We start from the raw sequence: 69219 nt of genomic DNA on the forward strand, positions 1-69219 counted from the left end.
GACCATAGAAGAGTGCCCCTGGGCCACAGGGCCACAGGCATCTCCATTTCAGAAAAGAAGCTCTGCTTTATATTTGCATAACTAAAAGTCCCCTTAAGTGGTTTTCCTGGAATGAAAATAGATTATAACGTCAGCTTTGAAATGACAGTTTTTCAAGTCCTCCCCTTTCCTATCAAGGCTTCAAAGATTTTAGGGTCAAGTTTCAGTGGGAGCTAGAGGTCCAAGGGCCTGTGTGCGGCCCACACCTTATCCATAGAAAGGAGAGCTCAGCCCAGGAAGTTCACATCCTTCTGTCCAGCAGGCCTGTCCCTGACATAGCTAGGCCCGGGCCAAGAGTGCAGACGGAGGTGCACAGACCGTATATCTAATATTTAAAAGTTATAATTCAAGTTAGAAGGCTATTGGATAAAATATAGTCTATCCTCCTACCTCGACAAATACACCTTCAGAACAGCTAGGAAGGCCTAGCTCTAATGTAGAATTCTTGGACTCCTCAGAGTTTCTCCCCAGAAAGTGGAGGTTTGGGGAGGGCTGGCCTGTCCCCCTTCTAATCCCATTCCTCCACCTCATCCCGCACGAGACCTCTTGGCCATGTGCGTGGACCCCTCAACCAGCACATCCAAGTTCCACCACACACTCAGCCTTCTCACCTTGGCCGCCTTTGAGGCCTACGGATGCACACATAAGTGACTTAGTCTGTCTTTGGGTTGATGGTGTCATCAACTAATGGCCTCAAGGAACTCAAAGGTTGGTGAGGAAGCATTTAACGGTTTAAGAGATGCAATCACCAACCACTCTGAACCAGACCAAACCCCACCACAAGAGCAAGGCCTATGACCTTTGCCTCATTTTTAATGATAAGATCTCCTCTCTGAGGAGGAGCTTAGGCCTTATTACCATAATCTGCAGGGTATGTGGAAGCATGTTTTCCACCTGAGCCTGCATAAGCGAATACCCTTCTCTCCCTTTTGCATATTCATTCCTCAGCTGAAATAAAAGGTCCCTGCTTCCCTTTTTCTGGGGACACTGCGACTTTGGAAATGATTCCGTGTGGCCTCCTATTTGCTGCAAATAAGTATTACTTTGTGTGACAACTACTTCTGGTAGAGAATCCAATTGTAACTCAGCAGGAGGGGAACCCACTTGGTTCAGTAACAGTGGTTCAGGGAAGAGGCCCATGCAGGCCTGAAAGAGATCAGAGGGCAGTTGGGAAAGGAACTCCAAGATCCCAGGTGGTTGGGGAGGAGGCTCCTGGAGAGGACATTGTCTCTCCTCCCCAGAGGGAGGGGCAGAACTATGGGAGTCCAGAGCAGGGCACTCGAAAGCACAGGCCTAAGGTAGGAGCTGGTTTTGCTCTGGTCTGAGGATGTACTATGGTCAACAAGTATGTACTGAGCGCATGTGCGGGACACTGGGCTGGGTATTGAGGATGCTGCTGTCAAGGAACTGACAGTCTACTCAGGGGAGATGGACAATAAAGAAGTGAGCAAACAAATAACAAATATTTACACATTATGAAAAAACCTTATGAAAGGGGGACCCACTTTGGTTTGGGTGGAGGTAACTCTGAAACTGAGTCATGGAGGATGAGAAAAAGCCAGCAGAGTGCGTAGTTGAGGGAAGTGTGTTCCACATAGATGGAACTGAGAAAAGGCCAGTGGAAGGGGGTGATGGGGAGTGAGTGAGGATGAGATGGGAGGTGGGCTTTGAGGCCACATCCAAGAGATTGGATTGTACATAAAGAGCGTTAAGAAGGCAATGATTTAACTTATACTCTAAAAAGATCAGTCTCGTTGCTATGACGAGAAAGGATCGTAGGGTGCAGAGTGGAAGTAGGGAGGCCAGCTGGGAGGTGGTGACAGCAGCACAGGTGAGAAATAACGATGGTCTGGACTAAAACTGGGTTGTGGAAGAGGAGAAGAGCACACAAATGGAGGGGGTGTCCACAGGGCTTCCTGATGGCTTAGATGTGGGCGGGTGTGAGGAAGAAGGAAATGTCAGGAATAAGTGGCCTCTTCCCCTCCTGGCACGGCCACATCCTATTTCGGTCACTGTTGTCTCTTCCATGTGCAATCCCTGTAACAGACATTTCAAATGTTTATGTAGTCAAAGCTGTTGACGTTTGCCAGGATGACTTTTTTCCATTGTTTCTTTTTTGCCTCAAGACTTTATATTGTTGATCTATAATTTCTTTCTTTAATTGGAAATTAATTTGGGTATAAGGTAGTATTCTAAGTGCTGATAGTTATTCATTGGGCTCTTTTGTTTTAAAGATTGGCACCTGACCTAACATCTGTTGCCAATCTTCTTTTTTTTTTTTTCCCTTCTTCTTCTCTCCAAAGCCCCCCCAGTATGCAGTTGTATATTTTACTTGTAGGTCCTTCTGGTTGTGCTATGTGGGACGCCACCTCAGCATGGCTGGATGAGCGGTGCTATGTCCGCGCCCAGGATCCGAACTGGTGAAACTCTGGGCTGCTGAAGCTGAGCGTACGAACTTAACCACTGGGCCACGGGGCCAGCCCGTATTCATTAGTGTTTTAAGATAAATTTAGTGGATAGGGACAAGAATTTTCTTTTTAATTGGCTAGGATAGGAGTGGAGTGGAGTGGAGTGGGATAGAATAGAATAGAATAGAGTAGATCAGAGTTCATCTGACATAATAAGAACAAATATTGTTTTAGGAACTTTTGCTTTAATTATGAATTTATACTTATGAGCACATTTACTCAGCTGAGTTGTCTCACATATTTCTTACTGTGGGTCATGGTCAAAAAAGTTTAAAAGGCCCTTTATAGGATGAAATGATAAAATCTAATTATTTTATTCCAAATCAGCAATTTTCCCAACACCATTCAAAGAATAGTCTTTTGTTTCACCAATTGATTTATGAGTCCTTCCTTCGCATGTATTACATTCTAATTTAGGCAGTCAACAAATATTTTTAATCAGCTACTGTGTGCCATACATATGCTACATGGGGGAAATGACACAACGTGAATAAAAAAGTAGTCTCTCTTCTCACTCCTGGAGCTTATACAAAGGCTGAGGTGTGTTACTGGCTTGTCTGTCCTGCTCCGTTGATATTTCTCTAAATTTTTACCCCAGTGCCACAGTTGTTGTCAGTGAACTTGTCATTTATTGAGCAGCAGTTAAGGGCTAGGCATTGTGCAAAGTGCTTTCACGCAACACTTCATTTCATACTTATAATGACGCTATAAATGGTGTTCTTATTCCCACTCTACTGAGTGGGGAAACTGAGGCTATGAGATGCTAGGAATGCTTCCCAAGGTGACTGTATTAGTCCACTCAGGCTGCTATAACAAAGTACCACAGATTGTGTGGCTTATACAATAGGAGTTTATTTTCTCACAGTTCTAGAGGCTGGGAAATCTAAGATCAAGTTTCCAGCAGGGTTTGGATTGTGGTGAGAGCTCTCTCTCCGGCTTGTAGATGGCCGCTTTCTCTTTGTGTCCTCACATGGCCTTTCCTCTGTGCTCACCCTGGGGGAGAGAGAGAGAGAGAGAGCAATTTCCAAATACAGTCACATAGGGGGTTAAGGCTTCAGCATGCGAATTTTGGAAGGACACAATTCAGTCTATAACAGTGACATGTCCAGGAAGTGGTGGAGCCAGATTCAAACCCAAGCCTAATTCCTCCAGTACCTGAATTCTTATTTAACACCATTTCTGTCCAATAAGGCAAATCCCATCTCATTATTTTTATTTTCTTAAAAAAAACAAAAAAGCTGTTCTTGTCCATTTATTCTTTCAGATGAACTTCACTAATCACTTTGACATGTTCCACACCAGTAAGAATTGACGTCTTCACACCGCTGAGTTGCCCCATCCAGGAATATGCTATATGCTGTCCCTTGGGGAAGTCACGTGCTTTCCCGCTTATAGTGTCACACATTTCTCGTCAAGGGTTTTCTGAGGCCGTATTTTCTTAGTTTAGTGCTTCTCAAACTTTAATGTGCATTAATCACCTGGGGATTTTCTTAAAAAGCAGACCAGGTCAGCAGGCCTGGGGGCGAGCCTAGGAGTCTACATATCTAGCAAGCTCTCAGGTGACGCGGCTGCAGTGCCAGGAACCACACTTGGAACAGTAAGGTCATAATTGTGCTATTTCAAATGGGATAGTTTAATCTAATATTTTAGAACTTGTGATTCTCTAGAAAAGCCATTGATTTTTATTTGACCAGTTTTGCATATGATTCCTTTCCTGAACCCAGAGAGTTTGCTTGTTGCTGTGGAGACAAGCTGGAGCTTCCAGGGCCAGGGAGAGGGGACCATCATGCTCGTACTAAAAAGGGATCTGTGGCATCCATGCCTGGAAGTCTAGGCAACCAGGACTGGTTGCCTGGCAGCAGCCCCCCTCCCATCCTTACCCCTTACGATGTCACCCTTCTGCCTGATTTAGACTCAGACCCAGTGAATCGTAGAGCCTGGCGTACAGTAGAGTAGGCGCTCAATAAATACTTGCTGGGTCAATGAATCTAGGGCAATTCCCCCCAACAAACTAGTCTTGCAGATGAGGAAACTGAGGTCCAGAGAGAGGAAGCAATCTGTTGGAGCTGACCTACAGGCCTCACTGGAATAAGACCTCAGGTTTCCTGCCTTCTTCTCAGAGTTCCACCTTGCTCTGAGCCCTGAGAAAGACATCAGAGATGCAGAGTCCCACGTGAGGGAGGTCCCAGAACCACAGAACACATACCTGAGAAGAGACCTTCAAGGTCATCTTATCCAGGGCTTCTTAACCCAGGGTGTGTCGGAACCACCGTATATAAGCCTGGACCTCACCCAGGAAGAGTCTGATTCAACAGGTCTGTTGTGGGCACCATAGGCTCTGAACAATAGCCAGGTGGGTGATTCAGGTATGCAGCCAGCTTTGGGAACCACTGTCCTGACCCAATCTGCTTGTTTTACTAAAGAGGAAACTGAGTCTGGGAAGGGTAGCAACTTGTGGATGGCCTCACAGACCTATTCCATAGGACCACCTTAAGACCTGATCTACAGGAAGTCAGGAACCACATCCAACCATCGCCTTCCTGACCAGGAGAGGGGAAGAGGAAAGGTACTAGGGCCTGAGGCTGCCTTGGCAGCTACACCTGGCGTCCCATTTCTCCAAGCTCAGTAATAAGCCAGAAAAGTCTTACGTGTGAGTAGGAGAGCAGTCATTTAAGAGCTATAAGCTGCAAGACGCAGAAAGCTTTCACCTCATCTTTAAAAATGTTGTGCAAGTCATTTGGCAGAGTAATTTAAAAAGTGGAGATCTCTCAAAGCAGAGAGTCAGTGAGACAGTTCACAGCCGGCCTCTGCCACCAGTGTTCGCAAATTACTTAACCTAACCCTCAGGGTCCCCACCTGTAAAATGTGGTCATTAACAGAACCCACCCATATAACCTAGAGGTTAAGTGGATGCTGCTTGGAGCCAGACTGGCTGGTTCAAACCCCAGTTCTGCTGCTTATTAGCTATGTGACTTTTGACAAGCTATTTAGCCTCTTTATGCCTCAATTTCATCACTTGTAAAATGATGCAATAATAGTAATTTCCTCAGAGGGTTGTTGTTGTGAGGATTAAATGAATGAATACATTTCCCTCACCTCTGAGCTTTGGTCCACCTTAGGCCACAGTCCCTCATCTCTTCTCTGCCTACACGCACTTCCTTGGCTTTAAATACCATCTGGTTAGTTCCAAATTTACAAGTTGAGCTCCTTCTTCTCCTCTGAACTCTACTCTGAATATCCAACTACCTGATGGACAACTCCTCTCGGACATCTAATAGATATCTTAAGCCTAAAGTGCCCCAAACTGAACTCTTCATCTCCACCCCTAAACCTGCTCTTTCCAAGGTCTTCCCTATCTCAGTTAACGGCACCTCCATCCTTCCAGCTGCTCAGGCCGAAGTCCTTGGAGTTAGCGCTTAGCAAATTGTGTTGGCTCCACTTTCAAAATATACCTGGAATCTGATCACTTCTCACCACCTCCATTGTAACCACACTCGTCCTTGCCACCGTCATCATTACGCTGCATAGCTTCTTGGTTTCCATGCTTTTGTTTTTATTCACCTCTAGTCTATTCTCAATGCTGCATCCAGAGGGAGCCTGTTTAAACAAAGGTCACATCATGACAAGCCTCTCTCCCAAAACCCCCAGTACTTTCTGTTTTAGAGTAAAAGCCAAAGTCCCCACCAGGGTCTATGACGCCTTAGATGGTCTGGTCCCAGCATGTCTGCCGTCATCTTCTTTACACAACACTTTGCCCACCTTGGTCCAGCCAGATGGGCCTCCTTGTGTGTTCCCACACCTCAGAATCTATGCACTTGCTAGCTGCTCTGCCTGAAGCATTTTTACCCCTTTATCCTCAGGGATCACTCTCTTAACACTTTCAAATCTTCATCCAAAAGTCTCTTTCTAAATGTTACATCTTTCCTGACAGCTCCAGCCCTCCCTATCCTCCTTTCCTTCTTTACTTTCTTTAATAGCACATATGTCCCTCTCATGTTCTATTTATCTAATACACTATTTAATTTACTTACCTACTATGCTGATTATCTGTCTTTTCCCTTTAGAGAATAAGCTCTGTGAAGACTTGAGGACAAGGATCTTTGTCTCTTTTGCTCACTTCTGCATCCTCAGAGCCTGGGACAAAACCTGGCACATAGTGGGTTCCTTCGACGTAGTGGGTTAAGTAAATTTAATGAATACCTGTTAGCTCTAATTATTCTTTTAACATTTTAGAAACAGAGTCAGAAAAAGAACAATTTTAAACATTGACATTTTGTGCTAAAAACTTCCAAACAATGTCTGCGAGCTCACACTAAATGAAAAGGCAGCCTACAGAATCACACATCTACCATGATTGCAAATTTGCAAGATGTATATAAGAGCATAGGCGGAGCACAAAAGTTATATTAATTCTCATCATAGCGTCAGGACTGATTTTTTCTGCTGTTTTCCAACTACATGTACTGTGGGTTTTAAAATAAAATAAGATTTTAACTTACTGAAATATGAACAACATGACATCCTTTATAGAAAAACGAAGCAAAACGATACCTTATCTTTTCTATGCGCCTGGAACAGGTCTGGAAAGATACATTGACCTCGTCGCTGCAGTTATTCCTGGGGAGAAGGGGAGTACATTGTCGGTATTGATTAAACATTTTTCTAAAATGTTTAAGTCATTTACAAAAATAATGTGTTCTTATATTGTGCAATTAGATTTTTTTTAAAACAAGGCTAGAAGGAAACACTTAAAAATCCTTAAAGAAAACAAAGTGTGGTCTATAACTAAAGGCTCCCCACAGCAACAAAATTCCCCTTTCTTTTCGCACCTAAAGGCTCCAGTTCCTTCTCTTAAACAGAGATATTGGGGCTGGAGAGAGACCAGGAGGGCTCCCCCTGCCCGCTGAGGACATGGCTCCAGGTGACACATCCCAAAGTCCCCAGCCAGTTTTGGGGCAAATGGGGTGAGGGGAACACCACCTTCCCTTCTCCCTGCTTCCAGCAGGACTGTAAAAACTCCTATCAGAGACCCCCAGCACAGGGAGGAAAGTGTGGGTGGATACTGAGTGCCAGTTCCACACAGATTTAGTCTGCCTAGAGAAAAAAAGACTGGAGAGAGACTGTGGCTTCCCAAGGGCCCTCCAGTTCCGTAGATTCCCCCAGCTCCGCCATCTCTGGGCAGCAGCAAAGCTGGTTTCTCTCAAGGGCACACCCACACATGCTGTGTCACTGCACACTAGCCTCAGATTACAGAAAGCCCTTCGTAAGCCTTCCGTGCCGCTGTTGTGAGAATCTCTCTATGATGTGTTCCAACTCTGCTCACCTCAGGGAACAACTGGGTACAGGGGAAGTTGTCGAGGCCAGTTTGGGGCTCCTTCTTCCCTGTCCTCAGGCACCTCCCCAGCCACTCTCTTTGCCCACTGCCCAGCCCAAGGAGTCCTCTCCTTGCAGCTGACTGGGGATCAGCCTTCCACACCAATCTCCAGGACAGTGAGTTCCATAGCCATAAAGCCCATGCCAATGTCCATTTTCCACACACCGGGCTAGTTTGTAGGGCACAGTGTATAGTGGCCTTTTCCTCCTCACTCCAGGCCTGGCAAGGGCAAAAAAGTGCCAGTTTGTTTCTGGGTCAACCATCAAGCAAAGGATGATTGCCCAGCCTCTCTCCTAGCACTGCCTCAATGGCACCCCCGCCCCCCCCGCCACCTCAGCACCCAGCGGGGGGCCTGGAGGATCACTGGACTGGATTACGTGCCCAGAGGACTAGAATTCCTCTGCCTGAGTCAGAACATCAGTGACAGCAACAGCCCATGTTCATTTAGTTTCCAGGGCACCTTGATTAACTGGAAGTAGGATTTTAGACTCCAGAGGCTATTGATTCAGTTATCATGTGTGTCTCTCCATCCATTCATGAAACTTCTTTTTTTTTTTTTTTTTGAGGAAGATTAGCCCTGAGCTAGCATCTGCTGCCAATCCTCCTCTTTTTGCTGAGGAAGCCTGGCCCTGAGCTAACATCCGTGCCCATCTTCCTCTACTTTATATGTGGGACGCCTGCCACAGCATGGCTTGCCAAGTGGTGCCATGTCCACACCCAGGATCCGAACCGGCAAACCCCGTGGCGCCGAAGCAGAACATGCGAACTTAACCACTGCGCCACCAGGCCGGCCCCCATTCATCAAACTTCCATGGCCTGCTGACTCTACTTTCTGTGCCTGGCACTGTGCTAGGTTGTAATCTACTAGGAAAGAATCGATAAGTACACAAATGTCTCTACCACAAAGAAGAGCAAGGCAAATGACCACTCCCCCCACCCCTCCACCTAAGGAACGAGGCTAAAAGTTACTCTTACTTGGATAACTAGTTAATAATCTTTATTGAGCACTTACTAGGTATTGGGTGTTTTCATGTATTGATCACATATGGATCCTCACAATAATCTTTGGAGATAGGTGCTATATCATTTACACATAAAGAAGAAGACAGAGACTTGCCCAAGGTCACACAGCTACTGAGTACCAAGCTGAGATTCAAAGGCCATGTCCTTCTCCTGACCTTGCTGGCAGCCCCAGGATAAGTACTGCAGGCTCAGGCCACAGAAAGCCACCAGGGAGAGCCAGACTCCCCCAGGCCCCAGCCCAGACTTCCCACCACCCCTTCACAGGTCTCACCCCAATTCCCTCTTCACTCATTCATTCATTCATTTAGTCAAAGACAGTTATTGAGTACCTACTAGGTGCAAAACTCCTGGGGAATGGATGAATTATACATGACTTTGTCATCAAAGGCTCTCGTAGGAGAGTCTAGTAGATAAATAACTACAATTCATGGTAAAAAGTAAGAAATATAGGTAAAGTGCTAGACCAAGTTTAAGGGAGGGAACAATTACTTTGATTTAGGAGAATCTTTGTGGAGGAAGGGGCACTGAGGTGGACCTTGAGGATGTGTAGGTTTTGATCCCGCAGAGATGTGGGGAAGCGCTGCTGAGAGTCAGGAAACGCCTTAGGCACAGATGTGGAGGCAGGAAGGGATGGAGGGAGAGGGAAGAGGGAAGACTGAGGAGTTCGTGTTGTTGGCGGACTGTGCACCTGAAGGGGAGTAGCAGGATACGTTTGGAAACACAGTGGACATTCTGTAAATATTTATTACCTGAAAAATAAAAACAGGACATTTGGGCTGGATTACAGGGACTAAAATGCCAAGCTGCCGAGTCTGGTGCCTGTCTCCTTACTAACAGGGAGCCGTTGACAGGATTTTCTAATGTCCCCTTTGGTGGGTAAGGCCAGGTGGCTGTTCCATCTCGTTCTCTCCCGGCCTCCTCCCCAGAGCTGGTCCCACAGTGTCAGCAGCTCTGTCCTCCACTGCTGTGTCATCATTTGCTCTCTTTCAAGTGCCTGGCCCACACCCAGCAGCCCCCACACTGCAAAAAGCTTCCTTCCTGGGGCAGCAGGACGAGTCATTTGGAAACCTCTCTCTGATGAGCTCCGTGATCAAGGTGCTGATACGGCAGGTGGGCCGGCCTCACCGTGTCTCCAGTCTCGGAGGTGAAGGCAGTGGTGAGTTTCGTTGGCCCATCACCTCCGCCTTGAGCCTTGTTCACTTTCACTGCCGGAGACAGTGCGGATGCCTTTGACAATACATTTCATGATCCTGCTTCAGCCGTTTCCTGCCTTTGCCTTTCAAGGTTGCTCGGTCCTGCCGGGGCCCATGCTGGGCCACCCAAGACAAGGCCTCTAACCTACCCCCTCACTGACCACAGTTCCTCGCTGTAGCCTCATGTAGAGGCAATGAGGATGTGGACGTGGGGAAGATGGACTTTCTGCCACTTTACGCCTCCTCTCGGGCAAGCAAGCTAACTGTCCCACTGGGGACCAGTTCATCTCTTGCTCCCCGGAGAGCAGAGCACTGGGTCTGAAGTCAGAAGAACCGACTGGGTTTCCTCTCCAACTGGACAGACTTATGCAACTCATGAGAACTGCTGAGCCTGGGTGTTCTCACAAATAAAAGAGGCTAAGAATTCTTGGCTGGCTTTCTCCACTGGCTTGAGATGCGGCCCTCCTGAGACAAAGAATGTGAAAGGGCTTCATAAACTGTAAATTAATCTGGGAGTGTTATGATTGTGGTTATTAGTTTGCAAAGATTGAGTTCATGTTATTATTCTCTCTCGGCATCCTGTTCCTTTTCTTTGTAGCCCTTACAGATTTTTGTACTCATAAGTTATCATTATTACTAAGTGAGTTGTGTATTTGTCTCATGCCCACCTCCTCTCCGTAGTGTAAGCTACGACAGGGAGGGAGTCATGTTTAGTTTTGATTCTCATACTTTCCCAGCTTCTAGTTCAGTGCCTGGAATGTAATGGAGGCTTAAGGAATAATTAACTGATAAGTTATTTGAGGACCCACCACCCATCCTCACTAAAGACATCGACTAGGCTAGTCTGCTAAACCCTGGCACAAGCTGGGTGATTAATAAATGTTTTTTGGAAGTTGAAATGTACAAACCTCCTTAAATACCAGCTTCATTGTGAAATTCTGTTGCTGAAGAATCTGCTGCATTTCTCAGTTTCCCCATCTGCCATCCAAATGCCCAGACAGCTCCCTGTGCCTCTCAGAACCCACCTTCCTTGCCTCTTGTCCTTCTCCCACATCTTCCTCTGCTCCAGTCCAGACAAACTACCCACCATCCTCTCCCCAAGACATGCTTGTACCACCTGCAGGCCTCTGTTGGGACTCAGGCATTCCCTTTACCCTTCCCTCCGAGTTCTGTCTAAACTTCCTTCCTTTCCCTTTAAAAAAGCACATGTAGGGGCCAGCCTGGTGGCACAGTGGTTGGGTATGCACGCTTCGGTTCACGGGCCCAGGGTTCACGGGTTCAGATCCCGGGTACGGACCTATATGACGCATCGTTCTTTGGGCCGTGCTGTGGTGATGTCCCACATACAAGGTAGAAGAAGACTGGCACAGATGTTAGCTCAGGGACAATGCTGTGAAAATAGAGGATATTTAAAGTATACACAGGGCCAGCCCCATGGCCAAATGGTTAAGTTCGCACGCTCCACTTTGACATCCCAGGGTTTCGCCGGTTCGGATCCTGGCCACGACATGGCACCACTCATCAAGCCATGCTGAGGCAGCGTCCCACATAGCACAGCTAGAGGCTCTCACAACTAGAATATACAACTAGGTACTAGGGGGCTTTGGTGAGAAGAAGAAAAAAGAAAAAAGAAAGATTGGCAACAGTTGTTAGCTCAGGTGCCAACGTTTAAATAAAATAAAATATACACAAATAAATTTTTTTTTAAAAAACTGTGTGTGTGTGTTTCATAGCACTTTATACCTATGGAGGATTTCTGTTTGGAAAAAAGTCTTTTATCTTTTTTTTTTAAGTACATGATATGTATATGATATTATTCAAAACAAATGAGCAAGATTGGCAGTGCAGGCATTTTACAGGTGTACAGATTAGGACACTAAAACTCAGAGAAGCTTTATTTGTAATTTATATACCTGGAGATTGTGGCTTATTTGTGGATCCATGAAAGCAATTTGTTTGAGTGATCTCCATTAGAGAAAGAAACAGGGAGAGAGACAGAGACAGAGACATGGAAGGAGGGAAGGAGGGAGGAAGAAAGGAAGGGTAGGAAATATGAGTATATCAAACATACTAAGAATAAGTATTATTTGTTATGTGTGTGTGTGTGTGTGTGTGTGTGTGTACACGCCAACTAGGTTGTGATGTAAAACCTGTTTCTTACGATGGGCCATGTTCAAAGTGACTGGGTTACGTGGTATGCTGAAGGTTAACTAGCAGAGCTTAAGCTCCACCAATAAGAGTGGAGGCTGAGATGGACCAGAGAGGTGCCAGAGGTGGGAGCTAGCCAGGGTCGGGGGAGGTGTGATCTAAATCTCAGCAGTGCCAGCCTGGGCCCCAGGGAAGCCGGGTATTCTGGGGGAAACCAGCTGTGGGTTGCGGTGCCAATTGTGTGAGGTGCCATCAGCTGTTCTAGAGAGGCCTCAGCTACAGCAGCATTTGTGTGGAGAGGTTGGCAGCAGTGCTGGGGTGGGATGGGAGCTCCAGTTTGAGATACCAGCCGTGTCAGGGCAAGCCATCTCCGTGTACCATCCTGTGTAGCCTAAGGCGGTGATTCTCAAAGTGTGGCTCCCAGCCCGACAACATCGGCATCACCTGGCCACTTGCTAGGAATGCGAATTCTCAGGTTCCCACCCCAGACCTCTGGAATCACAAACTGTGAGGGAAGGCCCAGCAGTCTGTGTTTAACAAGTCCTCCAGGTGATGCTGAGGCATAACGTTTGAGATCCGCCTCCCTAGGAATGCCCTGTTTGGCATTCTATCTTTGAAGTGTCTCAGAATATTTAGGCAGAGTCTGGTCTAAAAGCAGCCTTGCTGGAAAACAGAAGTGCTGGGTCTCCAATCCAGGCCTTTTGATACAAAATACAGTGTTTTCTCCACAGTTTACGCAGCACGCTCACGCACTGCCTGGTAGATCCTCCTTACTCTGCATGCCTTCCACACTGCTGGACTCAGCCCGCGCTAGGTTCAGTGACACGGTAGATTCATATATATTGCTTTGAAAATGTTCTCAAGTTGCACGTAGATATGAGTGTGCAAACTTGAGGACACGCGTCTGTTCTGCCTTCTCTGTGAGACAAAATGCTGCCAGGGCAGAGCCTAAAGCCCATCTCCCTTGATCTTTACATCTCCTCTCTGGCTGGGGCTCAGCTCCTACACAGAATGCAAACACCTGATCAAGCACTTGACTCATTTTCTAACCCTGGCCGCACAGCTCACCCCCAGGCCGAGGTTCCCAGACACACTCATGGCCCTTATAACCTTGAGGTAACCTTGATGCGCCTACCCAGCACCTGCAGCCCATTTCCTCCCCGCAGGACTCCTACCTGTTACCTAATGAGAGAGGAGCTATGCGTGGGTGCTGGGTCCCGGCACTGAGAACATTTACCACCCCGCTTCCTGTGTTGATATGTATTGTGCTTTTTGGTCACTGGTGCCTGAGCGAGGTGTTAAGACTCACAACTACTTCCTAGTACTGCCTGAAACTCAGTTTCCACATGTGTGATAAGGTGATAAAAATACCCACCACTTAAAGACTGTTCAGAGGATGAAAGGAAATGATGTGTGTGAAGAGCTTAGCACAGTTCATGGCACATAGCGAGTACCTGATAAACAGCCCATAAAGGATTTAGGCAGAGTTTTTCCTTTAGATAGCAAGGTAAGTGCCTGTCCTTTGCAAAACTGAATCTCTGAGAGAAGGTTGTACGGTCTGGTGGAGAGAGCCCCGGGTTGGGGGCCCACAGGGCTGGCTTCAGACCCTGACTGTGCCGATTACTATCCTTGGAATCAGGAGCAAGGATCTGAGCCTCTGTTTTCTCATCCACCCCCCACAAAAAAATATGGCCAGGGATGATGCCAATACCTCCCACACGAGGTGTTTTGAGGATTAAATATAACTAAATGTCAGATTAACTTAAACGAAGATCAGGTAAAATTAACTTTAAAAATTGTATGGGTTTGTAGATTGGCAAATGCTATGCAAATATTGCTGTCCTTCTCTTTGGGTGCCTAGAAGGATGCCCAGCACTTCCACAGGCTGACTCACTAGGTGGGGACCGGGGGAGCTCTGTTCTGAACAGTTGGGAGACACCCGGATAAAGAGGAGAATAAGATCGCCGCCCAGGTCAGAAGGAGAGTGTCTCAGCTTAGCGAAAGAAATAGGGGAAAGCCCAACCCATTCCCTGCGTCCCAACACTCTGGGGGACACCTGAATTTTTCTGTGGAACGTGGGAAGTGAACTCCAAGACAAGTGATTATATCTAGTATTTGGAATAGATACAAACTTAATATATCCCATGAACTGTGAAGAAAAATTATTGAGAAAAATCCACCTGAGCTGATGCTAAGCAGCCATCTACCTCAGGCAGACACAAGCCTGCTCTTGGCAGAACCACCAGCAGTCATTCTGATAAGAAGCCTGGAAAACAATCCAGCCTCCAGCAGGCTGCCCATGAGGTGGGGATTGGGATCCCACATAGAAATACAAACAAGTTGCATATTGAAATAAAATTTGGGCTGCCTCACTTAGAAGCATCCCCTCCATCTAATCGTCACACACAGGTGGGACTTCTTCCATCTCATCTTTAAAGTCAAGGGGTTTCAGCCTAGGCATTTTCCCCTCTATCCTGGGGGGCTAGTCTGGTTTTGGGGTTTGAAGATCATAAGATCATCTTTTCTACCAGCGGCGGGTACTTTCTGAAACTTCTAAGGCAACATTGGACCTCTAGTCAGTAGATATTTACCCATTTAGGGCAAACTGAGTTGACCATCAAAGGTCAGTGGCTGGGTCAAGTGGGCCCTGGGAACCTGTAGTATGTCCCAGCACCTGGAGAGACAGGAAGGAATATCTGAATGGGTTCGTGGTACAAGAAGCACAAAGAAGTCAAGGGACTGGAGAGGAGTTCAGGTGAGAGTCACAGGTTCCTCTGCTCTGTAAAACTCACATCAGCCAATTAGAAGCTAGTAGATGCCTCACTGCCCCACACCATCACAGCTGAAACTACTGCCACAGCCCACTGCTGCACCTGAGAAGTAGCCCTGAGCCTCCTCCCAAACCCCTCTTCTGCGCCTGCAACACACCAGTGGGAAAGGACAACCATGGGAAGAATAGGAGAGGAGTAGGCCACAAGAGCAATTCCCACCTTGTCCAGTGCACACTCCAACCTCCTCCCGCCTCCTCTTGCGGCCCCGACCAACATCATCATCATCATTATCACTACCATAACCACACCCACCACAACTTGAGTAATTCTTTCCACGTATTTTTTCATGCAGTCTTCATCATCCCCCATACCCCCTACCATGCACCCTCCCCTCCAGGCACATCAGGCCTTCACTCTATTCAAACCTTCAATGTCCAGCTCATGTCCCACTTCTTCCACGAAGTTTTCTATGATCTCTGAGAATAGTAGGTTTCTAATGGCATGAAGGAAGTTTCTGCTTTTGGCATTGTCCTGTCAATATTTTCCATCAGGACTTGGATAGACCCAAGGACGGCATGCTTAGCTAAGTTGTCATCACATCAACAGATGACTGAAGCAGCATTTCCAAAGTGTCCCCTTATAGGCTGAGATGAGGGACTAGAACCATCAAAATGAAATGTCTTAGGCATGTTGTCAAGGGGAGTGGGAGCCCACAGGAAAAACCATTTTAATTGCAATTATATAAGTATGGAGTCTTGAACAAGGAAACTCTTTTATCTTCCTATATTTTCTCCTAGTCAGACAATATCTGAACCATCAGCCAGAAATCACCCAGAGGTCAAAGAAGAGGCTGGCGAGGAACCCAGAAACCACATCCTTTGAAGAATGGCTGAGGACACTGGGGATGTGTACTTTGGAGAAGAGAAGACTAATGGGGATGTGATCTCTGTCTTCAGAGGGTACTTATTGGAAGAGGAGCTAGGCAGTCTAGACGGAAGGCAGAGCCAAGACCTCTGGGGATGAATTACAGGGAGACAAATTTTGACTCAGCATGAGGAATAAGTTTCTAATGATTAAATCATCCTACATTGAAACGTGATCTCCGCATGGAACAAGTTTTTCACCCTTGGCGATGTTTGACTAATGCTGGGTGCCCACCTAAAGAAGAGGTAGTGACAAGAGTCTTGCATTTGCTGGGGGCAGGGGATGGGGGATGAGGATGGATTGGTTTATCTCCCCAATTCCCTTCCAATTCCTATATGATTCTCTATACTATATTCCTTCCTTATCAATGTCCTTAGAGCAGTAAAAGCTAAGTTGAATATTTCAATGGATTGGAGGGGGAGGGATATCGCGGGGTTGGGCTGGAAGAATGGAAAGTACACAGCAAACTTGGGACACAGGAAACATTGTGCACATCAGCTTCTTCCTGAACGTTTCGGGACCGGAAGTGCAGGAGAGGAACTCAGACCACTTGTCCTGGGACTCTTCCTCCTTAAAAGCAGTTGCTGAAGGCAGTGAATAGAGGAAAGAAAAGACCTCAACAGCAAAAACAGAGGCTGAAAACTCCTCAAGTTGTTGAAGCCCAAGAAAGATGTATCTTTTGGGAGTGAAGTGAGGGTTATAAGCAAGGTGTTTGGAGAGAAAGGGGAAGATGAATATGGAGGAAAAGGTGAAGGAGGGCACTAGAAAGGGTAGAATCCCAGCAAATGGTAATTTGGCTGGAAAGGGAGGATGACAACAAGGATTGAGGTGGGGCAGAGAAACAGCATTTCATGTGTAGACGCCACGGTGTGTGCGGTCATTATTTTCACATCGCTGTGGACCAAGAGAGGAAATGCCCTCTCCTGGAAGAAGAAACACAAAGATGACACTTGGGGGCCCTTAAGGCAGAGTTGAGGGAAAGGAAAGGGGTTCTACGAGTCTATAAGAGTGGCAGCCTGGTGTAGCAGAGAAAACACTGAATATGGAGTCAGGAAATCTGAGTTCAAGTCCCGGCTCTGCCAGTGGTGAGCTGTAGATCCCGGGGACATTACTCTCCCTCTAGGGACCTCAGGATCCTCCAGTGTAAAAATCTGCTCTAGCTGGGTAGTCTATGATGTTAGTAATGTATGTGCCAATCAAGTTAATTTGTAGCTAGAACATCACTATTTTTGAGTCAGAAAACGACTCTGTGACTTTATTTTTTTGTGCTTGGTAATTTGGGTAATTTCATTTTTGTCTTCCAGTAACGTTTTAGAGTTTTCCTTTTGAAAATTTCTAAATTATCTCTTCTAAACTTGAGCTGGAAAGGGAAGGTGTTCTGCCCCTGCCTTGGCAGAAGGAGGGTAGCAAGTAGAGTGGCCAGGTGTCCCAATTTGCCTGGGACTGAGGGGTTTCCCAGGACAAGGGACTTTCAGTCACGGGCCAACTGGATGATTGGTTGCCCCATTGGTGAAAAGATGAGGGTTTGGAGGTGGCTTGGAGCAGAGGTCCTAGAAGGGCTCTCCTCCTGTTCCCTTTCTATGTGGAGATTCCCTCATGGCCCCACTGAGTGCTGTGGTGGTTTTAATTACAAGGTGAGGCTCCCTTATTGGGAAGCTGGTGGAGGTCAGGGAGGAGAAGCAAGGGGCAGCTTCATACCAGTCATAAGCCCCAAGTCAGACAACTATTGCCGGGAAAGAAGCTGAAATGCTTGACTAGCACTGATGCTGTGGGGATTTTCCCTTTTTCTTCAAAAAAACAGAAAAGACCCAGTGGAAAAAAAAAAAGTGATGAGTTGTGAGGCAGACAGTGGGTCCTACGCAGCCCCAGGAGACGGTGCGCAGCTCATTTGTTTAAATTTGCAGCTGACGGCTGCCTCCTCTCTATAGGCACCAGGCAAAGAGCTGCTGAACATCAGACAGTGACCAGTCTGGTGACGTACAGCTGCAGCCATGAACTACCCCTTAACCTTGGACATGGACCTCACGAACTACAACTTGGAGGACCTGGTGAGTAGGGATAGAGGGCTCATGGTCGCCCAGGCCTTACTTGGAATTCTAAACATCCTGTGCCCGGGGCCCAAGGAAAAGGGGAGTCCCCTCCCACTGTGGATTGGCAGAATCTAGAAAGGCCCATTGACATCTACCTTTTAAGATTTTATTTCCCATTCCACGGAGGAAGCAGATAAATAGAGCTGTTGCCTTAAAGAGACGTTCTTTAGAGGAGGTTGGAAGTATGGGTTCAGGTCCTGCATCCTCCCTGACTGCTGTGTGACCTAGAACAAGTCACTTTGCCTCTCCATTCATCAACGGGGGATGCTCTGCTTACCTCTTAAAGCTGCAATAAGGGGCTAGACGGGAAAGTACTTTGGACGTTTTCTGAATGCCAGGAGGCTGGCATTGCCAGCCAATCAGTCAGTGTATACTTATTCATCTCTTGCTGTGTGATTATATTATCGAGATACTACATTTGGTATTGGACGGAGACGTTGAGGGCCTGGTCTTGGCCCTCAAATAAGTTACAGTCTAGCCGAGAAGAAGAAAATCACTCAATGGAAGCTCTTAGACAATCATTACGTGCTAAACCGAAGAAGTGTGAGACCAAGTGGTCAGCAAGGGAGAGGACCCCAGTGGGCTGGAGTCAGGGAGCAAGGGGTGCCAGGTCAGTGAGAGAACTCTGTGTGAATCCTAGAAGTGTTTTAGAGCATGTTGTGGCCTCCCTCAAAGGACTGGAATCTCTAGAGATAGGGTATTCTTGGATGGGCTGAGAACTTGGTCCCCAGCATCGCTCTCTGCTACCCACCGAAGTCTCTCCCATGAAGCAGAGTGGTTCAGTTGGCTTAGCTGTCACTGGGCTCCCAAAGGATATGTGTGGGGAACAGCTCAGCCAGAGACCTTAGGGCTCCTTTGTGCAGGCAGCAGAGCGCTGTTTGTAAGGATCTTTTGGAAACTTCTTTGTGGTCTGTCATCCCTTTCCTCCACTGCCAATGGCACTTGTAAGAAAGGACTTCTCTCTGAGCTGCACTCTGGGCTTTCTTTTATACCCACCAGCTCTCCTGACCCTAAGCTCACCCTGAGATGTTCCCCACTCCCTCCAGCTCCCCGAGCTAGAGTCTGTACTGTAACTCCACCAACCGTTCCCAGACTTGCTTGGAAAAGTCTGCCTCTCACTTGCTCAGATCTCAAGGCTTGGAAGTATGAGAAGAACATGCAGGAAGGTGAGGGGAAGGGCTAATTACCCAAAGTCAGATCTTTCAGATTCAATCCCCATGTAAAAGCAGAGCCAGGACCATCAGCCTAATCAGACGTGCTGCGTAAGTTGTGGGACCCAGTGAAAAATGAAAATGCAGGGCCCCTTGTTCAAAAATTGTTAAGAATTTCAAGATAGCAATGGCAGAGCACTAAGACAAGGCCCGGGCTCTTCTAAGTGCAGGGTTGTGTGTGACTGCATGGGTCGCACGCCCATGAAGCTGACCCTGAGTCCAATCCCAGAGTCTGGGCGATACCCTACATCAGACTAAAGCTCCACTGCCCTGGCAAGGCAATGTGCTCCCACCCGGGCCCCCAGTCTGGGCTCCTGGCCCCACCTGATTAGGTTACTGGGTGTCTTCCTCTGCCTGTAGCTTCAAGCTGACCACGAGCCCTGACCCAGTTGAATATCATAGTAACTCGAGACCTGGCTGGTCCTGGCTTCTGAGAAACCTCAAGAGTTTCCCCTAATTGCATGCCTCACTCCACTGGGTGACCTACTAGAGCCAGGTGGTGGCGAGGGACAGCAGGGCATGTCCTATATATCAAAGAAAACCTACCGGTCAGGGAGAGAGACCTGGTGACTTGCTTCATGTCATCCCTCAAATGAGTGGTCTTGGGCTAGGCATCCCAGCATGCTGGAACCCTTTCAGTCAGGGTCTAGCCAGGAGCCCAGGAGTCCTTGGACCATCCGGGCTCTGGAGCTCTTCTTCAATCAGCTCCCAGCGCCTTGTCCCGCCTTCACTTACCTCCTATACACTCTCTCTCAGGCTGTTGCTCCCTCAGGAGCACAGACCCTCTCCGTCTATCCTCGCCCACTCACAGCAGGGCCTTGAGCAGTTTTATTTGTCTCCCCGACAGTGTCTCACAGCACACGGGCCCTGGGATGGCAGAGTAGCAGAAGAGTCTTGCAGGCAGTAGCTTCTCAATAAGCATTGATTGATTTGTGCCGTATTGAAGGTCTCAGCTCGTTATTTCTCTCTGGATTTAGTCCCACTTCTATTCCTTTTGCTTCCTATTGCCAGTCTTGTCCTTGTCCAAAGCACGCATTGGTTCACTTTCCTAGAACACTGGCTTCTACACTCCAACGTTGGATTAATAACAGGACGCTCTGGGCCATAAGCCACCTGTTGGTCATCCTGTCTTCCCCTCCTCCTCTTGAATTCTAAGATCAACTCTAGCCACTTAAAATGGCCATTTTCTTAAGATGGGCTGCTAACTCCCATGAACGGAGGATCCATAGGGAAAAAATCTAGATGGCTAGGTACCAGGAACAAGGATCCAGATCCCTGGGGTGGGCATACCAGGGACCACCCTGCTGGGAAGGCAGATCTAGGCAGACCTAGAAAAGTCTCTGTTCACAGGAATCCATCTGAGAGTGTGGAGAACCAGGGCCGGGCGGGGCACCTACAGGGGCCAGTCATAAACTGCACCTCCAGCCGTACCCTACACACCAACCAGAAAAGGAAGCTGCTACAGAGCAGGGTTAAGCTGGTCGAGACTCAGGGCCTGGTTTCCCCTGACCTCTTCTCCAGTGACAGCCCCCACAAACTCTGACTTCAGCGTGATCAGAGCATCACAGGTTGAAAAACCCATCCACATGTACTGTCTCATTTCATCAAGGAGATGTAAAGAAGAGGAACCAAAACCAGCTCAGGCCGTTTCTGGGCTTTACCTTGGGGGAGGGGAGGATCCACTCCCCTAACCAGGTCAAAAGTCCCAGAGGAACCCCAGTGGAGAAGGCCCCAACTGGGGGTTATTAGGGGCGCCCAGGATAAGGGAGCGACCCAGGGCCACCCTAGGGAGGGGGCGGTGTGCGGTGAATCTGGGCTCAGGCACACAGATCACAGTCTGCGTTAGGAACTCTTGTCTTCCTCGAGAATACAGACTGGCTGATTCCACTCCTCTGGCAAAACAATGTGAAAAATGGCCATGGATTCAGCACTGAGAATCAGGACACAAGAATGAGCCTTCTTTCAGGAACGATGGGACAAAATATTTCAAATCAGTACAGACTGAGGAGATGGTTTCAAGATGTTGCTGTACACACCTAGGAGACATGTCTACCTGTCCCTCGGACTGTGTGACTCTGTTCCCAAAGCGCAAATTGATTTGGGGTGCCAAGTGGGGGTGCTCTTAAACCTAGACTCAGTTCAGAGGAAAGGATAGCTTAAAGTCTCCCCCAGAAGATCATCCAGAGTAGTACCATGTTTCTAACGGACAAAACCCTTAGGTGGAGATAGAAGAGGAGACTGGCAGGTTTGTTTCTGAAGTGTTGGCTAGGGGACAGGAGGAAGATGTGACAAATGGCAAGCCAGAATCTCATATGATCTTTAGGGAGTGTGGGCCCTCTAAAGGAAGAATGAGGTAAGGGATATAGACCTCTACCCTAGCCCCTTGGCCCAATCTCATTCCTCCAGACCCCTGCACCCCTCAAGCCACTGAAGGCTGGAATGAGAGATGCCCTGGCTGGCGCCACTCACAGCTCCTGACTCTTGGCTGGGAATATCCAGACAGGGACATAAAGGAGATGGAGCCTGTGTGCTCTCTACGGCCAGAGCAATGATCCGCATCTGTGCGCAGATGCCTCTTGCAGCCAGAATGACTCAGGGCCCTGGAGGCCTGGAGTTTGGCCTGAATGAGCCATGTACTCAGCAGCCCTGGCCCCTCCAGGGGGCTGAGAAGCAAGGTCAGGCTGGGGCATTCAGTGGCTTCAGGACAGACAGACTAGAAGCAAACAGCTCCCACCAGGTGCTGAGCTAGATGAAGCTCAGCCTTGGGCAGGGCACGACAGCCAGAGAATCTGAGCATCTGGGAGCTAGGAGCAACAGGCATTTGAGGGCAGGGCCCAGCCTCCTTTCCAGGGCAGGAATCCCTTCCCACACACTTGGGCTCAAACATTCCTCTTCCTCTCAAGGGCCTCAACCCGTGGTTGGACAGTTCTGGCTGTTAGAAGGTTCTTTCTCCTTTGACTGAAACACCCCTGATCCCAACCTCTGCCCATTCCTCCTGGTCTGCCTTCAAGAACCTCACACAATCAGCCCATCCTGCCCTCTTGCCCAGGGGGCCTCTTTCCAATCCTTGAAGAAGACGGCTCTCCTGAACTCAATCTTCTCTTCCCTAGACTCTACGGCCCCGTACCTGAAGACTTCCTCCCACGGTGGGGATTTCCAGGCCCCTCAGCAAACTGGTCACCCTTGTCCAGACCAAACAAACTGGGTTGATGCCAGCTGCCCACCTACAGGTTTCTGTTCACCTAGAATAAGGCAGCCCTTCTGGCAGCCACGTCACCCTGTTGACTCATTTTAATCTTGCAGACAACAAACTCTCGGGTCTTTTTCTCATAAACTTTTGTTAAGCCAGGTCTTCCCTAACTTGTCCCTGGACAGTTGAAGTTTGAAGCCTGAGTCTAGGTCTCTATATTTTTCCCTATCAATTCCATACAGTCAGTTTGGGCATGTAGTTCCAGGGTGTGGAGAACTCTGCATTGTCTGAAAGCGTCCACCAGCCATGTCATCCAAGACAGGGCTGAGAGTGTAAAAGAGGAGAGGATCCAGGACAGACCCCCGAGGAATGCCCTAGACACGCCCTGCCCAACCTGCTGACACAGAATCCCAGGCAGCAAATGTTTGCTGAGCTTCTCACTGGCCAGTGCAGGGCAGCGAGGCAGCCTCATTATTTGGAGAAGTCAGAGGGGGCTTGGAGACCTTAATTATCCAGGGGGGGGCCTGGGTCCTACAGTGGCTCTTGAGGAAGGAGAGAAGAAAGACGCAGAAGGAGGAGGGGAGTGGAGGAGAAGAACAACATTTGTAATCCCACCAGGGGCCGAGCACCTTGATCTCTTCCTCCATCTTCCCTTCTCCTGGGACCTCAATACCAGGACACAAAACGTTCAAGCCCCTTCTCCTGCCTCGTCCCCAGCGCTCAAGCAATTTTCTACTGGATTCCTGGCTCGGTGCCCAGTTTCATCTGGTCATCATGTTTTCTTGCTTCTTTGGGGCATGAGTCCCTGGCCTCTGTGTAGGCTATTGTCTGCTGGGTCCTTACCTATGCCACACACTGTCATGGCCCCACCTGGGCACATGTCTGTGTCTATACAAGGTGCATGCTGCTGTCAGAGTGGGTGCATGCTGAGGACCTTGGGTTCCTGCAGCTTTTCCTGTCAGAGAAGGAGTGAGTGCTTGGCCAGACCACCTGCACTGTGCTCCCTCTGGGCGTGAGTCCCGGGGGGCTCCCTTCTGTGCCCCACTCCCCATGCTATTCAGGATTTCTGAGTCTCAACTTCCCACCAGACCGCAGCCAACCTTGCTTTGATACCTCTCTCCATGGTTTGGGGAAGGGTGGGGGTGTCTGATCTCCTAGGTATGGGAAGTGGCTTTAACAGGTGCCACATCTGAGCCCCCAAAATGTCTGTTTGACACCTCCTGCGGAGATGTACTGCCAATTCCCGGCACCCCTCAAACCAGCTTCCTCCCATGCTCCCCTCTCTGCCTGACCACCTTGCCAAACAAATACCTCTTGGCAAGAAGGAAGAGACGGTCCCCCCACCCAACCCTCCTCTAAACCTGGGTTCTCAGGAGACAGGGACTCTGGGGTCCTGGGGACATGCTCCACTGCGTTGACTTTAAATGAGCAGTAAACCAGTCAACCTGGATGTTTTAGAGGGGAAGGACTTGAGTGGTTCTCATAAAGGGCCTTTGGGACCAGACAGGCTGTCTGCACCTAAACCCTCCACCGCACGTGGAACAGCCGGGCTCTCACCACTGCGAAGTTAGGTGGAGTCCTGCCCCACAGACTGCCCCAAGTCTGGCATCTCTCCTCTCTGTGTCTGAATTGCTTTGCTCTGTGTGAAGACTGCTCGTCTCACTGTTTGCCTCTTTAACTCCTGCTGAATTCCAGGTCAGGGCAAATGGTTATATATTCATTGACGATACTGGAAATAGCTCCCAATACAGAGAGAGAACCCAAGATAAGCTCTAGGCTCTCAAGGGCATTGGGAGGAGGAAGGAACTGAAGAAGGATGAAAAGCAGTGTCTGGGTCTCCTCTGAGCACAGAGAAGGACTTGCCTAAAGTCCCAGAATACAAGGGCCCCTGGCCTTTCCTGGGAAACTGCTCTCAGAGCAGTTCAGCACACATCTGTTGCATGTCCATCACGTGTAAAGCACATGATCCTGTAAGGGAGACAGAAGGCCTGCCTCCAGGAGCTCACCGTCTAGGGTGGAAATGGACATCCCAACCCTGAGTGCCTAACAAAGGCACATGTAATGCAAGAAATGGGAATGTAATTCCGAGCGGAAGAGCTAGGAAGGATTTAGGAAGGTGGGCTTGAACTGGGCCTTGAAGGAAGCATAGGCATTAGATGGTAAACTTGGAAAGAAAGGACTGCTCAGCAACAGGAAGAGTTTGAGGAAAGTTTTGGAGACAGGAATGTGTCAGGGTGTTGGGGGCAGGCAGCCAGTAGAATGATGAACCTGGAGGGTAGGCTGCCTAAAGCGGTAAAGTAGAAGATGAGGTTTGATGGTCAGAGGAATATATACTTTCTGGAAATTTAAAGGCCCTGTTGGGGAGTTTAGACCTCACCCTGCAAGTCCATGGTTTTCAAATGAAAATAGAACCTTTTGTTTTTCCTAAAGATTGGCACCTGAGCTAAAACTTGCGAATCTCTTTTTTTTTTTTTTTTTTGCTTTTTCTCCCCAAACTCTCCCCAGTACATAGTTGTATACTTTTAGTTGTGGGTCCCTCTAGTTGTAGTATGTGGGACGCCGCCTCAACATGGCCTGATGAGTGGCGCCATGTCCGCGCCCAGGATCTGAACCAGAGAAACCCTGGGCCGCCTAAGCAGAGCACACGAACTTAACCACTCAGCCACAGGGCCAGCCCCAGAACCATTTTCTTAAACAAAAGCTTATGTGTGAAATACCACATGAGACAAAAGTGGAAAGCTCTGGTTTAAAGGCAGGGAGGGGGGATTGGTCCCTGCCCGGCCCTGGCCCCAGGAGAATCCTGCGACGAAAGTCCATGGAATCTTGCTGTATGGGATGCCCTGCAAATGGCTCTGAAATCTAGCAATATGGTGAAACACCCCCTCAGAGGACATGCAGACGGGCCTCATTTCTTTCTGAGCACGGCATTGCCTTCTGTCGTGTGAATGCACTGGCGTGGCTTACTCCAATCTTCTACTGATGAACTTGATCATGAACATGAATTTTTCTTATAATTGGCTTTGCTATTCAATGTTCAATGACATTGAAGAAAAAAAAAAGATAAAGACAAACAGAAAAGAAAACCACTGCTTATAGGTAACAGAGAACCAGTAAAGGACTTTATGCAGGAAAGTAATGTGATGGGATTTGTGGGGCCTCTGCGTAGCAGATGGACGAGAGTGGAGAAGTTGGCAGGAATGGCACCTGGGGGAGACAGTAGTCCTGAGAATTAGGGTGAAGAAGGGCTGGACTGAGGTGATGGCAGAAGGTTGCTGGGGGTGGGGGGTGGGCAGATGGACCTGCCATTGCACTAATGTATACCCCCATCTCCTTCTCCCAGCACCTCTTACCCCAGGGACCAGAAGGAAAGACCCAGATTGGGGAAGGGGTCTGCCCATCACTGAGAGTGAGCATATGACCAACAACTGGGGCCTCTGGGTGCTGGTGCATCCACCCCCTGCTTGTGAGAGACCCTCAATCTCCTGGAAAGAGGGCAGCATGAGACCACCCAGAGCCTGGGGGCAGAGTACCATCTCCCATCCTCTCCCTCCCTGAGGCTCATCGTTTATGGAAGCATCTTTCCGAACCCACACAAGCTGGTTATAAATGGTTTTGAAACGCCGTGGGGAGGGATCTGGTTTGGGGAGGGGTGGGAAGAATAGAGCTGGGAAGTGAGGAGGAGCAGGTGCAGGGGGACAGCTGTGAGTGAAAGGTATGAAAACAGGCACTGTGTCTTCCTTTGCGGTTAGCTGAGTAAACAACCTGAGTGCTAGGGGGTGGGGAGGGGACAAGGGTGGGGAGGAGGAGGCTGGGGAGGAGGGAGCTTCCGGAGACAGAGTGGGCACATCCCCTTCACTTGGAACAGGCTCCCCCCACCCCACCCCCCGCCCCCACTTCCTTCTGCTTCTGGGCTTTCTGCTTCTGAAGCTTTCCTTGCTGTCAGCAGAGAAGGGAGTTTGCTAGTGATGGGAAGTAGCAGGGAGGGAAGCCCAGGCAGTGCTGCGTGTGCTGGAAGCATTGGCTCTGCAGTTAGATCAATATGGGTTCAAGCAGACCTGATCTTTAGCCGGACTCACCAGTAAAATAGACATATTGCATATCTTGAGCCTGTCATGCAAATTAAACAAAACAGAGGCTATTACTACAATTTCAGTTATAGTGAAGACAGTCAGGAATAAGGAACAAATCAAGAGGAAGCCAGTGGGCCACTGCAGCATCCGCCCCCTCAGCAAGATCCTGGGTTTTAGTGCCTACTGTTCTGTTCAGAATTGGAACAGATGGCTCCTTGTCCCAACCACCTCCATTCCCAAAAACGAAGTCCTGATTCCAGCCCCTGAGTCTGCAGCCTTCCGTACCTGAGGACACACAAACACAAAATAACTTACGGATGCACAGCCCTTCAGAGTTTACGAAGCATATCCTCAGTATGTATCTCCTTTCATCTTCGTCACGACCCGGTGAGGAATTGGTCCCTTTTATAGAGGAAAACTGAAGTTGGGAAAGGCAAAGTGACTTGCTCAAGGACACACAAATGGAAAGTGGGGTTGGGTCAGTGGGATGTATTGGGAGTGCTGGGACAAAAGCAGTTAGCCTCTGGGTGGGGGTAGGAAAAATCTACAGGAGACTCAGCATCCTTCTCCAAGAGGAAAGCCAGGTCCTCACTTCCTTCCCCTTCTGTCTCCTTGCCCCTGCAGTACAAGGAATTGGGCAGCTACAATGACAGCTCGGAGCCCCCCGTGGTGGAAAATCACCTCTGCTCTACAGTTGAGGGGCCCCTCCTGACCTCCTTCAAGGCCGTGTTCATGCCTATGGCCTATGGCCTCATCTTCCTTCTGGGTATGATGGGCAACATCCTGGTGCTGGTGATCCTGGAGCGGCACCGGCAAACACGCAACTCCACCGAGACCTTCCTGTTCCACCTGGCGTTGGCTGACCTCCTTCTGGTCCTCATCCTGCCCTTTGCTGTGGCCGAGGGCTTTGTGGGCTGGGTCCTGGGCACCGGCCTCTGCAAAACTGTGATCGCTCTGCACAAGATCAACTTCTACTGCAGCAGCCTGCTCCTGGCCTGCATTGCTGTGGACCGCTACCTGGCCATTGTCCACTCCGTCCATACCTACCGCCACCGCCGCCTCCACTCCATCCACATCACCTGTATAACCATTTGGCTGGCGGGCCTCCTCTTCGCCTTGCCAGAGCTTCTCTTCGCCAAGGTCAGCCAACCTCATCACAATGGCTCTCTGCCCCGCTGTACCTTCTCCCAAGAGAACCAAGCTGAAACCAATGCCTGGTTCACCTCCCGCTTCCTCTACCATATCGGAGGATTCCTGCTGCCAATGCTGGTGATGGGGTGGTGTTATGTAGGGGTGGTACACAGGCTGTGCCAGGCCCAGCGGCGCCCTCAGCGGCAGAAGGCAGTCAGGGTGGCCATCCTGGTGACGAGTGTCTTCTTTCTCTGCTGGTCACCCTACCACATCATCATCTTCCTGGACACCCTGGCGAGGCTGAAGGCCATGGTCAATAGCTGTGATCAGAATGGCTATCTCTCTGTGGCCATCACCTTGAGTGAGTTCCTGGGCCTGGCCCACTGCTGCCTCAATCCCATGCTCTACACTTTCGTTGGCGTGAAGTTCCGTAGTGACCTGTCACGGCTTCTGACCAAGCTGGGCTGTGCCGGCCCCGCCTCCCTCTGCCAGTTCTTGCCTAGTTGGCACAAGAGCAGTCTCTCTGAGTCAGAGAATGCCACCTCCCTCACCACCTTCTAGCTCCCAGCTCCCCTCTGTTTCTGCTTTCCTTGGCGGATGCAGTGATGCTGGAACCCCTTCCAACAGGATCTGGGAGTCTAAGAGCTCACCTTGGCCAGTGTCCTCATATGGGGCAGCTAGATGAACCAACTCCTCTTTCCAGGAGATCCCTGCCAGCTCTTCTCCCAGCCCTGGGACTTGGCTGGAGTCCAGGTAGGCGAAAGCAGCCCAAAGGCAAAGCAAAGGACACCTGTGCCTGCCTACATCACCTTGGGCTGAGAGGACCCCACACAGCTTCTCTCATCTTAACCATCTAAAGCTCAAGAAAGAACTTTTACTTCTGCCCTTGCCAATAGGGAAAGTCAATCCCCTTCCAGAACACACTCTATCATCTTTTGGGCCACTGACCTCCACGACTACCCACCTCTCCTCCTACCCTACCTGCTGAAAGAAGCTAGAAGCTGAGGACCAGGGGATGGATGGAGGTTAAGGCTGAGGAAAGACCAGCTGGCAACAGAGTGTGGCCTTAACATGTCTCAGTCCCTAAAAAACACAGACATTCTGCCAGGCCTCCAGCCTGCAGCATCTTGACCAAGCAGGAAGCTCAGATTGACCCAGTCCAGGTAGCTGCCTCTGGTTCTGACCAAAATGGTGCTGGGCCAGCCCCATGTCACTGGGTCCTTGGAGGTCTGCAGATTGAGGACAGACTTCAGGTGCCCTCAGAGACCAGGCAGTGTCCCAGGGAAGAACTAGAGCCAAGCCGGCAGAGAGGAGCCCAAGTGGGGCAAGACAAGATTCCCCTTCCCCAGCCCTACGGAGGGACAAGTACAAACCGAAGCCAGCTGTTGTCTCTGCGCAGGGTACAGAGCTCCCAGGGTGGGCCAGGGGCAGCTAGATCTAGGGCCCTGGTGGGCCTGGGCACTGATGGGGAAGGAGCAGACTCTCTCCTCCCTGCCCCCATCCCTGCAAACTACACAGCAGGGGAAACTCCTCAAGGAGCAGAGGCGTCTTGACTGCAGCACACGGAGCACTTAGCCAAGAGTCAGAAGGGAGATGGAGATCCCCTGAGGAGCAAGACAGACTGACAGGGGCCAAGGGGGTCATCTCATCCAGCTCCCTGCCTGCAGGCCAAGCCCAGAGCACGCAGTCTGTCTGGGCCTCAGCAAGCGCTGCAGCATCCCCTTAGGAAGGACGGTGCGGAAAAGCAGGTCTGGGCAGGGAAGTCCCCAGGCCCCAGGAAGCAGGGCCCTGCCCCCAGAGGATACCACTCAGATGGAACCAGAGGAAGCGGCTCTGCGCTCGCCCGCCTGCCCGGGAGGGCTGACCCTCCCTCCTTCCCAGCCTCTGTCTGTCTAGGGAGGGACGACAGGGACCCCAGCACTTGCTGAGGAAACTTCTGGGTTGCTCAGTCCCACTCAAGCCAGTCAGCCAAGCTCCCTAGGAGGCCCCCATTGGGGAATCAGAGCTGTGACCAGGGGACAGTGTCTTCACGTGGAACAATGGGGAAACCCTGGAGCCCCCCTTTTTTCTCCTAGCATCCAGTGGTAAGCTGGGCAGTGGAGAAGCCAGACACGGAAGTAACAAGGCAAAAGGCTTGATTTTTAATTTTCTCTTTTTAATAAAAAGGCACCTATAAAACAGGTCAATACAGTACAGGCAGCACAGAGACCCCCGGAACAAGCCTAAAAATTGTTTCAAAATAAAAACCGAAAAGATGTCTTCACATATTGTATTTATATATTTATATTTATATATATATATTTATATAATGGTACAAAATGGCTGGGGTTATGGCCATGGATGGAGGGAAGAAGTAGGCTGGCCTGTGGAGTTCACCTTGGAAAGCTAGTCTGATGGCGGAGGTGGGAGGAGAATGGGGAGGCCACTGGGTCCTTGGCATTCTGACCCCTCTCCTCTGGGCAGGAAACAGTCAGTTTGGGGAGTCTTGGGTCAGGGGTGGGGGGCTCATGGGCACAGGGCCCAGGTTGAGGCAGGGCAGGCAAAGTGCCTGGCAGGATGGAGGGCAGGTGGCCTGTGAACAGAGGCCGGGCCCTGGCCCCTGGGAGGTGCTGGGGGGGCAGGAGCCTGCGGCCAGCCCTGGAGGAAGCGCTTGACCTGGCTGACGGTGGACTGAGGACAGCACCAGACTGGGAGAAGTGGGGGCAAATTCCCTTTGTTTCACAGCTGCCAACGCGAGACCAGGCCCTGCAGATCAGGAAGGCTGGGGACGGGGCCATAGCAGAAGACACTTTGTCTAGAAATGGCCCTGGGCCCTGGAGGCGGGGCGTAAAAGGCCTCAGCCAGGGAACTGCCTTGCCACCTCACAAGGCAGGAAAGGAAGTGAGAAAAGGAGAAGTGTTTACTCCTGGGGCCGAGGGGGGGCAAAACACTCAGTCGTGTATGGCTTCAGCTCTCACCAGAGGCATTGGGGAGCTCTTCTGGGGAAGAGCAGGGGACTGAGGGAGAGGCAGTGGCTGCGCCTGGGTGGGCAAAGAGCCCTGAGCCCTGGGCAGAGGGTCCTTGCCAGTAAGTAGGCAGGCAGAAAGGAGGTGGTAGGACACTCTCCTGCTCCCTGTCCAACACCTTCTCTATTCCATCCTCAGGGGTGGAGGCTGGAGGGAGACAGACTGACTCAACCAAACCCTTTTCCTTCCTCCTTTGGGCAGAAGCAGCTGGTGGCAGCCTCTGGAAGAGTCAGGGCCCTGGGGGTTACCTGGCCCAGGGCCATCTGGGCCACCCTGTCACTCCTCCATGGCTCCACTCAAGGGGGCCACACAGCCTCCACCTCTTCCTCCTTTCCTTCATCCCAGACTGGGGACCAAGGACTTCAAGTTCTGGCTAAGATGTAGCAGCAGGGGACCCTAGACATCCACAGCTGGGAAGCCAAGGCCCCATGTTACCTGTGTGGGGCAAACACGCATGCATGTGCACGTGTTCTCCTGGATCACTCAGCAGCAGACAGGCTGCCAGCCTGGGGGTCTCAGCATGCTGGGGCTCTCCAGGTGGAAGCCCAGGTAGTCTGACCTCAGTTTAGTGGTGGGGCATCTGTCATTTCACCATTTGGCGAGGGGGCTGGAATGGTATCCTTTATGGACCCAGGGACACCGTGAACAGTGGGTAGGTGTGCTGTACTGCATGTCCCTGGGTCCAGGGGAATGGAAGGGGCAATAATTTGAAGAAGGGGGGAAAGGTTTCTTTTATCCTTTTTTTTTGTGTGACTTCTATCAAAACACAGAAATACAGCACACGCACAAACCGGCACAAAAGCGCAGCGCTCTATTTACAGCTACGGCTGGCACCTGCCCACCTGGCCAGCCGCCTGCAGGGAAGGGTGGGAGAGGGGTCAGCCACATCAGCAGGGAGAGGAAATGAGGCAGGAAAAGACAGAAGGAAGAACGCAGGAGCAGAAAAATCAAGAGGAGGAAAGTGACGCGGGAGCAATGAAGAGATAGGAGACAGCAGCAGAAAGGAAAGGGACGGGAGGGGGACATCTTTCCTTCCTCTCTCCCCCAAGGATTCCACACAGGACTCCTGAAGCATAGCTGAATGACGGTGGGTGCAAAGAAGGAAGGAAAATAGAGGCTCCATAGGATTGGGAGGAGCCAGGGAGGGGGCAGTTGTGGTGGCCGAAATGGAACAAACAGCAATCCAAAATCCCCACCCCCCAACTCTGCCACTTCCCCCAAAGCTGCCAGCACATCTGGTTTCCACAAATGCCACTCCCCACACAAGCCCCTCCCACCCCGTCCACCCCACCCCTTGACCCAGGCCATCCCAACACTGGAGGGGAAGAAACTTTTTTAAGGTTATCATATTTGCAATGTTGCCCCAGCTCCAGCCCCAAACGGGGACTGCTAGAAGGGCAGGTTGGCCATGCTGCCCGGCGTTGGGAGGTAGCCCATCTGGCTGTCCAGAGACACACTGCGCTGCCGCAGGGGGTGGGACACCATGAGGTTCTGCTGGGGCGGGGGGCCCATGAGGGAGCCCTGTGGGGAGAGCATGTGGGGGGGCTGGCTGTAGACCTCACCCCCCACACCCCGTTGCTTCATCAGCATGAAATTCTGCTGGGTCATGAGGCCTTGTGGAGGGGACATGACCCCCTGGTGCAGGCCGTGGGGCACCATGCCCTGCTGTGGGGGCACACCTGTCCTGCCCAGCAAGGACATCTGTCCCGGGTGGCACATGGACATGTTGAGCCCCCGCTGGACACCCTGCTGGCCCGGGAGGTTGGGGGGCCGGGAGGGAGTCTGCTCCGCCATCATATTCTGCAGGTTCATGAGATGCAGATTGGGGGGCTGGGCCTTGGGGGGCTGGTTCTCGCTCTTGGGGAAGTACTGGAGGGTGCTGCTTGGCTTCTCAGAGGGGATGATCCTCGACAAGTCGAACTCAGGGATCCCCGTCGGGGTGGGCCGGATCACCTCGCTCAGCTCGGGGTCGTTCAGCACTGATGCCACCCCAGGAAGCACGCCTGGTGGGTATGCATCGCCCATGCGCCCTGCCATGGTTTTGCCCATCAGGTGCTGCTGGGGGGGCATGGGGCCTGGCGGCTGGCTGGGCAGGTCCTCTGGGGGCAGGGGCATACCTGAAGGATAGTGCTGCTGCAGGCCAGGCCCAGCGCCCGCACCCCCACTGGGAGCCATGGCACCATGGGGCTGCTGCAGCCGAGGGGGGAAGGGCATCATCTGGGAGGAGCTGGGCACAGGGCCACAGGGGGCATTCAGGGAGTCTGGGCCCCCTGGAGCCATGATCATCGAGTTTTGAGGGGGTCCTCCTGTCCCCTGCGCATTGGGGTGCAGTGGAATGTTGGAGCCCAAAGGGGTGGGGGAGGGCAACATGGCAGGCGGGGGCTCATGGGACAGGGGCTGCTGGCCTGGCAGGTTCATGCCCATGGGACTCTGGGCAGCAGCTGAGTTCAGGTGCATCTGGTTGGGCTGGTTATTGCTGATCCCTGTGGGGAAAGATGGAAAGGGGGTCAGGAATTGTGTGCCCCCAGCTGGGGGAGAGTGCAGAACTGAGTCCGTCCCCGGTCCCCAGCCAGGCTGGTGCCAGGGGTGAGGGCTTTCACCATCGGCCTCTGCTGGCTGCGAGGGAAGGGACTTGAGGCATTTAGGTTAGAAGCCAAGAGATCCGAGTTCTGGCCCAGTTTGCCATGGACACATCATTGGATGTTCGAAAAACCACTCAAGTGCTCTGGGCTTGGTTTCACTAAGTGACTACAAGCGAGAACTGTGTCCCAGGACATCACACCCCACTCCCAGGGCCCTCTGGAAGCACATACAAGCCAGCATGACCACAGGGGCAATTGCTGGCCATGGCAACTCTTCCCATTCCCAATGCCCACATCAGCTCTTCTCCCTGTGGCCCCCTTCCTGTCCTCGCACCTGGCCCAGAGCCCTGCGGTGGTGGTGGCGGGGGTAGCAGGGGCCGGTCGGGCAGCAGCTCGTCATCTGAGGTGGCGATGGTCTTGATGGCATTGTGGTAGAGTGGGGTGGAGCTGGGCATGGCATACTTGGACATCTGGGACATCATCAGTGACAGGGGGTTCTGGGAAGGCGTGGGGTCTGGGGAGGAAGTGAATGGCAGGCTGGGGTTCATGAGGCCACTGGGAGGGTTGGCGGGAGGCGCTGAGTTGCTGCTCCGGGGGCCGCTAGGCGGGAGGGCACCTACAGAAGGGGGGAGACAGAAAAAGCAGAGGGTGACTGGGAGGGGAAGATGAATTGGCTGCTCACATTGGGGGTTTAGAAAAAGTCACCTCCCAGATCTCCACCTGACTCTTCCAGGCAGACCTCTACTGAGATGTCCTACTCAACACAGGTCCCTCATTAACACTACAGCCCACCCATTTGCAAGCAACTCCTGCAACCTCAGTGCCCCAGGCAGTGCGGAGATCCCAAGTATGACCCCCTTAAAATGCGTCTGAGATTAACATGGTGTCCCGTGAGAGCCCACTCACAGCTGCCAACATCTGCCCCTCAAGCAGAGCCAGCCACCTCTGGGTCCTGGTACTGTGATGCCTTAACTCATGCCCCTGCCCCAGCATGAAGACACCAACCTGGGAGGCTCCCAATGCCCCAGTCCAATGCCCCCTTGCCCGGCCCAGCTGACTCACTCTGTTCCATACTGCCCAGGGTGGTGGAAGAGTTCATGTTGAGAGGCGGCTGCTTGTTCTGGGGGACCCCAGGGCTGGGCATGGCTGTCTTGGGTGAGGCAACCCAACCTGGAGAAGGCACCGCCATGGAGGGAGACTTGAGCCTGCTGGGTGAGCCAGTGGGTGAACGGACACTGAGGGAGGAGCTGAGGACCTGGGGCGACTTGAGAGGTCCTGGCGGGTTGGCCGAAGGCAAGGGCACCATCTGTGAGGGAGTCTGGGGTGACTTGAGGTTGGCGGAGGGCGAGGTGACCAGGGGTGAGTGCACCTGGCTAAGGGTGGGCGATTTCAGATGCCCCATGCCTGGCGAGCCCATCTGATTAATACTGATGGTGAGGTCTGAAGGCCGTCTGCCCAGCCCCCGGTTTGGGGCTGAATGCACAGACCCGGGAGGAGGATTGGATGCAGGAGGCAGAGGCATGTGGCTGAGCCGAGTGGTGCCCACATTGCCCATGGGCATTGAGCTCTGGTCAGGGCTGAACATGTCTTGGGTATTGCCCATGTCCTGGGGCATGGCTTGGTAGGGTCCCTGGCCCCCAGAGAATCCCTGCTGGCCCTGGTTAGGAAACTGTGAAGGCATAAGCATCTTCTGCGGGCCACCCATCATGCCACTGCTGTTCTGGGCCCGCACCCGGGCCATCTCCTCAGGACTGAGGCCCTGTGGCCCCATCATGTCCCCAGGGCCTCGCATCTTCTGTGACATCAGCATCTGCTGCTGCGGGGTCATCTGCACATTCAGGTTCATGTTCATGTTCATGTTCACATTCATGTTCATGTTGAGGTTGCCTGGCCCCATGGGTGGGTCCACCTCCCTCAGCCCAGACTGCCCCATGGGGGGACTTAGAAGGCCCCGACCTCCACCGAACTCCATGCCCATGGGAGTGCCCGCCAGGCCCTCGCCACCAGCCATCTGCCCGGGGAACATGGCCGGATCCATCTGCCGGTGCGCCTGCATCATCCGCTCCATCTCCATGCCCTGCCCCAGGCCACTGCCTGCCATGCCCAGGGGGCGCTGCATGCCCATCGACCGCTTTTCCAGCAGCTGGTGCCGCAGCAGCTCCTCTCGAACCCGAGGAGTCATGAATCGCTCTGCTTCACCCTGCCCACCTGGGTAGGGCACAGCATTCTGGGCAAAATTGCTAGGCCCCCCCATGGGGGGCAAATCTTCAGTCCAGCCCATGCCCGGCCTCACAGGCCTTTGCATGGTATTCATGGGCACCTCCATGGGCATACCCTGCATGCCTCCAAACCCAGGTACCCGTTGCATCTGGTTGCCTGGGAAACGAGGGCCAGGGAAGGGAGGTCCGCCCCGGAGCTGCATGGGATCTTGGACATCCATGGGCCCCCGCAGCTGTGCACCCATTCCAGGTGGCCACTGATCCCCAGGCTTGCTGTGGTAGGGAGGGGGCGGCCCCCTCACCATCATGCCCCCCATGCCCATCATGTCCTGCAGAGGGCGGCCCCCGTGCAGCCCAATCTGCTCCTCCTTCCGCCGTTTCTCCTCGTAGTACTCTTCCTGCAGCTTGCGCCAGGCCACTTGCTCAGGCGTCAGGCTGTCCTGGCCCAGCCTCTGCATCATCAGGTTCATCTGCTGTCCCATGTCCCCACCTGGGGGGTGCCCAGGCACTTCATGCTCCAGCGGGGGACCCCCTAGGCTCTGTGTCTGCGAAATCATGGACTGCAAGGGCTCTTCGTACTTCTTCAGCCCACCGGGAGGGGCCACAGGTGGCTGCTGGGGGGCAGGAGGGGCTTGTGCTGGTGGTCCCCCCTCACCTGCTCCTCCCGGGGGCCCCTTGAGGAAGGGCTCGGTCTCCCCGCTGCGGAGCAACAGCCGCTCGATGTCTCGCAGGGTCTGGAGGGAACGCTCCCGATGCTCCAGCTGCTCCTTAGACAGGCCCTCAGAGCCCACGAGGCTCCGCTGCCCATTTCCTGAGGGAGCTGTCTCCCCTAGCAGGGCAGGGCCAGGGGCACTGCTGGGGTCTCCTCCAGGAGGCAGTGGGTTGTTGGTGGTGGCAGCCGTAGGGGTGTTAGGGTGGGTGCCCGCTGTCCCACCACCCGTGCTGGCAGCTCCCACTGAGTTAGGCGTCAGGTCCTGATTGGTGTCCTCAGGAGGCCCCTCTGAAGGCAGAGCAGGTGGGGCACTGCCAGGGGCTGGGGGTGGTGGTGGCGGCAGAGTAGGCGGCTGGGACTGCGGGGTGCCTGCTGACGGTGTGCTCAGGGGTAGCGGTTCTGGGGTGGGTGGCACTTTCGGGGCCTGCAAGAGAACAAAGGCAGAGTGAGACAGGTAAGGGGATGCATCAGCCAATTCGGCTATTCACAGAGGCGCCAGACCTGGGCCAGGCTCCACACTCACCTGGTCAAGCTTGGCCCGGGGCACGTTCTGCTGATGGTAGGCAAGGATGGAATCGGCCCGGCCCTGCAGCACTGCCTCTGCGGCCCTGCACCGGAGGATTGGGCACAAACAGCTCAGAGAGGTGGGCAGGAGGGAGCCCTTGCCCTCATCCAATGCAACCCAACCCTGGCCCCCCTACACACGCTCACTCAGGCCCCCAGGCTGAGGGATGCTGGGTAGACGAGCAGGATTGACCTCCCCTGAGGCACTTACGTGTTGGCCAGGTGGGTGGTGAAGACGTACACAAACTGTGAGGGAGGCTTTCCAGGGACACCCCCGCCCCCACCTCCGGGGGCATCAGACCGAAGGCCTGGAGGGGGCCCATGCGGGGGGCCTGGTGCACTGCTCTCACTGAGGGGCAGTTGGGCGGCTTGGCTGGGACCCAGCTGTGGGGCCGCCATGGCTGGGTCTGCTACATTACAATCTGCGTGAGAGAGGGGAGAGAAAGTGGGTAAGCAGCTGCCCCGCCCCCCCACTGCCCCCTCCAGAGATGCCCAGGGACACAGAGACTCACTGTTTTATAGCTCATGCCCACAGGGTCACCCATTGCCACAATCTGGTGTTTTCACTAGTGTGGTTTCCACACTTACTTGCCCTAGACCAGTCTCTAACCAGGATGGAAATCATGGTAACTACGTGGAGAGGAGGGAGAGGGAAAATGTGACCCAGACAAACCAGGCTCCCATGCGCCCAGCATTCTGATGGACACTTATAGATGCGATTGCATCTGATCACCACATCCCTGGGAGGAAGGTGTCACACACTCCACCTTACAGAGGAGGAAACCGATCCTTGGAGGGATGAAGTTACTCACCCAAGGTGTCACAGCCTGTCAGCGCAGAGCCAGTCTTTGAACCCAGGCAGGGACTGCAAAGCCCTGCTCTTAGCCCTGCTCTGACCCCTCCCGCTATGGTCTGTGTGTGCGTGTGTGTGTGTGTGTGTACGTGCAGACGCACATTGACCAGGTAAAGGGAGAAGGCAAAGAGGCTGCACAAATCGACGATTCAAACACTGAGTGGCTTTCATTCTAGCCCCACCACTGACTGACTTGGCGACCTTATGAATAAGACACGTTGTCCTTCTAAGCCTCAGTTCTTCTACCTGTAAAATGGAAACACTAACTCCTGCTCTGCAAGGGGGCAGGTCAGAGAAATCTACTTATACAGAAAGTTGAGAACCAGGTCACAAACTAAAAAATTGTTTGGAAAACAGAGAGAGTTAGAAAAGGCTGACAAACTGGGGTCACTCCCAGGGAAGACTGGCCACCCTTAGCACCAAGAGAAGTTTTGTTCCACAGTCACAAGCCTGACTCTAAGACCTAGCCTAGCAAAGAGCTGCAGTTGGTCATTGTTGGGTCTAGGGGAGTGGGTTGACCCATTCCCATGCCAGGAAAACCAAGTCTAAGTGCCTGGCCTGCAGACAGTGGGTGCCAGCACTCTCAGTTCGTAGTAGGTGAACCGCCTGAGGTTGCCTCCTTTGAGCCAGGGCAGCGGCCACCATCCCCCCGGGACCCAGCGTGAGGCTGCCCTCCTCGGATAAATCTCCTCTGACAATCCTACTTCCTAGTGGCCCTGCTCTGGCCCTTGTCTCTCCAATTTTACATAGAATAACAGACCCAAAAGTTTGAGGGGGACTTGAGAGCTAACCTCAGTGTGTGAGGGCTGCCCTTGGGAAAAGGAAGGCGCACACAGAGCTAGGACTCCTGGGGACAAGTTATGGGGAGGGAGGCACATTTTATTCCAATAAGGAACTTTCTAGTACAATAAGAACAATAATAAAAGCTAACGTACTGTCCTAAGTATGTTACATGTGGCAATTCATTTACTCCTCACACCAACCCTATGAGGTAAATATTACTTTTATAGATGCGGAAACTGAGGTTCTTCCCCAAATTTACACAAATAATAAGCAGAGGACTCAGGACATAAACCAAGGTGGTCTGACTGCAGAGTCTGTGCTCTTCACCTCTATTATCCTGCCCACATTAAGAAGTCTTTGAGAATCTAACGGTAGAACAATTAAAATAATCACAATGATTGCCTCGGCATTGAGTATAGGAGGTTAGCAAATTCTTCTTTTTTTTTGAGGAAGATTAGCCCTGAGCTAACTGCTGCCAATCCTCCTCTTTTTGCTGAGGAAGCCTGGCCCTGAGCTAACATCCATGCCCATCTTCCTCTACTTTATATGCGGGACGCCTACCACAGCATGGTGTGCCAAGTGGTGCCACGTCTGCACCCAGGATCCGAACTGGCGAACCCCAGGCCACCGAAGCAGAACATGCGCACTTAACCGCTGTGCCACCAGGCCAGCCCCAGCAATTTCTTCTTTGTAGTTCTCCATGTCTTCCAATATTTCTACAATGGCGCAGCCTCATGTTATAAAAGTGAATTGGAGGGGGGGAGAGTCTGTCCTAGGAGGCAGTGACCATCCCCATCTATCACTGAAGGGTTCAGCCAGGGGCTGGTGGACCACCAGTCAGTCTCCTGGGGGGAACCTAGGACCAGATGACGTTTGAAGTCCCAGCCAGCTGCAGAAGCTTTGGTATTTGGTCCCATGCACCACCTCCACAGACACGGTCCACTCATTCCACAAACACCTGCTGAGTCTGTTTCCTCCTCTGCAATGGGCACCACAATAACACCTACCTCACAGGGCTGGGGTAAGGATTAAATAAAACAAAGCAGCAAACTAGCCAGCGTAGTTTTTTCTTCCTTCTTTCTATGGTCCCTGGCTTCAAGAAGTTCCTAGTTCAACATTCTCTGACTAGTTTCTTATGCATTAAGTTGTTTCTCCCCCAAGACACATGTAAGCTTTGAGAGAAAGCACCAAATAAATTTGTATGGGCTTCCCAAGGGCAGATGCATATCTGGTTCTCCCCCATCACTTGCATGAGGCCTACATGCACGCTGATCATGATGAGAGCAGAGGGTGTCCACCCATACCCACTCCTCATCCTGGTGACACACTCCATGCACTTGCCACGAGTCAATTACAGGTTAGGGGAAGGGCACCAGAGACAGCCAGCGTCAGTTCACACCCAGGCTTAGCACATTTTTGCAAGGCAGAGCCAACTGTCCGGCTCCCAGTGATGCTAGATCCTTGCTGCCCTCCCTCCACTGACCAGTAGGTGGCAGCATAGGCCAGGAATTCATGGGAGGAGGTGAAGCTGGTGTGGCCAGGAGAGGCCACCTGAGGTTCACCCAGCCCACCTGGGTCCCTAGGGAGAGGGGGATGGGGGGACACTGAGCACCTGGAAGGCAGGGGCTGGGCTGTCACAGTGCAGGGAGGGACTGAGTCTGAGAGATGGGCTGGGAGAGAAGGAGCCTGGGCTCTTGACCTTGCTCCTTGCCCCCAGCCTTCCAAAGCCCTAGGTAAGGAGTGGGAGGCTCCCTCAGGGCAGCCATCCCCTGGGAGCACCATGGGCCACAGCATCCTGGCATCGGTGAGCACTCACTGTGGGTGGCCCCAATGGGCTTGTCGTCCTCCTCGCTGTCTGGTCCTGAGCACCATTCGTCCCCACTGTATGGCTGCTTCCGCTCCAGCACACAACGCCGCTTGCTCCGGGGTGCCACCTCTGCCCAGGCAGGACGGAGGCAGGCAGGGGTCAGAGTGAGTATCCAGAGGCCCTGTCCTCACACACGCAGGGTCCCTCCCAGGACCATTCTCCCAGATGCCCATCCCAGAGGGCATTGCCCAGGCCATGGTGGGCACTTTGCCAGCCTTTGGTCCCCACCACACCACCATTTGTTTCTGATTTCTCTCTATAGCCCTGCTGCCTGTTTCCCCTCCCCCACCCAGCACCAAGCACAGCATAATCCCCAACCACAACTGGTTCTAATTAGGGCTGGGGGGGGGGAGGGGGAAGCCGCTGCTACTCTTCCAGGCCCCAGTGCCTGCTCAACAGCTCCCACCAGCTGGGATACCCGGAGGTTCCTGGGAGGTGAGCGGGTCTGCTCCTCACCTAGAGCACCTCCCTCTCCCTGGGGGCTCTGGTGGGAAAGCAGGAGAGGAAGGAGACTGACCATAAGCCCCATCACTCTGTGTGGCCCTTCCATGGGTGGCACCTAAGGATGAGAAATCTCTACCCTGGGCAACCCCAATCTTGAGAGAATGACCAGGTTGGTGGATAGAAAGGAAGTAAGAGAAAGGTGCTCCTGCATAAATGCTGGAGAGGAGCAGGGGAGGAGGATTAGGCGAGGTGGGCAGAAAGATGGTCTCTCAGCAGTTTTGGGCTTTGGATTGTGGAAGATGCTGGGGTCGTGGGGATCAGGGCATGAGTACCTTTGGCCTCTGAATCCAGGGATGGGGTCCCAGCCTCTCGCTGCTCTCCAGAGTCCACAGACACGCTCCGCTCCCTCTTCACTTTGCCCTTGAGCGAGCTGAAAGGGGGCACCCCTGCCTGGGGGTTCTTCAGACTTGAGTTGCTAGGTGAGATCTGGTTGGCCTTGGCCCCATGGTTCCCCGCCCCCACGCCCTTCGAGCCCAGGTTGCAGGTGGGTCCTTGGTTCACATTCTGGTGCTGGGATTGGGCCCCGCCATTCCCTGTCTTGCCATGATTGGTCAACTTATTTTCTGGGTGCATTGGCTTGGCTGGGGCAGGGGGGCAGTGGCCGCGGGGGGACAGCGGCGGGCTCCCTGGAGCTTCTCTCCTCCTGGGGTGGGGTAACCTGGGAGAAGGTGGAAGAGACATGAAAAGTTAACCTTGCTAGGGGTTTAGTAGGCCTGGATTTTAACTGCCCTGTTCTGCTTCACCTAATGGTGGGGGAGGTAGGGGCTGAGTGGCATCTTAAGACCACCAGCTATTCCCTACCTCCCTCTATGGCTCCTCAGACAAGAGCTGATGCTCTACCTTGGGGAGTGAAGATGGGGCAACCCCCTCCACTCCCCGGCCCCCACAACTCAAATGAAAATCAGGGGCCTTGCAGTGGCAGAATCCACCCCGCCCCCAGGCCCAGCATCCTTCAGACTTCAAGCCTCCATGGCAACCCTTCTCTGCTAGCACCTGACCAACACTTAAGCATCCTCTCTGCTAAGGTTTGCTCTCTTCAAACTCCTTCCAAGGTCCCCAACCTCAACTTTCACGTGTTCCAACACCAGCAGGGAAGGGGCACAGGACCTGAGGGTCACTGCTCATGCCCCAGCCCCATTCCCTTGGGGAAGTGGGGAAAAGCACATCAGAGAGTGGTACCCACTAGTCCAGACAGCTCCAAGAGCAGGAGGGGAAAGCCTGGAGAGGGTCCACCGGCAGGCCTGGCGGGCAGGCAGGAGCAGGAGGAAGGCGGGGAGGCGAGTGGTGTGTGGAACAAACTGGAGTGCAGCTCCAAGCCAAGGATTCCTGCAGCCTAGGCTGCGGGCCCTTTAAGCTCCAGCCTGCTCCCCCCACCACCTCCCCCTCCCCGGAGACCTATTAATAGCCGCTGGAAAGATCACATCACGGGAGAGGATATTTATCCCCCCTCATTCCACACCAGCTCAGATTTATTTCAGCTCTGCTGTCCTGCTGCTGCCGCCTGGCCCTGTCTGCCGGCTTCTCCTGGGGAAGGGGAGGGAGGCAGGCACCGCCCCTCCTTCTAGGGCCCACCCTCAGCTAGACTGAGGCCAGAGGGCCTCAGTGTGCCCAACGGTGGGCCTGACAGAGGGCCGACAGTGAGGTGGGTGGGGATCTGCTCAAGCCATTTTTAAGAGGAAAGGGCTAGAAGGGACTAGAACAGCAGGCATAGCTGGTTGCCATTCCTCTGTCCCCAGGCACTAAGGCTGTGGGCTCCTGCTTGGGGCAGGCCTTCCCATTCTGACACCCCTTTAGCCACCAGTGGCCTGGAAGCCAGGTGCCCAGGGCAGCTCACTCTCCAAGCCAGCACAGCTCAGCCCTATCACCACTGGGCCCTTCCCTTCCCCACACTCCACACACACACATCCCGCCCTCCACGACACCCACACACCTTGTCTTGTTAGCCAGGATCCTCATGGCTCCCACACACAGTGGGGCTACGGCCCCTGTGCGTGCCCAGGGCCCAGCCAGGTACTCGGTACTGGAGCACGGACTGCAGCAACAAGCCCCAAAGAGAAAACTTGTGACTTGGGGAGGGGGTGTAGGAAGGGGAGGGGAGAAGGGAGGACCCGACAGCCCTGGGACTAGGGAACTGGATAGGGTAGGGTGGGAATGGAAAGGAAGGACTACTAGGTGGGGTCTCATCCGAGAGGCCGTTCCTGTCCCCATCCCTCCCGCACCTTACCCTCAGGGAGCCTGCGGTCTCTAGCAAGGCCCCCGGGCCGCAGAAGCAGAGTTCACTAAAAGGATAGTTGCAAAGGTGCCCGCGTGGGGCGGCCGTGAGGTCTGCTCTGGCCCCCCGGGGGACTCCCGCTCCCAGGCACGCCCCTCACTCGGGGTGGGGAACCCCTCACGCCCCGCTCCCAGCGCTGCGCGCCGCCCCGCCCGGGGCGCCCCCCGCGTGGAGGAGGCCGCGGTGGGGGCCGTGCCCCGCCCCGCCCCCGGCTCGAGGCCTAGCCCGTGCCCATCCCAGCAGGCCCGGGCGGGCAGCGAGAGGCCTGGCGGGGCCCCGGGGCTGCAGCTGGGCTCTTCTGGAGACCAGTAACGCTGGCTCGGATTCCTCCCCGACCGCAAGAATGCAGGAGCCTCCCCTCCCCCGCCCCGCACCCCACCCCCGCCCCCTCCGGCAGCGCCCGAGCGGAGAGGCAGAGCGAGCGAGCGAGCGAGCGAGCTAGCCAGGGAGCGGCAGGCGGGGAGCGGGAGCCGGCGGCCGCACGCGCCGCCCGACGGACACGCCGCGGCGGGCGCGAGGGGCCGGGCGCGCCGGGCTCGGGGCCCAGCGCCCGAACTCTGAGTCTCACACACTCACAGCTCACACGTGGACGGGGAGACAAAGACACGCACGGAGCCCAGGACCCTGGAGGCGCGCTCCCGGCGGCCCCCGGAGGTGCGCTGGCCGGGGCAGGAGCGGCGGAAACAGCCCGGGGCACCCGCGCACACCGGGCTGCCGGGGCAGAGGGCGAGCGCGCCGGCTCATTGAACAGACGAAAAGACTGAGGCCCGGGCACAAGGGAGCCATAGAAAGTTGAGCCTGGTAGTCACAGAGAAACACACAGGGCCATAGATACACCACCAACAAACAGACTCACACAAACACAGAAGCCTCACCCAGCCGCCCCCTGCCCTGCCACCCCCCAGCCGATCCCGGTAAGGGGTGGAGGAGCGGAGGAGTCTTGGACCGAGAGCCTTGTCCCGGTGACAGGGCCAGCCAGACACTAGCGCACACTCCCGCTGCTCCCTGCCGGGCTGCTGCAGGCTGGGCTGGGACGTGGGGGTGAAGGGGCCCCCAGCCGTGACCCTGCGGGAGTCTAACCCTAACTTCAGCCCGCGGCACATTGGCCTTCCCTGCTCCAGCTCTGTCTCTGGGGAGGGAGGCTCCTCAGGGGAAGGTTCCAAAGTCCAGGGCCAGGCTGGGAAGCAGCCGGCTGCCAGCCCCCATCTCTGCATCACAATCGGTTAGAGCTGAGGCGGGGAAGGGCTGCAGGCGGCCGGGCCAGGCCTCTGGCTGACTTGGGTCTTAGGCTCACCCCCTCCCCACCCCATTGATCCTCAAAACTACCTGCCACCTACCCGGAAAGTATTCTTCTCCCCATTTCACAATGAGGAAACTGAGGTCTGGGAAAAGAAGGTGATTTGCCCTGGGTCACGTGGCCAGTTCGCCACAGCCCCAAGACCCCATAGCTGCCTGTTTCCTCTACACTGTAGTGTCCTCCCCTCTGCGTCACGACTGCTCCTCTAAGCCTGCACTAGATAGGTGGGCTTCCCACTTGCCTGCACAGGCCGCCTCCCTATGGGGGGCAGGGCAAGGGTCACCCACTACCTCCCATGTTTACAATTCAAATATTGGGACCTGTAATAATTTGAGAAGGGGAAAATTATTCCTCTCCAGTGTCCCCAGTCAGGCCAAGGCTCCTCCCCAGAAGAATCTTGGAGTTGCCCTCCCCTCTAGGACTCCACCCCCTCGCTCCCACCCAGCCGCAGGGCAAGCTGAGTCAAGCACGGATGAGTCAGGAGTTTCCCATCTCACACCTCCCCCCTTTACCCCTCAGGAGTTGGCCCCAGCTCCCAGAGACCCCTCCTCCTCTACACACAGCCCCAGAAGAGGCCTGGAAGGGGTGGGGGGCAGGAGGGCTGATTCCCCGTGGGTGAAGTTTTTAAACAAACAATGAGTGAAGAGGGCTTCCCAGCCCCAGGCCAGGAGCCCCTGCGGGGGGGGGGGGGGGGGGGGGGGGGGGGTTGGGGTGTGCTCTGAGAACAGGGCGCTGTGGTTCCCTCTTAGGGGGTAGGGTGGGGAGTGGTGACATGTGCTCACAAATAGGGAGCAGGTGCAAGTCACCTGAGTGAAAGGCCAGGAGCATACCCCTGAGAATGTGAGAACGGAGCCCAGGAGGCAGCAGAAACAAAGAGCCTGAGATCTTTTGCCCTCCCCGTGCAACTTGGGGTTGGGAGAGCCAGTGGCCTAAGGGTGACAGTGCACCTGACCCTGCCTGGGGGAGGGAAACCAGCAAGGTTTCCCTGGATGCCCAGGGCCTCCAGGTGTAGCATACTAGCTCCTTGCTCAACACAGAACTGCCACAGGTCCAATGGGCATTCCCACACCAGTGGCAACCTGCCTATTTGCAGCTGCCCCCACCTTGGGAGCTTCTGCTTGGTTCACCAGCCTGTCCACCAAGTCAGTCTCCTTGCCTAGCTCAGACCCACCTAAAAGAGGGAGTGCGAAAACTCCTGGGAGGGTTGGTGCTCTCATACTTTGGGCAGACACCTCTGGAGAGGAAATGGGCTACTAGGATCCTCTGTGATGGCTGAAAGGACACGGCCCTACTGGGAGCAACAGGGGTGGGGTCCTTGGCCCCTGGCTTAGGGAGATGCAGCCCCCAAGACAACAAGGTCCCCTTTCTCCTGGGTGTCAGGACTCCTTGGTCCCTAGAAGCTTTCCTCTACCACCCAGGTCACTTCCTCTTCCTGAGGTGGTGGTGACTCAGCCGGGTGGGGAAGTCAAGGATTCATAGCCCAGCAGGAAATCTGTGCAAGGAACAAGGTATTGCTGTAGGACCCTCTATGTGGGGACTTCCAGGCTCAGGGGGCCTTCCCCTCTCACCCTGGTTACTAGCAGCTTGCCCCACTCCCCGCACCCCCCCCCCCCCCCACAAAGGAGACCATGCAAATGAACCATTTTTGTCTGGGAGTTTCCAGCCCCACCCCACCTGCAGCCCCAGGATAATGTCAGGCAACCCCAACTCTGCAGGGACATGGAAACTCCTGGCCCCAGACCTTTCTGGTCTGAGGTCTTTGAACAGGGTGCTTCTGGGGGGGATTCTGCCCATTCTAGTGCCCACTGTCCCTTCTGGAGGCCGAAGGGACAAGTGGCATTGCCTGGACAAGCCTGAGGTCACCTCACTTGGCCCCTTCAGCCAGTGCCAGTGTGGCCAGTGCTCAGGAAGTGGTCATCCCCTGGCAGTGGGGTGCTCCCAAAGGTGCTGCCCAATCCCTGGCTGCTCCCTCCCACAGTGGGGAGGGGAGGAGAGGGTGGGGGGCACAAGGAAACAAGACAGGGCAGGAAGCCAGGCAGGCGGCGGGCACTCTGGGCCAGGCACAAACAGCCAACACAGGAAACCACAGCCCACCCCCGCCCACCCCACCCGCGCAAAGCTCTGGGAGAGAGGAGTGCCAAAAGCCCGGCACCCCAACTGGAGCAAGGGCCAGGGGTTAGCCCAGGGCAAGGCAGGAGCATGAACCTTTCCAGTCCTCTCTCTGTCCCAGACCCTACCTGGGGAGGGGGAGAGGAAGCCAGGCTGGCAGGGATGGTGCTGCCTCTTTAAATCCACCGAAATCCTGAGCTAGGCCCAACCCAGCTCTGGTTTCACAGGAAGGAAAGGAGCTCAGGAGCCAGTAGGGCAGGCGGTGGTGGCTGGAATTAGCCCCACCGGCCCAAATATATCTGGTCTCCGCCTGCCACCCCACTGGCACTTCCTGCCCCCTGGCACCTGCACCACAGTGGGGGTGGGCAAGGGTCTAGGTGCTACTTTCTACCCTGTGGGAGACCCCAATCTCCAGAGGTGCCCTGTGGCTGGGTACACGTGGGTAGAAGTGACTTCCCAAGCCTGGATTCCCAGAAGGGAAGAATGGGCAGGGAGCTCCCCCTGGGCCCTCACCTGGCCTCTGTCCTCCAACGGGTTAATCTGGCCCCTGTTTGGGGGGTGGTTAGGGTGGCCTAGGAACCTCCTCCAAACTGCCTGGCGGCTGGGAACAATGGGGCCATTGTGGGAGGAGTGGAGTGCGGGCAGACTGCTGGCACAGCCAGCGCACTGTGGGGCGGGACCTCACCCAACGCCCGCCTGCCCGCAGCTCTGCTCTCTCCCCCAGGTACTGCCAGCAGTGGAGACATCCTCCCAGCCCCCTCACCTCGCCTGCCTGGCCCAAACTCTTGGCATCAGCAGCACCTGGAGGGCCCTCAAGCTCTGCCCACGTTGACATCCAGACTGCCATGACCCTACAGGAAGGAGGGGCATGTGGGCCAGGATGGGGTGGGGGTGGGGGCTGACCAGACAGGATATATGCCTGTGATCCTCCTGTAGGGAAGTCAGGAAGGCCAAATGGGTTTCTGGTGTCAGTCCTGGCACCCTCAGGCAAGAAGGGATTAGGGGATTGTGAGAGCAGTGACAGGCAGGGTCCCCTGCCCCCAGGCCTCCTTTCCCACACTCATTCCATAAACCTGCCCCCTGAGGTCTGGTGCCCTGGCAGCCTCGCCCTGTGGGGTTGGGACACTGGCAGGCAGTGTGTGAGTGAGGCAGTGGAATGAGAATGGGTTTGCAGTCGGGCAGGCAGGTGCCAATCACATCCCGCCCCTTGTGAGGCACGGGACCTTGTCCAGCCCTTCATCCCTCCAGGCCTCAGTTTCCTCACCTGCGAGATGAGGATAAATTTATAGAGTGAGATACTGTTAATGAAACTATCTAACAGAATGCCTATGACATACTCAGCCCTCAACAGAGTACCTCTGGCCATAATGTCACCTGCTTTCCTCCCTGCATGGCACCCAAACACACGGGCATTTGGTAAAGGGGGGCATTGTCCAGCTATGTGCCTTTGGAGTATCCATGAGAATGATGATAATGTGCTATCCATTGGGCATGATATTAGTAGTATCAAGCACAAAGACTTGGCTCTTCCTCTGCTCTCCTCCCTCAGCTAGCACTCCCCTGGGCATCACTGGGTTTACCGACATACACTCAACCCCAGAGCGTGCACTTGGAGAGAGGTTGTTTACCCTCTTAGCCTCAGGTCTGTGTCTCAAAACCCCAGGAGGCAAGTGAAGGGGAGTTTCCCTTCAACGGTGGCCTGCAGGCACCCCTCCGCCAGGCACCCCTCCCTGCCTGACCTCTTGGCAGTCTCCCTGCAGGGTCTGGGGTAGAAGGAAACTGACGCCTACTTTCCTGCCATCAATCTCTTTAAAGAGTAGAAGGTCTGAGAGAGAAAAAGAACAAATGGGACATGCAGTTCTGGAAAGTAGGGGTCCAGGGAGAAGACCTGTTCTCTTCTCAACTAGAGAGGGCTATCCCTCTCAGGGTGGCTCCACTGGCCCCAAAAGGGTTAATAAGGCCCTAAAAATAACCTGCTCCCAGCAGGACCTGCTGATTGGAACCCTCCAGCCATCTGTTCCCATTTTCTCCTGTTCACATTGGAACATCTGAAACCAGCCCCAGAGCCCCAGCCCGATCCCAAAAATAGCCCCAGCCTGCCCAAGGAACAGGCCCCAGGGGCTGGGCACAGGCGGCATGGCCAGCCCAGCAGGGGGGCACGGCCCAGGCCAACTCTGAGCCCTCAGTGCCAGGCCCATGGAAGGGAGGGGTCCCTTCGGGTTCCAGAAGGAGGTGGTAAGTAGGGCCAGGTGCTCCAGCCCTCCCTTCTTGGTGCCAGGGCAGAGAAGGTACCTGCTAGCCAAGCCCAGGCCTCAGACTAGGAGCCCTGTTATCCCAGGCACTTCTGCCACATCTGAATCAACTTTCTCCTGAGATCTGCGCTTTCACTCCCCAGAAGATCCAGACCACCTGTCTGCAGAGCTCTCCTCCTTGTGGGCACCCTCTCCCTGCTGCCCACTCCTGGGCTCCTCACGCAGAAGTGCCCAAGCCTCAGCCCTTCCACCATCCCACTCCCATTCCAGGGCTGTTAGGAGCCCTGCTCACCTGCTGTCACTCATCATTCTCCCTGCCCTGCCCCAGGGCACACAGGGCTGAAGCAGAACTTTTTCCAGCACTGCCCACACTCACCCAGGCAGCCCAGGAAAGGATTCTGGGGGTGTCCTCTGGACACCATGGATGCTGATGTGACCCCACTCCTCCTCTGGGCTTCAGGATGCCTCCTCCCTGCCCATCTGTGTGCAGCAGGTGCCAAGCGTGCCCATGTGGGCTTCACATCACAGGCCTGGGCACTGCCCTGCCACACTCAGGGAAAATGCCCAGGCAAAGTATAGGGAATCAGGGAACCCTGGGCCCTGAGGCAGGTCTAACAGCTGCCATCTATGTCACAGCTCCACACTGCCACTTTTCTCCCCAAGGAAGGCCCCTGACCCCTTGGGCCAGGAAGGAGAGGAGGAGGCCATTTAAGCCATTTAAGGACAGAATGTCTTGTTCAGCCTGCTGAAAGAACAGAGCAGCAGGGGTGAGATGGTGGGAGGGGTGCTGAAGCTGATCTGAGCTAACCGCCTGGGGGAGGGAGGACTCAGCCCTGAGAAGTGCTGGAAGATAGGAAGGGAGACCGTCCTAAGTCCCCCAGGCCCCTCGCCAGGCCCATGGCTATTTGGCAAACTTGCCATCAAGGTGTCAGCCAGCACCAACAGCAGGGAAACTAGGCAGCAAGAAGGTGAGTCTGGAAGGGTATTAGAATCCAGGAGTCTGAAGTGCTAGAAAGGTAGTCTTTTCCCCACCCCCGCACTCCTCCCACCCCCATCAATTCTTCCCCTGCTAAAGCCCCTGGGAGGTCAACAGTTCCTGTGAAGAGCTATGACTAATAATAATGAGGAGGATCTCTAACATTTATTGAGCCTTTACTCTGTACCATGAAGCTGTCCTGGATGCTTCACAGGCATTATCTAATTTAAACCTCAGAACAACGCTATAAGAAATGACTCTTATTATCCCCACATTACAGATAAGAAAAGCGAGGCACAGGGAAGTTAAATAACTTGCCTAAGGCACACACAGTCCAGAATTAGAACAGTCAGGATTTGAACCCAGACACTCCGGCAATTGGGTTCTCAACCATTTCAAAAGACAGATTCACCCTGGTATCAGCCTTCTGTGCTATGACAAAAGAAGAGGTGCCTCCCTCACTCATTCCGCACACATTCCCTCCAGGCCTGATGTGTGCCATGTCCTAGCAGGAGGCCATAGTTCCTGCCCAGGGACGAGATCAAAGAGAGGGCACCATGCCCCACCCCCTCAACACTGGTGCCCTGCCAGGTTGGTGCTCTGAGAGCAAAGTTCTTGGGCCGCACCCCCCAGCCCCGCCCAGACCAATCCGTTATATCCTCACCCATCCTGGTCCCTAAGAGTCAGGGGAGGGAGCAGGGCAAGTTACCATGACAACAGCACAGGGCCCCTGCTGAGAGAGGCCCAAGGGCTGGAGAGGAGTCTGCTGCCCCTCCTACTCCCCAGGTGGGGGTCAAAGGTCAAGTGGGACTCACTAGTGTGGGGCGGAGTCAAGCCCTGCCCCCCAACCTCCTCAGCCACACCTGTCACTGCTCCCCACTTTTTTCATTGTCTGAGTTGGAAGCATGACCACTTCCTCCCTGTCCCTGAGGGGTAGTGGCCTCCAGCAGGGAGGGTGGGGGGATTAGAAGTGCCTCTCTCCTGAGGACAGTCTAGAGCAGTGCCTCCTCCCTGTCCTCGGCTTTCTCCAGCTTTCCCTAGTCGGACCAGGAGCATACGGGTGTGTTTGTTGTGAATTCAGGGAGTTGTTGCTAAGTAAGGAAGGAGGGGAGGGAGGGAAGGAGGGGGGTGGCAGTAGGGAGAGAGCCTGTGTGTATGTGTGTGTGCATGAGTCTAGGGGCCAGGGCAGAAACCACAGCTGAGGCCAAAGCCCCTGTCGAGGGGGAGCAAGTACTTGAGATGACCAGGAAATCGCACCTTGCCCTCCAGGGGTGACTGGGCAGGAGCTCCCCACCTCCCACCCCAGGGAAACGATCCAGCTAAGAAGGCTGGGATTTTCACTGGAGTGGCCCTTTAACCCTTCCTGCCCCGCCCCCACTCTCTCCCAGGTTCCAGGTTGTAAGGCTGTTAGTCCCCCCTCCTTTGCGGGGAGGAGAATAAAAGGAGAAGTGGGGGCAGAAAGCCAGGAGGAGGGCGCCCAAGACAAAAAGCCAAGCAGGCGGCTATGGCAGACAGAGATCAGCAAGGAGGCTGCAGAGGACACACACAAGCACACGGACCTCTCACCTCAGGAATAATGTGTGTCGGGCTCAGGCTCAAGGGTGTGGTCTGGGATGGGGGTTCCCTGTGGAGAGAGGGTCACAGCTAGAAGCCCCAGGCCAGCAATCTATGCCCCTGCCCCTCCCATAGCCCCAGCCCCACCCCCAACACGCACACCACATAAACACGGACACACATACACACAGCCTGCAGCTCCAGGAAGTCTCTGAGCTACTCGGACACCACCCCCCCTCCAGGACTTCTGTGGATTGGCTGGGAGCCAGGCCTGACCCAGCTGCCCCACCGCACTGCTCCCCCTCGCTATCCTGGAAGCAGGAAAGGAGAAGGCACTGGAAGATGCCTAGAGCTCCCTCAGAGCTAGGCCCCACAGGGAGAGAAGGGGTGGATGACTCCCACGACCTGGCCTGAGGACCCCAGCTTCCAGCACCAGCCACCCCCAGGGTTATCCTATGTCAGGGAGAAGAATGGTGTGGGTCCTATGTACCTGTGTGGTCTCCTTGGCTACACCCCTTGTCCCCTGAAGATGCAAAGTCCTGGGGGGCGCAGCCTGGTTGGGAAGGCCAAGGGGGAGGGAGAATCAAGCTTAGCAGTTCAGTCGAAGGGGGCTGGGGGACGCTCCCACAGGCAGGCAGGCGGGAGCGAGGCTGGTGGCTGGGCTCAGTTTGTACTGGGGGTCAAAGGGGAGTTCTTTTCCGAAGAATTCTGGGAGAGACGCCAACTAGAGCAAGCTGCTAACCACCCCTCCCTCTCTCTCTCACTGCACTGGGGGTGGGGGGGGGGTGTCCCTGCCAACCAGACTTAACCCTCTCCAGTCTGTGTTGCTCTCAGGCCCAGGATGGGGGAGCTGGGAAGGGGACCTCCGGTTAGGCTCAACTTTCAGTTCTAATGGGTAAGTCCTGGGCGTCTGCCAGAATGCGGCTTGTTCCACATGGCCCCATCTGGTACCGCCCTGCCCTACCACCACCTGAGTGACTTTTCTGGGCTCATCTCCTGAAGGTGTCTGCAGTGACGTGTGTGTGCGTGTCTCAGAGATTGAGAAACAAACTGAAAATTCCTTGCCAAGGCCCTCCCCCTGCTGGGTCACTGAGCACTGTACCAACCTGTGCCTCTACCCCTCCCTCCCTCCCTCCCTCCCTCCTACCGCGTCCTGGGACCAGAGGCCATGGGTGGGGGGAGTGTAGAAGGGACATCTCATCCTTCTGCCCACCTCCTGCTGCTGTCTCCTCAGGCCCTTGACTCAAACAAACAGCCCCTGCCCCAGCCCTTTTCTTCCTCACTGATGGCCACAAGTGCTTCCAGAGGAAAGCATTCAATTATAGCCTGAGATCCCAGGCTGGGAAATTGAGTCATAGCGAGATATCAGGGGTTCCAGTGCCTGTACCCCATGCAGACATAACTTTGCTATCACCACTCTTGCTTTGACAAAAAAACAAAAACACTCTAGCAACCTCCTCTCCTGTAGAACACCGTCTAACTGCAGAAGGAAAGAATGAGATTAAACATCAAGGACTTTCTAGGATCAAGGCTACAATGGCAGCTGGCCCCACCCCAAATGCCTCATATTTCTGGGGTGGTACATCACCCCTTTAGGATTCCAGGCCCCTGTGTCTTCTGCTCAGGCTGGAAATATGAGTGTCTTGTCCTGTTTTGCTGTCTGCCCCTAGCTAGAGAAGTCAACATTTCTGAACATAAATGAGCCACCAAGCTCCCAGGTCTAATGTGGCTGGCTGTTCCTTGTTCCCAATGAAGCAAGTGCCCCCAGGGGTGGAGAGCGAACTCCCTTTCCCCAGCCCTTTCCTTTAGAGTGCACTCAGCCTGCCTATGACAGCCACCACTGTATCATCAGGACAAGATGAGGGTGGACTGGTGGGTAGTGTTGCGATCCCTCAAGGTGCTGGGTGTCCATGAGGGGCAGAAGAAGACAGCCGACCCTGGGGACAGTTTATCCCAAAGTCTCCCCACTCCACCACTTTCTCTCCAAGGACTGCAGAACTGCCAGAAGCCTTGGCCCCACTCCAGGAAACCTCCCTATCAAAGGACAAAGGACTCCATGTCCCAGGGAGCTGCAGAGAGACCTGTGACTACACACCCCAGACATGTTCCAAGGGAGAAGGAGAGAGGCGGGAACAGAAGCAGAGAGCACGCATGTGTGCACACACGCACAAATACTCATCAAAGAGGCACGACCCGGGCGCACACACTCCTCAGAGGTACTCCCAGACATGTGCAACTAAGAGACAGATACAAGTCCCAAAGACACGCATCCAAGATACCTCCTAAAAATAACCCCGAACGTCCCAAGAGTGCCTCCTTAAGACCCCTAGAGGCTCCCAAACTTGTAGAGGCGGCCCAGGAAAGCTCAGAAAATACAAAGGACACCGGCCAGTCACAGAGAACTGCTGACAGACAGAGGATACACCCACACTGGGACACACACACACTCACAGTAGTATTCGTATGGCCATGTGCTAGCGCACAAACTTATACACACACACACCCTGGCAATGCGCAGCATGAAGTCAGATGAGAGGACTAAATTCTGGCCTAGTGGGGAGGAGGGGAGTCAGAGGCGGGTGGAGAAGTACTCAGGGATTTCAAAACAATCCTGGTTTCGAAATGCTGGAAATGCTGGATTCAGGGCCATTCCCAGTTGAGGCTGGGGGGCGGGGGTGGAGAGTGAGGGGGAGGGGGAAGACAGGGCAGCGCGGGGCCACCAGCCCGGGGCCACCAGCCCACTGGAGGAGGGGGTTGGACAGAGGGAGTCCCAGCCCCTAGAGAAGGGGGACTAGAAGAGACACCAAGGTTAGGAGGGGCAGACGGCCCAGGGCCAAGCAGGGAGAGCCTGGGGTGGAAAGGAGGCAAAAAATGAGATGCCTCTGCTTTTGCCCCTGACTGGAAAGGTGAGAAGGCAAGGGAGACCACCCTCCCCGTCAGGACTGAGAGGAAGGGGGAACCTGCCTGTGCCCACTTCCCCCACTCACGGGCGGTGGTGACCACCTTTTTCCCTACAGAGGAGCATCCTGGCTCCCCTTCCCCACTGGCTAGCAGAGCCCCAAGGTGGACCTAAAGCTAAGGGGTCAGATGGTATGAGAGGACGGCAAGGGCCTGCAGGGGTCAGGGATCTTCCATGGGACCCAGGACTCCCCATACTCAGGGCAGGGTGGGGGACATCTCCCTGAGAACCCAGGACTTCCCCCTCCCCATGGAGAGTGGGGGCCCTGCGGGAGACTGAGACATTGCAGCACCTCCCCCCCCCCCCCCCCCCCCCCCCCCCCCCCCCCCGGCACCCAGGAAGTCACCTCTCTCCTCCCAGGGCAGCAGAATGCCCTTACTGCCCCTCCCCCAACCCCTAGGGAAAGTCGGCAGTTCTCTCCCAGGGAGGGGAGGTCAGGCCAGGCTGGGGGTGGGGCTCTGGAGGCCTGGCCCTGGCACCCAGCAGAGGAAATTCCAGGCTGTAACTCCAGGCTGCCTTCAGGGCCGCCCATCCAAGTGACTTAAAGCACCTCAGGAGCCCTGATGCTGTGGCCTTCTTCATCCAGCCCCTCTTAGCCTCTGGCTGCCTGGCCCTCCTACTGGCTCCAGCTCCAGCTCTGGAGAGGACAGAACCTGGGGAAACAGCCTCTCTGGAGGAGCCTCTACCATCCCCATCCTGGCCCCTTTGCCAGTCAGAGCCTCCTTTCCCCAGATCCCTGGGGGCAGCCCCTACAGTGTGGCTATGGGTGGGCAGCTGGCAGGGCTGCCAGGCAGGGGTACAGATGCCAAGCTAGAGCAGCCAGGTGCTCAACAGGTTGAGCCAGTCCCTGGAACAGCCAGCCCCACCCCAGGGAGAGCAGGCCTGGCAGAGGCTCCCTGCCCGCGGCACCCAGCCTGTACCCACTTGGCTCCCACGGCTGCCCACTTTCCCACGGTGCCATCCCCTCTGTCTCCTCCCCCCAGGTCAGCACCCGGGCAGTGTCCAGGATTCCTGGCACAAGAAGGGATGCCATTTCCCCAACACCCATGGGTGCCTAGGCTCTAGGGGTGCCTCACTGCCAGCAACAAGGAGTCCCAGGAAGAGGACACAGGGCCTCAAGGCAACAAGAACCCCAAAGTGCCCCCCACCTCCTTGCAGGCCTCTTCCAGTCCTGGGAAGACTGAACACGCAGACACCCTGGCTCCCTGCAGCTGCCCCCCTGGGCGCTGGGACAGAACTTTAGCCTGTGGTGCTAGAGGCAGTGTGGGGGTGCCCCCAGCTCCTGTCTTAGACTCCTTGGAGGAGGGGCTGCAGAGCTGGATGACTGCTGGCTCCCTCCACTCCTGCCAGAGCTGCTGCTGCCTGCAACCCTGGTCCTTTCCTTCTACCCCACTCCTGGGCTCCACGGAGCTCCATCCCAGCCACTCCCCCCACAGGCAGGCAGCCCCCCTTTGCAGGCATCTCCTTTAATCTAAAGCAGGTGCCAGGCATTCCAGCCCTTGCTGAGTCGACACTGCCACCCACTAGGCCTCTGCCCAGAAGGCTACTGCCCTGTCTGTGCATGGAAGTTGAGTCCCCAGCCCAGGGCTCCTGCTTAACCCAGGGACCCAAAAGTTAGGAGGCAGGAACTACCCAGACGGAGTCGTAGATGCTCAACACGAATTCAGTAAGCAAGTTCACTAGGTCCCACGTTACCACTGTTGTGCTAGTCCTAGACGTCCATGAACCACTGATCCTTCTCCAGGATGCTGTAATCTCTTCCCACCTGGACCCTCAGCCCCGGTAATTAGAGACTCCTTTTGAGCCTCCATATGGATCTCTAGAACCCATCTTCAGCCATGGGCTCCTGCTACCCTGAGCACAAGAGTTACTCTAGATCCAAGATTAGAGGTATTCTACCTCTCACCAGCACCCTTTCCAAGATTAACCCCCACGCCTCCCCACTCAGGAGCAAAACAGGTAAGCAGAGAGCCTCTAGAGGGAGGTGGCCAGAGGCTACTAGCCCTTCAGGCCTGGTTCTCCAAGGCCAAGGAGCCTGATCACCTTGGGGAGGAAGCACCTTCCTTCCTGGCACCAGACTCCCCCTGCCCCTCACCTTCCTCTCTCATTCTCACCCTGTCCCGAGGCTTCTATCAGCAGGCATCTCAGAACTGACACCAGAAAGACAGGGCCTGAAAGTGCTCTTCCCCTGAGGCCATGAAATCGTGGTCCTGACCCAGAGAAGGCAGAGCTGGAGGGGCAGCAGAGGAGCCAGGCAGCCCTAGCCCAGAAGAAGTGGCTGCTCCCTCGAGAGGCTGAGGAGGAGGGAGAATAAGGGGAATGGAAGCCCACCCACCATGGAGGTCTCACTCGGAGAGCTGCCCAGAGGCATCAGTAGGGTTACAGCAGATACAGCACTAAGACAGCTTTCCTAGGTAAAACAGGAAACCGAGGCCAAAGACCAAGGGGGCCTCCAAGCCCCTTTCTCAGGGCTCAGTCACATGCCCAGCTCACCTCTCCCAGAGCAACACTTTTCTTCCCTGCAGCAGAGGCTCCCCCCGACACAGACACACACCCCAAGCAGCAGACAGACAGAAGGAGGAGGGAGGAGGGGGTGTCAGAAAAACCCGGAAGGAAGGAAGCTGGACAGACAGACAGAAGCTGATCCTGGCTTCATTGCTCCAGAGAGACACCTCCAGATTCCCAGACTGTGAGGGACACTCTCCTTCTCAGCTCCCAAGGCGAAGAAGGGCAGAGTACACCTCAGTCTCTCCTGAAACCAAATTCCAGCAGCCCTGGGACAAGACATACCCCAGCCAAGCAAGAAGCCCCAAGCCTCACTTCTCTTCCCCACACTCCTCCCCACTGGGCTCCTTGGGACCAAGGCAGGGGCCACCTCCCCTTAGCGGTGCAGGGACACCTCCAAGGAACTGTGTGACTGCCCCACTTCCCAGCCAAGCCCACACCATTAAGAATCTTTAGCAGGGGAGACTCTCCAGTCACAGCCCCTGCTGCTCCGAGGCAGTGCTTGGGAGCAGAAGGTGAGCCCCAGCAATCCCCAATCCCAATGCACCTCCTTCTGGAGGTTCCCATCAGCCAGGGGAGGAGTGCTGGGGTGCTGAGACCCAAGGGGTTGGTGAGCCTGGGAGGGGGACTACATTTCCCAGAAGCCCCCAGGGCAGAGTTGCTGCTCCAGCTGGCCCAAGGCCGGCCTTGTTCTCTGCGCTAGGGTGTCAGGGTCCCCTGGCTTCCCCTAAGCCCTCCTCCCTGTGCTCTGGGGCTGCCAACCTGATTGGGGGACCGAGAGTAGCCTCCACTAACACTGGGGGCGCCCCCACCCCTTAAACAGCCTGGGGGTGCGTGCCAGAAGGCAAGAGACAGACTGGGTTCCCCCTCCCCAATTCAGACTAGATCTCCCTCCTCGCGCCTCTGCTGGCCTTGGCATGACTTTCGCCCTCAGCCCCAGCCCACCCCTCACCTCACGCGGGTCGGGGGTCCTCACGCCAGGCCGGAGCTGGACGCCATGACCAGGTCAGGGTCGGTGGGTGGATTGGGGTCCTCCTGCTCGCCAGTTGGAGGTGCAGAGGGGGGCGGGCAGGCGGTGATCTTTTGATCCTGGACGCCTTGGTCTCAATACCAGCCCGGCCCGGGAGGTCTCCGGGGGTCGCTGGGCGCCTGGGTTCCTGCCTCCCAACCGCGGAGCATGGTCGTGGGCGCGGGGCAGCGGCGGGAGAGCGCGCACACCCGCCCGGCCCGGGGCTCGGGGCTGGGGTCTCGGCCCCGAACCTCACGGCTCGGGCTCCCGCTCCTCCTCCCTTCCTTCCTTCCTTCCTTCCTTCGCCTCCTCCTTTCACTTTCCCCGGGGCCCGCGGGGACGGCGGGCGCGGGGCGGGGAGGGGGCTGTCTGGGCGCTTATTGTTGGTCGGACGCCGAGGGTCCGGGTAGCAGCCCCCGGGTGGCGCGGCGCCGGGGGACCCAGGCGTGTCGGCGTCCGGCCGGCTGGCTCCGGGCGGCGGCTGTGGTGCAGCGGCCCCGAGTCCGGGGCATGTCCGGCCACTGGCTCCGCCGCGCGCCGCCGCCTCCCCGGGCTCCCCTGCGCTGCCGGAGCCTCGCTCGCCCCTCCACTCGGCTCCTCTCCCCAGCCTGAATAAGCATCGGGGCTCTCTGGCTGCCTCCTTCTGCCTTCATACCAGAGCCCGGAGAGGCCCCTGTCAAAATAAGAGCTCCCCCATCTCGCTCGCCTCCTCGCCCAACCCGGCTCCCCCAGCCTCCCAGTGGTCTGACTCGGTAAGGCGCCGGCCGGCTAGCGGGAGGCAGGTTGGCCCAGGGGCGGGGAGGGGGCTTCTATCCGTCTCTCCTCCCCATTCCTGAAGACTGGGGAGGAGAGGCGCCAACAACATCCCAGGCTAGGGAGAGGTTTGACTACCTACCCTCCTGTCTACACTGATTGGAAAGAGTGGGAGTTGCCTGGACTCCCTCAACCCCCAACACACACACACACACACACACACAGAGTACTGGATCCCCTCTTCAGTGTACCCACCCACATTCATTGTGCACTGAGCATCTCTTTATTCATCTCTCTTTCCTAGCAGACCATGAGGTCCTTGAGGACATAGACTGGATTTTTTCATCTCAATCCTCAGCAGCGCAAAGTGGATGCTAAGAAAATGTTTGTGGAACTGAAACCTTTGTCTTCTCAAAAGAACTCTCTCCTAACCTCAAAGTGCTACACACATAGACACCCCCCCCCCCCCACACACACACACACAGACCCTATAGGAGGGTAGAAGCAATGAAGAAGAAATTGTAAAGCACTTTTGAAAAGCACTGTACATATATTATTTCAATGTTTACCACAAAGCTATGAGAAAGATGTTATGGCCCCATTACACTGGTAAGGAAAGGGAGGCTTGCATTAGTTAAGCACTTACTCGGGATTACACAGCTAGTAAGTGGTATGCCCAGGACTAGAACTTGGGTCTCCTTATCCCAGGGCACTTTCCCTGTATTCCACTGCCCCCACCCACCCAGAATCAATACTAACAAGTAACAAGCATGGACTGCATCAGAAAGGAGGGGCACTAACCAGCTCGTTTGCTCCTGCTGTTTGATTCCTCTGCTCTCCCCCCTGCCCCTCCTCATAGATGGTCCCCAGAAAGCTCCTGCCCTCACTGACCTCCCTCTCTTCTGACCACCTGTTACATCTATGCCACCCAACCGAGTACCTACTTATGTGTTTTCTCTTGGTTCTCCTATATATGTCTGGTTGCCCCCAAAAGATTCTTGAGGGCCAAGACCATACCTCCTATGCCTCTATATTCCTACAGCACTCAAGTGCTGGGTTCATAGTAGGACTTCAGTAATGCAAATACTCACTTGATGGGTTGATGGTGCCAGCAGCTGGGCACAGGGCAAGGTCTGGGAGGGCACAGGTGGAGAGAGGGGGCAAACCCTGAAAGAAGATAACATAGTAACCCCTGAGGGTGCCTCACATCACAGTTTAGAAAGCATTTTCGTACACATTCTCTCTCCATCATGCTTCGATCCAGTCAACAAAACTTACCCAAGTGCCTACTAACTGCTGTGCTAACCACGAACTGGCTTCGGGGCTGAATCACCACAATGCTGGGAAGTAGGTGTTATTCCCACTTAAAGGAAAAGAAAATTGAAGCCCAGGGAGGCTAAGCTCTGGTGTGAAAAATCCCAGAGCCTAGGATAATACCAGACCCATAGAAGTGGGCTTTACTTTCCTCTCCCCTCTCCAGGGTGTTGCAGGTATAATATGAGCCACAAGGCAAGAGGGTCATGTCTCAAACAGGATGCTTGTTAGAAGGAAGGGTCCACCTTATTTATGTGGATCAGTCTTCTCGTTACATACATGACAAGCCACATGGGCTTGTTACATCCGTTTAGCACAATGCCAGGTTCATAGTAGGTCCAGAAAACAACATTTGTAGGGGTGCGTGGTGGCTGTGTTGCAAGGGGTCTCTCAAATGTGGTACACAGGAAGTTCAAGCATATTCAGCATGTCCTGTGGAGCAGTCATGTAGCCTGCTCCCCTGGGTGGGGCTGTGACTCATTCCCCCAGCGTAGGTTCTAGGTTGGGATGCGGAGCTCTGCTCTGGGCAGCCACGAGTTCTGGGTGGAACCCCAGGGTGAGCAAGGAGGAGATGGGGAGAGAGGCCGGCTGCCCGCTGCTGGAATCGGGCGGCTCCCTCTACTGGCGAACTCGGGGAACCACCGTGTATTTCGTTTATGTGTGTGTCAGTGTGTCGCGAGGAGTGTCACAGGTGTGTTCGAGAGTGTCGGTCGAACTGCTGGCATGGGTATAGGTGTGCGAGGGTGCCTGCTCGTGGCGCACTGTGGGTGTGCCAGCGCCACGCGGGCCTGTTTCTGGAACCACAGGGTGTACGTACACAGCCACATCTCATAATACAATTTACTTTGGGGTGGGGGTGGGGGTGAGGCACTAGGGCTGCTGATTGTCTGAGATCACTTCCTGGGGTGACTAGGACGCAAGGGTCCTCCAGCTGCTACTCCTCATGGGCCTCGTGCAGGTGAGAGGGATTCAGAACCGGAGAAATGTTCCTGGAAAGGGATCCTCAAGCAACTAAGGAACCAAGAAAGGGTTAACTTTGAGCCCCACAGTGACTTCAATCATTGGCTCAGGGCTGTGTCAGTCAGCGTTCTGGGGGTGGGGTTTGCGGGGCCGCTTTCGGACTGCCCAGCGCCCCTCACTTGCCCCTCGACCCCGCACATCATTTCACTTCTGGGCTGCGCCCACACCCCCCCATCTTGGCGGAGAGAGCTTCCCGGGCCATGAAGGAGGAGCGGATCCGGGCATCCTGGGCTTCCCCACTCCAGCTGCCTGGCTTCCTGATAGATGGTGATTATTATATAATAGACCTGCTGGACAGAACCGTGCCAGCGCTCGGAACACTTTCCCCCTCCTCGAAGCCTGCCCCACAGCCTGGCACCAGCCGCACAGAGCCTGCTGCCCGGCTCTGCCGGCGCCCCCCAGCACCGCCTCCATACCGGGGAGGGAGACCTCTGGGCCATCTTCCCTGGTGGCCCTTGGGCCGTGTCCTGGGATGGGGCGGGCGCCAGGCTGCGAGCCGGGCTGGCGCCCAGCAGGTCTCAGGGTCGGTCTGCGGAGTATGGCTTCAACAGCACCACTCCATGATTGTGGGACCCACCTGGCTCCTCCAACCTGAACTTGGAACTTGGGAGCCAATAAAGGTGGGGATAGGGGGCGCAGGGGCCACGGTCTGAAAGGGAAAGGAGTTTGGAAAAGGTGCGGGGGCAAGCAAAGGGAGGCTGGGAGAGGGGGCCAGCAGGGGCAGTGGGGGAAGGACTCTTATCCTGACAGGGCTCCCGCCTTCCCCGACTGGAGGGTTTGGAAAAACTGAGCAGGCAGCCAAGGCTTGGCTGGAAATCCTGCAGCCCACCCTCCTGGGGACACAAAGCTGGAGGGCGGGGGCAGGGCGGGGGAAGAGAGCACGACCCCGGGGAGGGCAGGGCCTCTTTTGGGGCTGGGGGCCCAGGGGCCAGGTCCCTGGGGAGGGGGTTCCTGGCGCTGTCTCCCTGCAGTCGGCTTCCCCCTTCTCCTTCTCTGCCCCCTCCTCTTCCCCCTCCTTCCCCTCCCCGGCTCCAGTCTTGCAGATTGCGGGCAGACTTAACTCCTTGCTTGCCAGCCTGGTGGACTCCGAGGTGGTGACGCCAAGAGGAAGGGAAGAAGGGAGGGACTCCCGACCTCACTCCCACCCACAGTTTAACACGTTGTGGTCCGGAACGCAATCTCAGAACTTGGGCTGGTCAGAGCCCTGGAAGGCTGCCTGGTACTCAAGGAGCAACACGAAACCGGGCACCTGAGAGCAGCGTAATCCAGTCCCATCTCCTGCCAAGTCTTAACTGTCTGCCCTCCCCCAACCCCCAACCCTCTGTGCCGCTCCCTCCACTCTTTAGCCACCCCCCCCACCCCCCCCCCCACCCCCCCCGCCACACACACACCCGACCCACTAGTTGTTGCAAAGGCCCCTGATAGATTCAAGGCTGCAGGGAACCCGGAAGTCTGGGTTCTGTGGCTGCCTCAGCGGTCTCTACATCCCGCCTGTGAGGCCCAGCGCAGGTCACCACAGTCCATGCTGCTCTTGCCTCCAGGGGGCTCCTTCACCCATCCGCGGGGCGGGGGGGGGGGGGGGGGGGGAGGGGGAAGGGGGACGAGGGCGCGTGGGGTAGCTATGCAACTGAGACAGGGAATGCTAGCCTCCCCCAGCTCCAGCTGGGACAAGGGCCTGAGTAACGGGAAATTCTGCTTTCACCTCCACCCTAGCCCCTCTCCTAGGCAACACACCCTCCCCCATCAGATTTGACCCCCAATTCCGCTGTGAGTGACTACCTGAGGAAAGTACCTCAGCCTAGGCAGGAAGGGGTTAACGGAGCTACCAGGCTTTAGAGCCAGGTGAGGCACGCCCATCTTGGCCTTCAGGTATGTGTGGGTTGGGAAGCGTAGGGAGCCGACCTAAGGGCTGCTTTTTTGCCCCCTGGTGGCTAGATCTGGCTTAGCAGTCGCCTGGCAAAAGCTAGGCTCAGGTGGTGCTTGGTGGCAGAAGGACTTGGGAGAGAGCTGGAGTACTCCTCCTGCAGAAGCAGCACCTTTGGAGGGAAAGGGAGTCGTGGGAGAAGGCCGGTGGAAGAGGGAGCGCCCACAATCCCTGCCATGCCATCCCCACTCCGCAGGCTGCCTCAGCCCCTTCCAGATCCTTGCCCTAGAGACTCTACTTGTGGGTCCCCGGTGCCCAGATACTTGGAGGAGGACCAGAAAAAACAGAAGGCCCTGTCCTCTCAGGCTCTCAACCTAATAGAGAGGGTCAATAGAAGGGAGCTGCTCCTCACCTTCTTTTCTTTCTGTGCCCCAGGCCTTCCCAGAACTCCCACCCCCTCCAGACCCCAGCAGCAAATTCAAACCTCTAGCCAGGCTTCAACGCTCCTACCATCCACCCGGTCCGCCTTCGGCTTCCCTCTCCACCAGCCAAGCTGCCCCCCGAGTTTCTTCTCATAAAAAGACTCCTCTTGAGGGATCCTAGGTGCCACAACCACTTCCTCTTATCCCCAGCAGGGTTGAGGCTTGTCCTCCCCTCTTCAGAAGCCCTCCCAGGTTAGCAAAGGCCATGATCTTGAGGGGCTCCATTCTTCTCCTTTCTTTCTTCAGTTGCCTCGCTTGCCTCTCTCTCCTCGTTTCCCATTATCCTCTATATAAGACTTCCTTTTGTACAGGCAGTTCACCCAACCAGAGACAACTCAGTCCTCCTGGCCGGCTGTGACACCTGACTCAATGTTTGCCTTTTCTTCCAGGAATCCTTCTCTGACCAACGCCACCTACTTATTCATTCAACAAATATTTATTGAGGACCTACTATGTGCCAGGCTCTGGACTAGACAATAGGTATATTTTGGTGAACAAGACAGATGTGGTCCTTGCCCTCACAGACAACAAGTGAACAGTTGACTTCAAGTTGGCATCATGAAGGCTTGGGGAGCACTTCAGAGATGCCTATCCTGGACTTGGGAGTCTTGGAAAGTTTCCTGCAGGGAGCCACATCTGAGCTGAGCCTCACTGCAGCCTAAGGTGCGGTTCTGTCCAGGCGGACAGTTCATCTTGCTGGAGGTTTAATGATAGAACAAGATCCCAGCAAGGGATCTCACACACGTTATGAGAGAGCTCTAAGGCTCCCTTCCCAAACTACCCATTTAAATCAATTCTCCCAGTCCCAAAAGAAGGAAGACTGGGGGGAGAGTGAAGAGTCTGTGACCTTGGCCTAGTCACACCCTGTCTCTGGGCCTTAGTTTCTTCAAATGTAGAACAAGAGGGTTGGATGATTTTATCTCCAGGCTCTTTATCAGATAAGATAGCAGTTAAATAGCAGTGGGGGGGTGGGGTATCGAGAGAAAGACACTCACCGAGCTCTGGTCTGCTTGCGGGGGAGGTCAGAGTTCCTAGGCTCAGGAGAGGCTATCAGAGGCAGGGCCCCAGAGAAGGGCACACGCGTCACCTCCTACTCCTCACTGCCCAAGTGGTCTGGCAGTTCTGAGTCCTGGGAACGTTTACTTCTTGCCATCAACTGAAGGCAAGAGCCTTTCTGAGATTGTGCTGGGAGGGGTGAGCCTCAGGGGGACAACACTCACAGAATATCTTTAGTTACTGCATTAACTTACTCTTCTATGTAGCACTATAGAGCTTTTATTTTTCAGAGATGGAAGGTTCACAGCTGAGGAAACTGAGGCCCAGAGTGGTGAAAGGACTTGACTAAAATCACGTGGTTGGGGAGTGGTAGCTGGAAGAGGTGCCCAGGTCTCCTGATTCCATGTCCAGACTCTTTCCACGAGACCACGGCAGCACTGGCGTCCAACTTTCCATTGGACTGCTTCCTATGTCTGGCTCCTTTCCCTGTGAGGCCATAAGATCTGGGAAGGCAGCCTTGGCCTCCTTATCTGGATGTCCCCCAAAGCCTGGTGCAGGGCTCCAAACAGAGGGAGGGGTGCTCAGAACTTCCAGCCTCCAGACCTCCCTTTTTTCTCTCATCATGACCCTATTTATATGCATGTAACTTTCTGGGCCAATCTGAAAAGGCATTCCTGGATTGTGGATGAAGCCCTGGGCCAGGCATATTCCCAGTCCCAGCCAGGCCTAAAGCCTGCTGTGTGACTTCCAACAAGCTGATTAACTTCGCTGGGCCTCATTTCTCCATCTGTCAAGACACGTAACAGATTCTAACTCCTAGGGCATTTGTAACTCGAAATCTCAGATTAGGAAGTAGTTTTAAAAGGTAGAACTCTGAGGTAGGGGAAGAAGCTTAATGTTTCAGTCTTTTTGCCAGATCCCACAGCCTCAGGACCACATCTATTCCGTCTGCAGGGACTGGGGTGCTGCCTAATGGGGCACCTACACCCTGACACCATGCTGGATCCTGTGAAAGTTATAGAACCCTGAATATATGTTATGTAACCTGAATATATTCTGGGGTCCCATGCCCCAAATACCAAAAATAATTTCAGAAAGGAATCCCAATTTTTACTTGTATCTCTCACTTTCTTTTTTTGGTGAGGAAGATTGGCCCTGAGCTAACATCTGTTGCCAATCTTCCTCTTTTTGCTTGAGGCAGATTGGTGCTGAGCTAATGTCTGTGTCAATCTTCCTCTATTTTTTATATGTGGGACACTGCCACAGCTTGGCTTGATGAGTGGTGTGTAGGTCTGTGCCCAGAATCCGAAACTGTAAACCATGGGCTGCTGAAGGGAAGTGCATGAACTTAACTTCTACACCACGGGACCAGCCCCTACCTATGTCTCTTGAAGGTGATCCAATTCGTAACCTACATCACCACTTGCTAAAATTCCCTTACCGCTTCTATTCTGCTGCACCTTACTGCAGTAGACTCACTCTCTGCAAATCCCAAATCTGCCCCCTCTCTGCCTCTCTCTCTGTCCTCCATAGTCACCAGACCATTTCTGTCTCTCTTTGCCACTGTCATCTCCTTATTTTGTGGATTGGCTTAGCCTCTCGGGTTTCATTATTTTCCTTTTTCCTTCACACATTACCCAGATTCTCCCTAACACACAAGAAAGTTGCCCTTCACCTGCCTCTCTAGTCCTATCTTTCACCTCCTATTCTCCCAGTTCTGTATCACAAAGTCCTGGAACTGAGCAGGCCAAGACAAGCTTTCCAACAACAGGTGAAGGATAAAATTATCTCGGGCGTGAGGGGAGGCGGGGCAGAGGGAGGCTGAGAACGGTCAATGATGAAAAAGTTTTTAGTAACAGATAATACAGGTGCCTGCCCTCAAGGAACTTATAAGATGGAGACAATTAAAGAATGATAAAAGATGCTGAATAATTAAAAGATGTGGACTCGATGCTATCAGTGCAGATTGCGTTCTTAGTTAGACCTGGTGGAGAAAGAAGAAACTGCCCTGGGGTACAGGGGAGTGCAGAGGGCTCAGTGAGGGGCACAGAAAGAACAAGAGCAGGAGGCATTGCAGATCTTGGTGGGAAAGGGTCTCAAAGACCAGCTGCCTAGTTCAGATTCTCTCGGGTGCTCAACTCCCTGCCCACATCCCTGGCAAGCAGTTGGGGAGCTCACCGCCTCCCGAGGCGGCCCATTCCATTTACGAACATCTGTTTCTCCTTCTTTTGAGCTAAACGCTGTCTCCCAGTGGTCTCCACTTATTAGTCCATGCACTACCTCCTGGGGTCACACAACGTAAGTCTATTTCTTCTTCCCCATGAGAGTCCTTCATGTATTTATGCTTTAAAGACTCCTGACTCTTCTCCTCCTCTCTGGCCTAAACATTTCCAGTCCACAAACAGTCACTCCCACGATGACACCTGGCCAACAGAGCAAAGCAAGACTATCGATTCTTTCCTCTATTCCAAATACTATATCTCTATTACTGTGGCTTAAAATTGCATTTGCTTTTGGCAACCATATTACGCTGATGACTCAGACTGAACTTACTAAAACCCCTGAATCTTTTTTACCTGAACTGCTTCTAAGCCGTGTCTGGTCCCTTGTGCGTTGCTGAGGTCTTACATAGATCCCTGATCATTTCATCGTGTTAGGTTTGCCTGCCATTCTATACATGCAGATGATTTTTAGATCCTTATCCTGTCTTTCAAAGTGTTTACTATTCCTCCAGGCTTATATCTGTGAGATGTGATACTATATTTTCATATAGGCTGTTAATAAAAATATTCAACAGGACCAAGATGAAGACAAAACCCTGAAGCACACAAATGTTCTCCTGGTTGAGAAGTAGCAAGATACACGGTGTTGTAGGTGGGATGGGGTCAGATCACAATGAGCCTAATGGAAGAATAAGAAAATAGGAAGCCTCGGAAGGTTTTTGAGTAGAAGAGTCTTATGGAAGCAGGCTGGTAGAGTGAAAAACAAAACCAAACCCTAGGGGCTGGCCCGGTGGCACAGCGGTTAAGTGCGCATGTTCCGCTTTGGCAGCCCGGGGTTCGCCAGTTCGGATGCTGGGTGCAGACATGGCACTGTTTGGCAAGCCATGCTGTGGTAGGTGTCCCACATACGAAGTAGAGGAAGATGGGCACGGATGTTAGCTCAGGGCCAGTCTTCCTCAGAAAAAGAGGAGGATTGGCAGCAGATGTTAGCTCAGGGCTAATCTTCCTCAAAAAAAAAAAAAAGCAAAACCAAACCCTAACTTTGGACTCTAAACATCTGTATTTGAGTCCTACTCTATTGCTTAGTAGCTGTAGAACTTTGGGATAATCACTGTAACCATTCTGAGCATCAATTTCTTCTCCTGTAAAATGGGATAATACCTACTTTATAGATTACTTTGAAGATTACATGAGATGACATGTATGAAGAGCCTAATATATAACAGATGCTCAATAAATGACAAAGAAAAAGAAGGAGGGGGAAGGAGAGGGAGAAGAAAGCCACGTTGAAGACGGGTTTGGTTTCTGAGAGGAGACTACATTTATAGACGGCCCGGGGGAGAAGTGCAAGTGGGAAGTGAGGCTCTGGTGAGGGCCCAGACTGACTTGCCTGGTCTCCAGTGGTGTTTATGAGACGGCAAAGGGACAGAAGCGGATACGGATGACATTTGAAAAGGAGAACTGATACACCTGGGACTTTAACTGGATATGGAGGATGACAGAGAGAGAAGAAGCGCAGAGTGCCCAGGCTTTTACCCCAGGTAGTGACAGGGAAGCACAAGGAGAGCTGACAGCTTGGGGAAGATGGGTTGGTGTTTAGAGTTGTGGCGTTAGGCATGAGAGTAGGACACCCCAGTGGATATGACCAGTGAGCAGCGAGAGACAGCTCTTTTTTTTTTTTTTTTTGAGGAAGATTAGCCCTGAGCTAACTACTGCCAATCCTCCTCTTTTTGCTGAGGAAGACTGGCCCTGAGCTAACATCCGTGCCTGTCTTCCTCTACTTCATATGTGGGACGCCTACCACAGCATGGCTTGCCAAACAGTGCCATGTCTGCACCCGGGATCCGAACCGGCAAACCCAGGGCCACCGAGAAGCAGAAAGTGCACACTTAACTGCTGCGCCACTGGGCCAGCCCCAGCGAGAGACATCTGACTGGAACTTTAGAGAGAGAGAAGTCAGAGCTAAAGTTAGGTGTCTGGGCAGCACTGCATGCCAGTGGTAGCTGTAGGCATTGGGTGAGGTCTCTGAGGGCAAGTTGGGAAATGAACCAAGGACAGTGCCCTGCAGGACACCCCCGCAGCCACACTGATTCTGTCTGAGCAACGGAAAAGAAACTGCCCAATACTGCTTTCCCTTCCCACCATTCCCTGCCCCCCGGGCAGAGTTGAACAGATGAATGTGACCTCACATCCACTCTTGCATCACTGACCTCTGTCCAGGGCCACTAGGACCCAAACCCTGTCCCTCCAGGACTCTCCACTTCTCTGCCCTGATAGCAGAAGGAACACAAGTTCTTGTCTACCCAGCAGACTCTAGCTTGTTGCTACAAGCGAAGACTTGAAAAGGGAGGGAAGCTGTAGAAAGGGAGATGTGAACAGAAGTGGGCAGGGACAAATGGAGAGCAAGAGACAAACCAAGAAGCTGAGAGAGAAAGAGAAAGGTGAGCACCATGAGTTTGTAGAATTGCAGACTGATAGAGGAGATAAAGAGAAATTGAAGGAGGGGACAGAAAAAAAGATTTGCCGAGAAACTGATGAAGTGCAACTGAGAAAACTGTTGCCATGGTGACGGGTCCAGAGGAGGGAGTAGGAATATGAATCGGATTATGAGTTGGGGGAGTGGGGAAGGGGTTGTTCCGGACCCAGAGGCAGTCCCCCCACACCAGGCCCTCCCCGTCAGGCCCCCTGCCCAAGAGGAGTACCTTTCCCAGAGATCTCCCCAAAGCCAGACCAAGCAGTGCCGTGAGAACAGAAGCACTGGAGGGGCCTGGGGCTCTGGCTCTTCCTCCCCTCCTCCCCATCCTGGGTGGAACAGAACAGAGCTGTACCCCTACCCTGCAATGTGCCTCCTGGGCTCTGGGAGAGCTCTCTCCATCCACCCTAGTTTCTCTCCTTCCACCTCTTTGTCAGAGCC

The 69219-nt window shown here is 54.1% G+C and overlaps 2 protein-coding genes and 2 long non-coding RNA genes across 13 annotated transcripts; 2 read left to right on the plus strand and 2 right to left on the minus strand.

Moving 5' to 3' along the window:
- Positions 1 to 2679: 2679 nt before the first annotated feature.
- Positions 2680 to 20802, minus strand: LOC111774225 (uncharacterized). 2 transcript variants are annotated; one of them, XR_011440493.1, is made up of 5 exons: positions 19977 to 20802; positions 7059 to 7124; positions 6539 to 6671; positions 5960 to 6104; positions 2680 to 3500 (listed from the first exon to the last, which is right to left on the minus strand). It is a non-coding gene; the product is annotated as an uncharacterized lncRNA (long non-coding RNA). The 2 variants fall into 2 exon arrangements; XR_002809080.2 differs by lacking the exon at positions 19977 to 20802 and adding an exon at positions 7337 to 7690.
- Positions 16514 to 29895, plus strand: CXCR5 (C-X-C motif chemokine receptor 5). Of its 3 annotated transcripts, none has more exons than XM_023644938.2 (3): positions 16514 to 16688; positions 17869 to 17988; positions 27126 to 29895. In XM_023644938.2, the coding sequence occupies exons 2-3, from the start codon at positions 17932 to 17934 to the stop codon at positions 28191 to 28193; spliced, it is 1125 nt and encodes a 374-aa protein (XP_023500706.1). In that variant the 5' UTR covers positions 16514 to 16688; positions 17869 to 17931; the 3' UTR covers positions 28194 to 29895. The 3 variants fall into 3 exon arrangements, with proteins under 3 accessions (XP_023500706.1, XP_023500707.1, XP_070128961.1); XM_023644939.2 differs by having other exon boundaries at positions 16518 to 16728; XM_070272860.1 differs by having other exon boundaries at positions 16541 to 17574.
- Positions 29767 to 58139, minus strand: BCL9L (BCL9 like). 7 transcript variants are annotated; one of them, XM_023644941.2, is made up of 11 exons: positions 57598 to 57727; positions 51672 to 51734; positions 51194 to 51251; positions 42652 to 42753; positions 40994 to 41379; positions 40167 to 40286; positions 36926 to 37136; positions 36674 to 36758; positions 34282 to 36574; positions 33554 to 33835; positions 29767 to 33120 (listed from the first exon to the last, which is right to left on the minus strand). In XM_023644941.2, the coding sequence occupies exons 4-11, from the start codon at positions 42675 to 42677 to the stop codon at positions 32027 to 32029; spliced, it is 4497 nt and encodes a 1498-aa protein (XP_023500709.2). In that variant the 5' UTR covers positions 42678 to 42753; positions 51194 to 51251; positions 51672 to 51734; positions 57598 to 57727; the 3' UTR covers positions 29767 to 32026. The 7 variants fall into 7 exon arrangements, with proteins under 7 accessions (XP_023500709.2, XP_014596693.3, XP_070128958.1 ...); XM_014741207.3 differs by lacking the exon at positions 51672 to 51734 and having other exon boundaries at positions 57598 to 57737; XM_070272857.1 differs by lacking the exon at positions 51672 to 51734 and having other exon boundaries at positions 51187 to 51251; positions 57598 to 57737.
- A 2673-nt stretch (positions 58140 to 60812) lies between these two features.
- LOC111774229 (uncharacterized) lies at positions 60813 to 66899 on the plus strand. The gene is made up of 2 exons (XR_002809082.2): positions 60813 to 61008; positions 63477 to 66899. It is a non-coding gene; the product is annotated as an uncharacterized lncRNA (long non-coding RNA).
- Positions 66900 to 69219: the final 2320 nt, after the last annotated feature.

Source organism: Equus caballus, chromosome 7 (genome assembly GCF_041296265.1).
Source record: "Equus caballus isolate H_3958 breed thoroughbred chromosome 7, TB-T2T, whole genome shotgun sequence".
Classification (NCBI taxonomy): Eukaryota; Metazoa; Chordata; class Mammalia; order Perissodactyla; family Equidae; genus Equus; species Equus caballus.

Bases quoted from the DNA above. Each gene is read 5' to 3' on its own strand.
- CXCR5 (XM_023644938.2), top strand. From the start codon at position 17,932: ATGAACTACCCCTTAACCTTGGACATGGACCTCACGAACTACAACTTG. The intron at 17,989-27,125 runs GTGAGTAGGGAT...TTGCCCCTGCAG, and splicing joins ACTACAACTTGGAGGACCTG to TACAAGGAATTGGGCAGCTA.
- BCL9L (XM_023644942.2), bottom strand. From the start codon at position 42,677: ATGAGGATCCTGGCTAACAAGACAAG. The intron at 37,137-40,166 runs GTGAGTGCTCAC...TCTCTCACGCAG, and splicing joins GCCCATTGGGGCCACCCACA to ATTGTAATGTAGCAGACCCA. The intron at 36,759-36,925 runs GTAAGTGCCTCA...CCTCCGGTGCAG, and splicing joins ACCACCCACCTGGCCAACAC to GGCCGCAGAGGCAGTGCTGC.